Genomic DNA, 72,089 nt, shown 5'->3' with positions numbered 1-72,089 from the left:
GCAGCACCAATAAGAAAAAATCCCAAATGTCCCACAGCTCAGTACTATGCACTGAGAATTTAAGAAGTGGCCTTTCTTTCCTTGGCAAATGATCACATTTTGTCTAACACAAAAATATTCAAGGGAATATCAGTGATTCTATGGGAATATCAGCAATCAACTTGATCTATCTAGTTAGAAAAGGAGGTAACATCGTATTTCCTCCTAGAAGGGCTTCCTCCCAGGAATTCTGATCTGAAAACTGACTCTGAGCTGGGGTAATTTTATCAAGCAAATATGACCTTTTTCTCATTCAAGACCTGAATAGCCAATAAGAATATAAGCATGCCTTCCAGTTGGACCAAGACTGCTAATGCCAGATATATCAGTCACCAGGGTCAATACCCACGACTCTGAAGGCTATCATGAGACTATTCTTTTCTTTACGTGGTAACAATAATCATCTCTTCAAAAGAAGACTTGTAGCCAATATATTTGGAGGGGTTTTTTGCTTCTTGCATTACATAAGCCTTTTCATGTTGCAAAGAGGTGGAAGGAGGAAGAGGAACTCAGACGGGGTAAGAGTTTTAACATATGCCTGCAAGGGCTGTCTTTCCCCAATTGCTGCAGTGTAAATGCCGTGAAAAGTTATGCTAAGTTTTCCGGGACAAAGCAAGTTTTGGAAATGTGTTGCATTTATTTGTGCTCTCTTCATACCAATTTGTCCTTCTACCAACGTTATAATTTAAGTTAAACAACTCTTCCCCTTCCATAAAGTTCTATATGTGAAAAGGATCATATTTCATTCTCAAAATTAATCTCACTACGGCAAACTAACCCAGCTCTTCTCATCTTCCCTCCTAAAATAAGTCCTTCACTTCCCACTTTATTTACCAACTCTCCTCCACATGTCTTCCAGTGAGAATTCATCTTCCTGGAGTGCAGATGTCTTGAACTCTTTACTAATGCCTTGCACAATGGCATGCAAGGAGACATGCTGTGTTGATTGGAAATGCATGTCCTAGCTCCATCCACACAATGCTTTTTTAATGACTCAGTGCAACAACTGACAGTCATCTTCAGGCTGGCAGGTCTGCTCTCCTTAGACGTTCTGAACTAATGCGCTTCTTGCTTATAGCAGAAATTCCTATCAGACCCTGAGGATGGAATTACAGCACTTGACTTTAAACCACTCAACTATTAGGTATCTAATCTAATTTGGTTGTCTAGGTTTCCTCTACTGTCAGTGGTGGGAGTGACAAACTGGGGTCAATTTATCCTTTTGAACAGAAAGGTATCCGAGGTAGCTGGCCAGAGAGGCCTGTGCCTCTCTCAGCTGATCTCAGAGAGGCTCTAGGGGGATGCATTTTAGATGCATTTTAGACTATGCATCTGCCTTTCAGATGGTGACAATTAGGTGTTAGGACTCCCGGTCACCAGATCTGTTCTACAGGGGAATGTAGTTGCTGCCATGATTTTTAGGCACTGAGTTTTCAGGACAGGAATTCACATCCCCAAGTGAGTTATTTACTCAGGGAATGGTGAAAAGTTAAGTACTCGGGAATATAAGTAAGAAAAAACAGTGTGCTGAGCAAGAGCCCTAAGCCAGATGAACAGAAATCATCAAAAGAGAAGAGCAGCTACAGTCCCGCCACTTACACAATTATGTGAGAACAGCAGAAATCTCATGCTTTTAGCTATGTGATCAGTCCCTTTTGGCAGCTAGGGTTACTGCTATTGTTTTCTTTTAGGAAAAAAAGAAGACGGACAAAGGCAAGAATAGTGCTTTGTTTCCTATTGCAGCACTAGGAGTGGAACACAGGCTCAGAAAGGAGAAGCCCCACAGGTCCAAAGGTTTCGAGCGCACCTTCTCTCCTCTCCCAAGGTAAGACTCACCTCCAAGTATCTAGCTGTGATATGGAAACTGCAAAGCTGAGGAAAGCCATACAAGACTGGCAAGGCCAGGAAGTGAGCAAATAGAAAGGACCTGGGGTTTATTTTAATTTTTTTGCTTGCTTGTTTTTGTCTTGCTCCTGAACGCAGGCACTCAGATTCCTGCTATGTTTCAGACTAAGGGTTTTTTCTGGATTTCAGGCCTCAGTTCCTCACTCAGCAAAGTTTTGAGGGACACTCTCAGGCTTCCCTGGATTGCCGGGACTGCAACTCCATTCCGAAAGATCTAAAGAGGCTGCCAGATTTTTAGAGGAAATGAACAAATTTACAGCCTCTGGGGAATTGGGTGGAAAACCCAAGTTGTTCCACACCTCTTAAAAATCAGACCCCCGTTTATTTTGATGCCTAAACACAGATTTAAATGTTTAACTTCAGGCTGTGCGCTTGAAAGCTCTGGCTTTAAAAACCCATTTAAAATCCTTTGCTTGGTGGTTTTGGGTCACCGACTCTCATCTGGCTTTTCCATAACGTGTAATTTCCCCCTTGATGGCTAACAAGTAGCAGAGTACCGGGACGCCCAGAGCACAGAGGGCAGTTGGGGAAGGGGGCCCAGGGTGGCGGCAGGGCACGGGGTCTGCGGCACTCGCCCCTCCGCAGCGCTCTGCTGGCACCCACCCATCGCACAGCCCTGCGGGCAGCTCTGTGGCCCTAGAAACAACCCAGGAGGGAGAAAGGTCAATCTGCCCGTTCTCCAAACAATCTGATTTGGATTAAGTAATCCCTTCTACTTCTAAAACGCCTTGGTAACGGCAACGCGAGCCTCCTGAGACACAGTAATGCTTACCAGCAGCTGCAAACCTCCACCTCGGTATGATCCCCCATTTAATTTGGGGGTTTTTATTGAGTGGCCTGATCCTGCCTGCATGCACCGGACAAGTGAGAGGAGAAGGAAGGTCAGTCTTGGAGGCTGGCCAGAATGGGAGCATGGCAGGAGCTGCCATGGCACTGCTGCGTAGGCACTGACAGCCGTGCAAAGAGGGGTACAGGCTGCCAGCTCAGAGCAGCAGGGCCAAAGAATCAGTCTGAATGAGCACCAGTTCACTGGCTGGAAGAGAGCTATTCCACCTGGAACCAGACAAAAAATTTGCCACTGCCTTACTTTTGTAACTTTGCATCCACTCACCTTGCAGGAATTCATGACGGCCGGACATGAGATATCCATCTTGCTTTTGCCCCAAACACAGAGCATGTTACTGTTCTCTAGATCATGTTTTGGCAATAACTGCTTTTAACATTTTAAAGTAATGTCTTATTTTTTCTCAGTGAAACGTGCTGAGCTGGTCTTTAGGAATGAAGCCCTTTATTGAACACAGGGCACTTGCTGGGATGACACAGCCAGAAGTGACACTGTCCCCTCCCATTTCATACTGCACAAAATGAAGAGGCTGCTGTACTAATGTGGACTGTATCCAATTATGAATAAAAATACCATGTTCCCACCACTAAAGCTGCTCCTGGAACCCCTCAGAGTTCCCTTATTTTTGACCTGTCTGTAAGCAATTACTTTAACCCTCTGATGATATTTATAAACTGATATACAGTACTACAAAAGACAGCCTTCCTTTACAGTTCCGGATTATTGCCCATGGGCTTGCAGTCCCTCCCTCACTAGCCATCATATTATTCCTCTTCAAGTACAATAGTCACTATGTAAAGCTTAGTACTCATATCATGTTTGGATATCATTCACTGGAAATCACCCATCACCTATCAATTCCTGCCTGGGCTCCCTGGTGGGGCAGCTACATTACACTGAGCAAAGACTGAGAAGTTTTCAGGCTTCAAGAAGTGGCTTGGTGCAAGAGCTCAGGGATGCCAGAGGCAGGCGGGCTACTACCATACACAAACCCAGCGAATGCACTCCTGACCTGATAAACCTTTCGGCCCTGTGGGTATTTCATCTTCTTGTATCACTTCTTGCAGATTGCAGCTGGTCTGCCTAGCAGAGATTTCCCTAGAAGATCCAGCTCCTGAAACTCTCACTGACTACAGTTACATGGTATTCGTAGCACCTTCAAAGTCAGAGCATGAGTTTGGACAAAATATCTCAGCCAAAGTCTGAACTTAGGGAACTTCTGGGCTTTGGCCACATTGTGGTATTCTTCTAAGCAGCTATCATTTCACTGCCCAGTTCTACAAATCTGAACTCGTTCCTAAAATGGTCCCTCCTTGGGCTTCAGCTCTAAATGTCCTGTAATTCTGAGCAATCATACTTGGAGTACTGGACATGGCCTAGCTATAATATTTGCCAGCTTCCTGGAGTGTTTCTAGCAACACCAACTGGATCTTTATCCTCCAGACTCAGACTACCATAGCATCATATATCCTGTGGGATTCACTGCTAAAGCCACAGCTCTGTTCTATTTTCCATATTCCTTCCATCCATAACATTTTCTGGAGAGGGAAAAGGTGGCCTGAACACATAGCCCCAGCTTAGAACCAGCAAGAACAAACTCCATAGAAAGCACAGGCTAGGGTGGTGGATCAGCATTTGCCTTGAATAAATTGAGAGAGGAAGGATGCTAGGTAAAGAGTTTAAGCTTTTCACTTGACCCAGAGCAGATCTTTATGATATGAGGACCAGACATCTTATTTGGCATCCAGGTAAGATTATCCCTTTCCAGAGGACAGAAGATGTTCAAGCCACAGGCTACAGCTTTAGTGAACAACGAGCCAACTTGCAGGACCATTATATTGCCGAACTCTCAAATACTCCCTTGTGGAGTCTGGTTCATGTAACAGGTCATTCAGCTGTATTTTAATGAAGTTCTGCCTAGACTTCCTGGCCTAACGAAATAACATTGCTTAGGCTCTCACAGCACTGGTTAGAAGGAAAAAACCCAGACTGGACTATGTTATCATCTGTAATACTATAACACACATTTTTCTTTCTTGGCAGTTTCAACATCATTTGAAATCTTGCTGTAAAGTCCAAGGAAATCAGAATATGAGACCTTTGTTGAGAACTTTTCTGACATATATGTCTCTGAAAAAAGTGCTGACTTGGAGCTCAGAGAATTGAGAAAATTGAAATTACACAGTGTAAAGATACAATGAATTGCATTTTTGCTTTGGAGACCTGGGCAGGTTCAGGGAAATGTCAGTACAATAATGCAGTAACTTTGCCGATGAAGGCCTACTGGTAATTGTTGATCTGTACTTTATCAGTGGTTTAAAAGCACCAATCCCCCCAGGCCTATCTTCTGAGTTGGAAATACCATAACTTCTTTTGTTGGTTTTTGTTTGTTTGTTTGTTTGGTTGTTGTTTTTGTTTGGTTGGTTGGTTGGTTTTTTGTGTAAGCAGTTTTGTCTCATAGAGGCCAGGCATCATCATCTGCATCTTTGTTGTTATTTTGTTCCAGTGAGTTAAGTTTGGACATTGAGCAATCAAATCGTCAGTGCTCATGAGCTGTAATTTTCAGTTTTCTAAGGAAGATACATGAAATGGAAATTGGCAAACTTGCGATTCCACTTCAGGGTGTCTGGTGAAAATATTTTGGATCGGTAACATATCTGAGAGAAGACTGGAGAACTGGCCAGACGTCCTGTATGTAACACGCCAGAAAAGCCAGAGCAGCATCCACTCACAATTCAAATGCTTTTTAAGGTTTTAGAAAAGTTTAATTAGAAGAGTATTCACTCTTTATGAAGTATGGCTTATAGAACAGGATTATATAGGAAAGCTGAAATTATCTGGTAATCCACAGCTCTGTCCTGGGGATTTTTTCCTCCTTCAACATAAACATTTGTCTTGGGCATTTTTTAAAAATTACAGTAGACTAGAAGGTTGCCAAATATTTAGTGGTTTTGTGAAGTTGTTTGGTATTCATGTCTACTACAGTTCTACAGAAAATGGTTCTAAGAGCCATTTCTTTCACCAGACAGCAATCTAGAGAAGAGTGCAGCATAACAAACTTTAAAGATGTGAAAAATGTGATTTGAGCTGCTTTTATAATTACTTAAAAAAAAAAAAGCCTTAGCAGAGGCTGGATTCATGTCATGCCAATATTTATCAGAGTGTTTATCAAGAGGACAGTGATTTTGCACATGTTCAGTCAGTTCCAAAAGACAATGCTGTAATGTTTTCGGCTCTTGGGCTTCCCGCCTTCCTGAGCGTAGACTGACGACCAGTGGAACTTCTGCCCTTCCCCACCCTTGTTTACGTCCCCACCAGCCCACAGCAGAACCGGGACAGCAGAACACCGCATCCCCAGCTCTCTTTGGTTTCCCTCCAGACACACCGCACACAGAGCAAAGGTCAGGCCACATCTGGCCTGTGAGGAGCGTGGGCAAGGGGAGAGGGTGTGAAAGGGGCCGGTCCTGCCTTTTGCTCTGCGGTGTAAGCAGGTGCAAACATAGATAAACACAGGTTGCTTGCTTCTCATTCAGGCAATGCAAAGGTTAGTCACTTCATGGCGCAATCCCCATCCCAGAGCTGCACTGACCCACCTTCTCCTTTAACCCAACAGGTGACTTCACCCACCTTATTCGAACCCCTGACTCACTGCTTTTGCTCTGTGACTTCAGAGCTGTAGGCAGTGCTGGTCACAGCTACTGGCCAGCTACCACTACGTTTAAAACAGCCGCCTAGATCCAATGCCAGGAACACGCTCCTCATCAGCTAGCATCTGTGGCTGGTGGGGCAGGACAGGGTATGCTGCGCTCCCACACCTGCACACTGTGGGCTTCTGCTGTTCTGTGATGACTCTTCACTACCTTCTTATTTTATTTTTTTTAATTTCCAGAAAGGTGCATGACAACAGGCTCAGCTGGTAGGCTCTGGTACAGTAATTTATACCACTTAAGTGTAAAAGTTAAAAGAGGAAGCATCAAGGACAGAACTGAATTTATTTTAAACTGTAGCTGGGCTCTCAAATTAGCTATTCTGTAATCCCAGTTCAGTCTCAGGAATGCCTGCCTTGGAAATCCTGCAGACCATCTGAGAACAGCTTTCAGAAACCACATATTGCATGGAAGAGAGTTTGCCTGGAAAACCTGGAGAAAAGTCTCCAGAGAAGAAGTGACAACCCATAGGAAGCAATACAATTAATTGCTGTCAGTGCAGTTTTGAATTCTCTGAGGGGCTTAAAGGAAGGTTTCGTCATGCTACTGTGAGTTATCTTACTGGAGACTCTTTAGAAGTGTCTTAGAGACTAATGGTCACAAATGAGAAAACCTGTTTCTGGCTCCCTGCATTTCAAAAATCAGGTGCTAAGTTTTTATGTACATGTGCTATAAACTCTGTCATACAGAAAACACCCATTTTCCTACTACTTTTGTGGTAGGAAAGAAGTGAGAACAGGCTTTGTTTATTTTTATCAAGTAGTGATGATACGCAAAAGCAGCTTTTCTATTTACAGGCCAGGCCTCTTGTTCTCACAGGCTGTTTGGAAGGAATATGGAGAGAGGCCAGATTGCAGCACAGACAGCAGCATTTCCTCCCCTGTCTCTACTGTGAAGAGGCAAAGTATCAGCTGCTTACCAAAGAAGCACCACTAACTAAACCATCAGTAGTTCACTTCTAGGTCTTAAGTTTTTATCCTTAATTAGCATTTACTTGAACATTCAGATACATGGGAATGGCCACAGACAACAACCCTTACATTCACAGTCTTTTTGACATTGGTGTTCATGCTAGCAGGCAAAAAAAAAAAAAAAAGAAAAGAAAAGAAAACCAACACTGACTTCTGTCAGTGCCAGACAGCTGCTTGCTCTGCTCCCTCTGTGTCTGACTTCTGCATAGGCCATCATTCAGTTCTGCTGCGTCCTCTCCTCCTGCTCTGCCCTCCCACCTCACTGCAAGAGCTAACACGATACATGGACTTCCAGCTTGGCTTCCAGAACTTAAGGGGTCAGTCAAGACCATCTGAGACCTCTGTATCCAGTTCCCATCGTCTACTAAAGAGCTACCAAACTACGATATCTCTGTGATACATACAGATTAATAATTTAAACAACATAATTTCCCACTTGTTAGGTAGCTAGGTTATGTATTTATTTCTCTCACCAGCATGAGATTGCTGGGCTTTTTGTCCAACTAACTCCTTATCCCGCTGTGGTTCCAACCATATGTAATTGTCTTTCTGAAAATCCATTTCTGCTTTGGGATCTCAGTGACTTGCTTCCACAGTAAAGTATAGAACTACTGGTGGATTAACTGCCTCCTAGCTAGGCCACAACCAAAGGGTTTTCATTAACACCAAAACACGTTTTGACATTAGCTGACTAACTGCCAGTGCTTTAAATATGTTTTGTGCTACTCCCTTCCAGGCTCTTAAACCCTGGGGCAACAGTTTATACCTGGTGCATAATGCATACTTTGTGAGAGACGATTCTTGAAGACACACAGCCAAACCTAGATTCCAAAAACCTAACAACCTCTTGAGCTTTACTTCTGTCCACAAACAAAAGAATTATTTGCTGTCTGTCAGATGCCCTTATTTGAGAGAACTTGTATCGCTATTTATGTTGGTACAATTCCACATCCTTTACTAGGAACAGGATCAGATATGCAGCAAGCTTCCCTGCTGGATGTTCCAATATCTGGAGCAATACACCATAACATATCAGCAGTGATACTAGCTTATCACATACACAGGGTAAAAAGAGTAGAAAGGTTAAAATTCAGTGATTTTAGGTCTCTATAGCCCAACCATTGCACTTTTCCTAACATAGGCTATTAAATCAAAATACGTAGGAGAGTTAAAAGGAATAATTGGCATCATCATGAACACATGTAAGGCCAAGAGAGTAATCTAATACAGATACAATCAGATTATCATAAGATGTATTTAATTCAGGGCTTGATGACAGGCATATTCATATGAGTTTTCACCTAAGGAACAATGAAATCTCGTTTTGAATTCGTAACGACTTGCAACACTTCGGAATGCAAACTCCTTCAATATATCTCAAGATTTCTCTTTTTTTTTTTTGTACAGTAAATCAGGTCTCTGTTACTTCCTACCTGGTGCTGAATATCTTCTTCTCTTACTGAAGACAGTGGAAATTCAGGATATTCTTCAGGAAAGTCCAAAGGGCTTTCTGCACCTCTCAAGGGCAGTTCATCTGTCAACATAAACACGGTCTTACGTTATACTTTAGAAAACATATATTCTGGGAGATGTTTGATCAGAAAACTTCTATGTGTATCTGAAGTCAGAACCAGATGCAACGGGATTCTTTTTAGTTACCTAAGAATTTTGATCCTTTATGTCCATTAACATCCTAATACTTAAGCATCTCCCTAGTCTTGCCACAGAATCTGACACAAATCAGAGAAATGCATTTTTTCCTCCCCATAAACGCTATTCCAGGGTTCATCTTAAAGTTGTGAGTACGTTCACCTCTCCTTGAATTCAACAAGTGAGGAGAATCAGCATGAATTAGAGCATTCTGTCTACTGTTGCATTTATATCATGATCTGGCACTTCCATATTATAGATGAAGTTTTCAGCAACAACCTCCTTCTGTCAGCGCTGTTTAAAATATCTGCACGTGTAAGCTATTTCCCAGAAAAGACACTGACATTTACAAGTGAGTCCTTGTATGTGCATTTGCAGTGGTGCCAATAAAACTCCAATCCTTGCAAGTTCTGAAAATGTTTCATGTATTACTGAGACTGCAGCAATGACTGCACAGAGATGTACGTTCAATTTTTCTTTCTTTCTAAACATAGGCAACATTTTCCCTTTTCATGTACTTTCGATCTTGCATACTTTTAGTGCAATTTCCTTCCCCCTCCATGTAACATTGGTGATGGTAAATCAGTTTCCTAGGCCATGTGGAATGGAGGGGGAAATCACTGTCATTCTGAATTCTTTCAACACTTTTTCAGGTTTTCAGATAACCAGAATTAAAGAAATACAGTCAGATGATTTGTGGCAACTGAATAATATGCAGACATGAATATTGTCAGTTACTGTCATTATTACTAGCATTGGGCAACTGAATAAATTTCAGAACCTGAATTCTCAGAGGCCTTTTTAAATAATTCTAAATTTCATACACATGAGGGGAGTTTGATCTCAAGTTAGGTAGCTGATTCTAGAGTTATCAGAACTGGATTTTGGCAGCTGTGTTCTGTTCTTACAAAATCTCAGCTGTTATATTTTGCTTTTGCTATGACAAAATTTAAAAGCCAATCACAGGACTTTTATCCTATAAGAAAGAGAAACATTATTCCCTTTCCAAGTTTTTCCTCAAACAAAGCATTAATTACTGCCTTTTAAAAATATTTTTGCCATACTTCTAAGACATCAGACATTAAATATGCATGCTACATGTACATCACTAATATAAGTGTAGCTGCTCACCCCTAAAAATAACCCCAAACACCATCAACCTAAATATAGATATGAGTGATTAACAAATCCTCTTATTGCTTCAATACACAGAATATAAACCACTGTTCAGCAAGGTTGCAATTTCAATAGCCTTCTGAAAACTGTCTCCTAAATGTAACTTGGGCTAGATGTTATTCCTATATTGTATTATTCACTGTTCAAATTCCAGAGTTTGTTTCATCTTCTCATGCAGCCTGAATGCTTCCTCACCCCAGATTCTGTATTTTCAGAACTATAATGTCTGCTACACAGAGAACCTGAAGTGAGACATCTGCCAACATTGCTATTTTTGTATAAATATCCTAAGGACTCCTTAATTACAGAGGCTTCTGTTATCAGCACAATGCTCACTCTGCTAGAAATTACAAGACAGTTTCGCTTAGGTAAGTCTACAAGAGTTTTCTCTTATTCTCTTGCACATGCAAACTTGGCTGTTCTGGGGCAGTGCCAGGCTCTGGGTAACTGACACTCAAATGCAGCACACGGAGTTATCACGGCACTTTGTTCCCATGGTCATACAGCACTATCGGTGTATTTTTTCAAGTAACAACTCAAAGAAAACATTTACCGGAAAGGGGAAAAATAACAAAAAATACATCCTACCATTTCAGATAGTTATAACTGCAAATTCATAGAATCACAGAATGGTTAGAGTTGGAAGGGACCTCAAAGATCATCTAGTTCCAACCCCCCTGCCATGGGCAGGGAAACCCTCCACTACACCAGGTTGCTCAAAGCCTCATCCAGCCTGGCCTTGAACACTTCCAGGGATGGGGCATCCACAGCTTCTGTGGGCAAACTGTTCCAGTGCCTCACCACCCTCCGAGTGAAAAATTTCTTCCTTATATCTAATCTAAATCTGCCCTCTTTCAGTTTAAAGCCATTGACCCTTGTCCTATCACTACACGCCCTTGTAAAAAGTCCCCCTCCAGCTTTCCTGTAGGCCCCCTTTAAGCACTGGAAGGCTGCAATCAGATCACCCCGGAGCCTTCTCTTCTCCGGGCTGAACAGCCCCACGTCTCTCAGCCTGTCTTCATAGCAGAGGTGCTCCAGCCCTCAGATCATCTTTGTGACCCTCCTCTGGACTCATTTGTAACAAGATTCATCCAAACATACATAGATGCAGAACGCCCTTGCTGGTCCAACAGGAAGAAAGGAGGGAGAGAGGGCAGACTGCCTGCAGCTTCAGCTGGAGTATCAACACTGGGGGTTTCTGTGTGCCTTTATAGCAAAGGAGCTGCAGGTGTGTGCTGGCTCCCAGCCAGGAGGTATGAACCGAAGGGGAGCTCACCTGTGAGATGTTGTGCTCAGCACTCCTGGCTGAGCTCTTCTCAAATATTCCATATTCCTTTTTAAAACAATTTTTTTTTTTTAAGGGAGAGACGGGGGATTTTCATATCTATTTTTTCCCTGTGTCACAAGGCATCGCTATACGTATGTAGTTCGGAAATCATCAGGCAAGTCTTGGCAAGGACATTGTATAATGGCTCCATGCACTTTATATTTCATGCTGATCTCCATGCAGCTGTCAGCCCTATGTTTAGTTAGTCCAGCACCAAGGAAAAACAAGTGCAACAGTGGCAGTACTGCCAGGCTTGCTATTTCTGTGTATTGCAAAGAGTTCCCTCTCCCACCCACTCTGCCAGGGAAGGGGAACAGCTCTTTGCTTCCTGCCCTTACAGTCGCACACAACAAGAGGTGACGGCTGCACTGTGCTCCTCTACACCCTGCAGTAGGAGGGCTGACGGTTCAAGTGCCGGAGACTGGAGATGCTGAGTGTGCTGCTGCACCTGCCTTCTGCATAGTTTTGAAGAGGGAGTCCTTTTAGTCTTCACTTCTGTCTATAGGACACAAGAATTTGTAGCACATTGGCCAAGAGAAAGGACGAAAAGCCAAGGGGTTTCATTATGTTGGTAGTGAGCTTTTTGGCTGAATGATTCAAGTTTGTATGCTTAAATTTGCATAAATAAGGGAAGTTACTGAGTGTGTTCAGGGACAGTTGTTTCAGTATACATGCGAAGATGAAGTTTGCTGAATTAGCAAAAATTTAAATGTTTTGGCCCTTCTGAGGGCAAGATTAGGGACACAAAGCTGTCCATTTCAGTAGGTTAAAATAAAAATCCGCTTGCACCACAGCTTCAAAATCTTCACAGTAGCAAAATAGTTTCCATCCAAACCTTTATGAAATTAGAAGGCAAGTGTCCATGAGACACCAAGGAAATAACAGCTATTTGGCAACAGCTTTCTTGGCTATTAGTCTTTTAGATCATCTCTTAGTTTCCATTCATTTTCCCTTACCAACCTTAATTAATCACTAACCAACTAATTATCTGAGATGACCATCTCAAACTAATTCTTAGATCATTACAAAAAAATCATACTTGAGATGAGATTTGTTCCTTCTGATTCAGGGATTAAAAACTGGGCTTGAAAGTTGGTATATAATTGACCTCAGCAAGCAACAAGTCCAGTCCTGCGCTGACACCAACAGTCCTGGTCTCCTGGGAAAAGAATGTATAAGACAGAAGTGCCCTTTTATCTCATGACTGTATTTTCTTTAGACAGAAGAGAAAAACACTAAATAAGAGAGGTTGGGGAATAAATACAGTTTCCATGAGGCAAAAATAGAAAACGAAGTTGATAAGAAAAAAACATAACAAATGAATTGAAGTGATGAAAAGTGACTACAGACCGGAAGGAAAGAACAGATGAAACCGATAACCTGAAAAGGATCTAAATGTTACGGAAAACAAAACAATGAAATATCAAGAGGAAAAATAAGTAAAAAATGAGATGTCCCTGAGAACTGCAAGCTGGAGGAAGGGAAGCTATGAACAGGGAGCTAGTCAGGAGTAAGTAATAAAGATCATAAGATGAAGCATGTATTTAAATTGGCACCAACAAGAGAAAATTACTACAAATATGGCAAAAATATTTAATGCCCTGTAAAATACCAGCTTTATGTGTATAACAGGCTGGCTGGTATTAAAATGTTTTTCTAGCTCCAGGCTTCACTTGACATTAAGAATTCTTGGAAAGGTAGGCTAGAGCTCTGCTTTTTCTACTCCAGGCCTTTTCTGAACACGCAAGGAAGTACACACTAGTTTTTCTGAGCAGTCTTGTGTGGGTGCCTCACTTTGACCAGCCTGTCGCCATGCTTCTTCCATACCAACCTAGACTACAGAGAAGGTACGTAAATGTAGATAAGCAGCCTGACCAAACACAGAGCGTGCCAGCCTGGTACAGCTGCTCCAGTAAATTACAGCATTTGTGAATACATGGTGATGAGTTTTCCATACGTAACACGATCAAAAGAAGAACCATGACCTAAGGAATACTCTCCTAGTGGGAACTCTTAGCTATTTCTTTGCAGTCAAAAGTATTTTAAGACCACTTCATATTCAATTTCCTATTAAATATGCAATACTTAGCACATGTATTTTATCCTTAAAAAACCCTACCCTAAGTGTTAGAGTCAACTCCCTTGAAAGTATTTTTCGTATTTAACAGACAAGAAGCTGCGTGAAGAAACCAGGATGCAACTGAAGTTAGTGACATGATTCAGTGTCAGGGTCGAATGCAAATATCAAAGTTCACTTCAACTTTGACCAAAATATAGTGACTTGAGTTTTTTACACGTGTTCCAGTTCTCTCTGTTGGAAAACAGTCCTCTTGAAAAATGTCCTTAGAATACTGTGATAGAAGTCAGGAGTTCGGGTGGCTGTTTTTTCTTTTGTTGGGTTGAGATTTTTTTGGCTGTTATAAGGTTTTGGATACAGTGCCTGAACTCTGACAGCCATGTGCTTGCTGCATTGGTACAGTCAGATTCCAGGGTATGGCACGATGTCTGGTTACATGAGCTCCTCAGTGAACAGAACACAAAGCACATAGGAAAGGGGAGCTTTCCAAAACCTCACTGAAGCATATGATGTTTTATGTTTTCCTGATGGGTAAGCCATTATCCAGGTTTACCCTGAGTTATGTAACAGTAAGTTTTCTCAAGGAAGGCCTGAAAGACGAGGGCACTAGCCTGCAGATGTGCTCTTGTTCGCTGTACTCATGGTAACTCATTCAGAAATAGCTTGGGTTTAGGGTTTTTTCTCATAAACGCTGTATAAACCATGGGAAAAAAAAAACCCTGTGATTCAGAGAACTGACATGCATGTAGTCACTGATTTTGTAAAAACAGGCTTTCACCTATAACACGGGAAGTTGTCCTAAATTTACAAGAAGAGAATTTTCTAATAAAATGCTACCCAAAATGACCAAAGTACAAAAATTCCCGTTGTCCTGTTGTCACCACACATACATGGGCTGCAAATCAAGAGTCCTTTCTCACCTTTGCTATGACACCAAAAACTGTGGGACAGGGTTTGCAGAAGTGATCAGAAACCGAGTTTTTACCATGTTGCAGGCACCACACTTCCAATAGGCACAGCACTTAAACTACATACTGAAGTCAGATGGTGTTAATATTTTTGAAATACAACTTGAAATAGTACACACTCCCAGAAAATTAGCTCCCTGATTGCTAATCCCTTCCTCCTGCTTAGTGTTATCATACTACATCATAAGGGTACAGCACCCAAAAATCAGAAGTACCTGGCTAATCTGAGCCACAGTGTATTCTTTTTTGCCACCTATAAACAATCCATATAAAATCTATAGTTTGTTGTTGTTTTGTGGACACCCCATAGTCCAGTTAATTCTGTCTCAGTGTGGAAATTCAAGAAGAAAAAACAGCAGCTCACTGGCAGCCTTACTGCTGACCAACAAAATGTAAAGCAAGTCTCTGATCATTTGCCAGGGTCACATCTGGGTGCAGAGAAAGCAGCAAGATCGTAGAAAGAGATTTTTCCTTGTTCTTATTACCTGAATGGATTACGACATGTGTTTTACATTGGATAGGCAAATTGATTCTTATACAATAAAAGCTTAAATGTAGTCTGTTTCTTAAGCCATGCTTTCCTAAGGTTTGTTCAGATTCAGAGAGGTATGCCTTACTTTCCTTTTCAAGCCTTCTTGCTTGCTGCCTGGGCTTATCAAAATATTTTCCTAGGGGTCTGAGTAGAGGAGAGTTTCACTATTTTTAGCTGTTTCTGCCTATCTCTAAGAATCATGGGATATCATTATGAGCAAAGAAGCCCGTGAGTTATGCTTTCCCTTAGGAGAAGCAACAAAGGGAAAAGATTGTTAAAATGGATGAAACCCAATTAGGAACGGCTCATACCTATGAAATGCCTTTTTGTTACTTCTTCATTATTATTTTAGAAGTATGTAAGGAGATACAGAGTCTTCCTAAAAGTAAATATTGCACTTGAACTTGGGAGCACTACTTCTATTTGTCTGTAGGTTACTGGCCCCAAATCTACTGAATTTGCTCGACATACTACCAGATGGCTTCATGTGGACTCAGCAGCCTCAGATCGATTCCCTGCCACAAAACATTCTCATGGCAAAAGCCATTAATGCATTGGGAACGCTGACAATTCCTCTGGCAACCTCAGCAATGAAGCCAGAAAGTCACTTAACATTCCTTGCCTTCGACTTCTCTCTTTGCAAGTCAGGCTTTGGGCACGTGGAGTGCTTTCTAATGCAGGTTTCCCTGCACAAACAGAAACGCTGCTGTAGTACAAGCCCCACATGAAATAAGAAGATCTCCTGTAGTTACTTCCTTGAGACTAACACTTATGTGTCGAGAAGGGGTACCTGCACCAATGGAGTAAGGAGGGCTCCATACGCACCCAGGCATCCTTGCATGGACCCACAACAGGGCTTAGAAACTATTCTTTTTGCTCACACTTAAGTTTATTTTCTTTTTGGAACTTAACTCATTTTTATTAAGTTGCTCAATAAAATTTAATGGGATTGGAGTTTCATGCTGTGCTGAAGAGTTTACAACGTACAAAATACTGGCACTGAGGGAAAAAACGACAAACTCATTAAAATATTTAGACATTGTACTGATGTAGCCGCTTTCATTCAAGAATTTCAAAAACACATTCTGATCATTAATCACTGCTCCCAGATGTACAAACGCCATGTATAAAAAGTATTACTGAACCAAATACAGATGAGACATAGCAAAGATGCTAATTGAGTTGGCTGAGCTCAGTTGGGATCTAATCCAACTATTCTGTTCAAATACATGGGTATTGCTATTGCTGTTGTCTTAAAATGGATCCAGAGGTTTGACTACAGCTCCAGAAAAGAATCAAGGAATCCATATCCCCAGTCAGCCTGCTCTGGTGCCCATACCTGGCCTGATCCCAGAATGAACAAGGGGAATGGGTATTGTAGGGCTATGCTGAAAAAATGGCTTAAAAGTTTCCACTGTGTGATTGTAAGTTTTTAATGATCTCCCATTTCTAAGCAGATTTGCCATGTGCGGATGCACATTTTTCTGTGGTTTCTTTCTTTTTCATATATCACTCTGGTAGTAATTCCCCAAGCCAGGTACCTTGATCATGTTTGCAACCTGATGAAGGAAAAAAGAGTTGACATATGTCTGTGAGGCCACAGTTCAGCCTGAAGCCCTACTAAATTTGCAGACTGAAAAAGAGATTCCATCTGGCTCTAAGCCTGAGCTAAGTCTGCATCTCTAGTAGTTAGGGACTGCAATCTTTCTATATGAAGTCTGATACGGCACCACTGACATGAAGTAAAATCTGCAAGCCATTTTGATCACTATCTTCTAGAGGGCTCTACTGGAGTGGAACAGTGAGTTAGTTGTGATAGGATGCTATTTGTTCCAGGCAGGGAGAAGGTGGAGGCAGGTTTTTTGGTACTATAGATGACATCCCACTTTCTAGATGACATCCCACTTTCTGGGTAATATGTTGCTGAGGTTTCTGTAGTCATCATGTGTTGCTCCCTACTGCTGACAGGGATGCAACAAGGTAGTAACTGGCAGGTTAGATCCAGGAATATGGCTGCAGTGCTTCAGGTTTATGCGGACCTCCCTGCATGGACCTGCAACAAACCTCGTTGGGAGACCATCCTTTACGCTTGCGTTTCCGGGATTCGTTTACTATTCAGTACACAAAGCATTTTTGTTAAGCTGCTTGGTGGCCCTCAAGCATGGGGCACCTATACACCCAAATAGGGTACTTTATTGTCAGACTTGTTTGTGGTAAAGCTGTTACAGTGCAAGAAGACACAGTACAAGGAGCACTGCAACAGCAGCTAAACGCCCTCTGGGGAGGCACACACTGCAGGGCGAGCCTACAGGTACCACATCACACACCGCTGCAGGTTCTTTCTGTGTCAAAGCTCCCCAGGACAAGCATACATTCTTCACACAGATGCTGTGTATTTTGATTTCCATCCTACGATAATTCTCAATATAATGTCAAGAAATCATATATATGCATTACCCAAATTTCTTACAGACCATCTCACTTCTTGGAAAAAGAAACAACACAGTCTGAAATGGGGATTTTTTTTTTAAACCTTCTCTCCCCTTTCTCAGTAATTTCTGCTGGAATGAGGAAAACAGCTAGTCTTAGAAGGTCGAGATTTTATGCTAATCTGTCCTACAAGGTGTAAAGCATGTGACTGTTGTTCCACAGGACTCCTTCAGAAGCTATTAATTCCAATAATAGCACTGTCTAAGATTTGGTCAAAACTTACAGATTGCCCACAGTGAAAACTCATGGGAAACTCGTACCAGAAAATGGCTGCTGGTACAGCAGTCCTCTTTTCAAAACAGAAGTGGGAGCCAATAGGTTGATGGGATCTGTTCTTGACTTAAAACAAGTTTATTATTTTAAACTGCTTTTGAGAATTTCCCTGCATTTTAGCTAGTAAAAATAGCAAGCTCTGCAAAGACACAACATAAGAATTACAATAAATACCCCCTTGTTAAATCATTGGTCTTATTGTTCCTTCACAAGTCTAAAACCCAAAGAGAAATTTGCTTAGGGCCATGGTATCCTTCACACTAACATCCAAAGCATTAACAAAATAACTTTGTTTGTGTGTTCATAAGTAATTTAGTCTTAGTCTGAAAAAGCGACTCTTAACTGTGAGAGGTTCAGGAAAAGGCGGTTAGGAAGTTACTGCCAAAGACTCGCATGTAACAAACGCCCCTCTGTGTTAAAACTGTATTAAGTAACGGCAAGACCTTTCTGGTCTGGAAACTGTAATTTTCATCTAGCTATCAGTTCCTAAGAGATTATTACAGATGATCTTTGGCCCACTCAATGGGACTCACGGCCTGTGCTTGTGCCATCAGAAACAGGCCTCTGTAATAAACGCTGTACCTTGAACCGAACTTCAAAAGCAAACTGGGGTCTCTTCAAAGTGCAAGGCAAGCACTGCTGTAGTTTCCACAGTCCCTCACACTGAACCTCACGTAAAACATCGCTGCGTCCAGAAGGATCCTGTAAGACAGAGGTTCACAAATCTCATTTGCACTGTGTATTAACAATTGCTGTGTATGGTAAAGGTGTTAGGTGATGAGGATCCTGCAACAAGATACTCTGCTGTTAGCTTGTTTTGCCAGTTGGATAATGTCCTGCTAGCTCCTACACCAGAACACACAAATCCTTCTCAAGCCTTGTCAAGACTTTTTTTGCAGCAGAAGAATTAGGAGTCAAGAACAGAAAAGGAAGTTACAATTACCAAAAAAAAAAAAATGCTCAGGAGAAAACATAGCTGATGTGCCTCCTTGTTGTGGATCTAGTTGTATAACAACTTCTGAATGCAATTGCCATGCCATTTCTGCATGCCAGGAAAGAAGTGCAATACAGACACAGGCGGGCAAATGAAGGACTAATAGTTCTCCTGCTGTGCAGGTTACACATGCAAGAGCAAGGGATGTTCTTCTTGCCTTATAGCAGAAAGAACAAGTGTAGCTCCCACTCCTGCTTCACTGACAGCAGTTAATGGGTGTTATTCTTTGTGCATTGTTTTGGTGTCTAGATGAGACACCCATGCAGAGCTCCAAGGAGATTTTTTTCTTTGCTATTTCTTCATCTTCTTAGATATTGCATAACTTTGTGGCTGACGTAATGGAACAACCACAGGACAGGCAAACACTGGCAGCTCCACCATGCTGTAAGGCACGAAGAGTCCGGGTCTACAGGTAGAGTGAAATATTGTGGCCCATGACCAGTCCAAAGCCAAGAACAAGGGAATCAGAGATAAGTGGGGTTTAGCATAAGGCAAACCCCTTATGCTTTGTCCTCACTTGCGAGGACTGCAGTGCTGGGATTATCATATGAGGTAGGAAGGCCCATGCTAGTTGAGCAGGATTTATAGCAGAGAGGTAAGAAAGAAGAAAAAGAGGACCAGGGAGAAACTGGCCAGACTCAGGATTAATTGCTTCACCTTACTGAGTATCTTCTGTATTTGTAACTACAAAACAGTGCTAACTAGACACCAGGGTTGGAAGTGGGAGGGATGTGGCTGACTGCGGCCAGCTGCAGACCCACATGTAAGATCAAGTTCTCATATTCTGCTACCAAAAGCATCCTGCTATATCTTTAGTCTACACAGCTGCACCATTTTTCTCCTTCAGGCAGAGAAAGCAGACAAGTTCTTTGATTCCTAAGAGCTAGGAGGCATGTGAGGATCCAGTCCCAAATATTTTGATGATGCACAGGCAATATGAAGAAGCCTTTAAAGTGAATTTAACTTACGTCGATTCTCTGTGGCCCTTCACTCCACCAAATAAATAATAAAGGAATAAAGTCCCCATAGACAAACTAGGAATTACACCCATAGTGGCTCTGAATTGCTTCTGGAGTATTGGGGTTTTTAAATTTTCTTAGGAGAGCAAGGAAGGTCCATGGTTACTACTGACAGGACTATAGGACAAAATAGATTGAAAACCCAGTGCCCAGCAAGGTGGTGGATGAATCAAGCTTTTGCTCCTACATCATACACCCAAGGTGAAAGGCAAACCTCCGAATGTATCAGCGTAAAGGAGGATGAGTTTTAGGTCTGTATTATAAACAGTAAAAATATTCACAAAATATGTTATGATTACATGTGATCGCATGCATCACATAAAAAACTTCAGATAAGTGTACTTCTCATTCAGAGGTGAAGCATAGGTAGCAAGCAACAGGAGGCAGTCAATATTTGTACCCAGACTTCAAATATGAATTGCCAAACTAACACCTGGTGAGCCTTCTTACCTCTTTCCCACCTCTCCTCTAAAAACATAAATACATTCTCAACCTACTGTCAATGTTACTTACATCAAGGAACTTGAATCAAGTTAAAATAAGTATTTTTAATGCCAACATCACTAAAAAATAGGTAATTTTCAGTAAAAAATAAGTGCTTTGAACTTAGTAAAGACTTGTTCTATCAGTTGTTGCCTGGGAGCAGTATATTGTGATGGAATTAACTTTATCACAGCTTGAATGAAGCAAATATAGGTCTAGTAGTTTCATGAGAGTTGTCAGCTTTGCCAATATACTACAAACGTGATGCACAAAGTGTTGCCAGACCTGCAGCCTTTTGTATCAACACTTCTTGTTAAAAGGACCTGGAAACAAACTTGCCTTTTGCCATTTTATCTCCAACACCATTAAAACCAGGTAGGGAAAAAGTGAGAGTGAGTTTATTCTCAGGCTAAGTGAGCCGGATGATTAGCTCCTTTGACTGCTGAAATCCCAAAACAACTCTTTGATTGAAAGACAACAAATTATTTGGAAAGGATCCTGGCTTGGAATCTGATTTTCCTCCTGGAATTACATGACATGGAAGAGATATTAAAAGCGGTGAAATTCTTTATATTATGTAGGAAGTCAACCCAAACATTTAGAACATCTAAAATATTTTCTGTCTGAAAAAGTTTCAGTCTAAAAATTTTCAGTCTGAGCTTCAGAAAGAAATTGATAGGCAAAACCTTTCACAACTGCCCAGAATACAAGTGGTGATTAGACACTACTTGGTAAGTCTGCGATTTAAAGGAAATCACAAACCTCTCTATAATTGATCGACTGGGAGAGGCCACTTAGACTCAGGCAAAAGCAGAGAAAGTTCAGTGCCCTTTTATTAAGCAAGAAAGCAAAAGAAACCATCAGGATTTGGAGATGGATTTGGGCCTAGGTGTGTACTGTAAACAGCAAGGAGAAAAACAGAAAGGAGGAGACAAACAGCATGGCAAAACACCAGCTTTTTAGGTTGCAGCTTGCCAGAAAGACAGGCATGGAGCTACAAGCCTGCCCCTTCAGATAACCATTGGGTTGCTCAGAATATAGTGTCATTATTTATAGGATAGCTTTCTTAGATGTCTGCAAAGTTCAGTATAGACCATTAAGAAACAGAGAATGCTTTAATTGCTACAGTGGTAGCTCTACTATAAAAGAGTCCAACCACTGATCCCTAACACAGTGCCAAAGGGTGGAAGATAAAGTAAAGGTGGTTGTGGCCAGTTTTTGTGAAATAAAGTTATTGATAATGAGGAAGTGAAATCATGGAAATGGTTCTCCCTGCTACTTTTTTTTTTTTTTTTCACAGTGCCTTGAGACGTTGAGCCTTCTTAGTCTCCTAATATAGGACGTGGTTTTGGGTTGTTGGTTTTTTTTTTTTGTTTATCCTGTTTCCATGTTCCCCAGGGAGAACAGACAGGTAGGTCTTCTCACCCAGTATCAATGGAGTCCCCTCTACCATAACATTTTAAACAGCTGTAATTTCTTTCGGATGTTGACTCTTCCTCATTTTTTCAGTTAACAAAAGGCATATCCTGTTATGACTATGTTCTACTTATTCTATGCATTTGAACTTTCCCTAAACCTTCCTTTCTAGGGAAATTTTTTAAAGTGTGTGTGACAGGTTCTTTAATTCATTTTTAGCTGTAGCACAATATTGTATTTGGCTGCCTGATTAAGACTAACATTTACTTGACATTTAGGGTGCACTGTTTTCTAGACTGTCTGTCATGAGTTGATGGACGGCAAAAAAGCCTGGATGTGAAGTGTTGTATATTCAGCTGAAAGAAGGGAGTGGGGGCTGCTTGGATTGGAGGGGGGAAGAACCTGGGGCTTAGACAGCCCTATTCTCCTGCGTGTGAATGTGTGGGGGAAAAACATCGGAATGGACCTCATGTTACTATCCTACACCCAGATCCTTTATCACTTGAGATGAATACATCTTTCTTAAAAACTCTGGAGTATCTTTTAACATTTATAGACTAAAAGAACATATTGAAGAACTGTGGCTTGGAATTTCAACTTGAGTCCGAGGTATTCGAATCTCACCAAAACGGGTATTTGGCACCTATGTCCTTTTGCAAATTCCAGTTTTCATTCATTCACTAAGAGTACCTGCACACTACGACAAATCAAACAAAAATTATTGCCTATAAACAAACTATTTCAGTCTCAAATTCTCCACATTGTTTTAACAACTTCTTGTATTTGATAGATGCTAATCTTAAGACAAAAAGATAAGAATTTATTTAAACACTAGACTCTATGTGGACTGTTGCTCAATTGCGATTTGATTTTCCCATGAGAACTTGAGAACTGCTTCTCAAACGACCTGCAGGAAGCTGTACTTGTTTGATAAAGGCTACTGTCTGGTATCCATTTTAGCAAGTTTCAAAGTGAAAAAAAGAGACAGAAGGAAAAGGAACAAGAGAATGGGTTTGCATTTTATCTTGATCCTTGTAAGAGACATAGAGCCTTCTGTGCTGGATAGATAAATTTAATTTAAAAGAAAAAACTGCCCTATGATTTTGAAGTCTGTGATGAGTTAAATTCTCAGCCCATCTAGCTAGCTAGCTAGACCAATACAAAAACAGGCAAGAGAATTGCTATGGAGATAAGCAGGAACACTCCTCACCTCTCTGCCTTTTCTCAGTTACTCAACCAGAGCGAGAGCAGAGCAACAGCATGTTACACAAGGAAGATTTACAGGATATGTCTGTGTCTTACTTAGTATTTTGAGACTTGAAACTAACCATACTCCATTCCAGATGGACAAGACAGAAGTAGCAAATAGGGTGACCCTAATAGCTTGTCTTGACCTCCACTTCCAAAATATCCCCATTTTGCTTTTTATCCAGATACATTCTCTTTCAGATGGTTGGTTATGTCTAACCATTGTGCTCAGAAACCTTTCCTCCTTGCCATGCTAGAAGATTTTTTTAATGTATCTTCAGCCTGTTTTGTCCTTTTGCAGAGCATGGGGAAGAACATGTAGATGTACAAAAAAAAAGGTATGTTCCTGCTGAAATCACAACAAATCGCATTATCATAGAATCACAGAATCATAGAATGGTTAGGGTTGGAAGGGACCTTAAAGATCATCTAGTTCCAACCCCCCTGCCATGGGCAGGGAAACCCTCCACTACACCAGGCTGCCCAAAGCCTCATCCAACCTGGCCTTGAACACCTCCAGGGATGGGGCATCTACAACTTCTCTGGGCAACCTGTGCCAGTGCCTCACCACCCTCATTATAAAAAATTTCTTCCTTATATCCAATCTAAATCTATCCTCTTTCAGTTTAAAGCCATTGCCCTTTGTCCTATCACTACATGCCCTTGTAAAAAGCCCCTCCCCAGCTTTCCTGTAGGCCCCCTTTAAGTACTGGAAAGCTGCAATAAGATCACCCCGGAGCCTTTTCTCCTCCAGGCTGAACAGCCCCAACTATCTCAGCCTGTCTTCATAGCAGAGGTGCTCCAGTCCGCGGATCATCTTCGTGGCCCTCCTCTGGACCCACCTCTGCCATTTTATGTCCATTCAAATCTTCCATTAGAAAATGCATATTACAGATATGACTTGCATGTACAAGCATGTCAACCCAAAGCAACATACACCCTTCCACACACATTACTGAAAAGTATGATTCATTCTATACATGTGTGTATAGTTCCAAATTTAAATAACAAAAAACTTTTAAAATGAATAATAGAGCCAAACACTCAAAAACTGGGAAAGGTCAAAGGCAAGGTTAAGTTGGTTTAGTTCTGCACATGCATGATGATAGCATACTTAGTTATGTGATCCTCTCTTTTTTTCTAGGGACCATTAGAGAGCCTTTGCCATATCTCCTCAATCTTCCTTCCTTCTCCCTCATCTTTCCCAATAAGCCTTCTTCCCAGCCTTTTCCCTTTCCTTCTTTTGGGCTTTTCAGGCTTGTCCTTTTCATTGTATCTAGATAGTCTAACCTTAGGCTGGGCAACTTTAAGAATGGCTGCTCTACTGCCACTGTGGGACACAACCAGTTTGAGTACCGGTGTGATGCTCTTGGGGCTGCAGGTCCTGTCTCTGTATCTAATTTAGTAAATTGTGTTCAATGGATGTGAACTCTGGCTTCCATGTGTTCCTAAACCTTTTGCAGACTCAGACATCTTCCTTACAAGAAATACACATTTTACTGATCTTTGACTATGCTTTGTGGCAATGCACATCTGTGAAATATGCTGGACTACACAAAGGGTAAATGTTTTCTAAGCACTTGTTTTCTTCCTGACAGCCATGTGGGACTATGTGAGTCAAGGATGCAGAAAGTGTTAGCAGAGGTGTATAACAACAATAAAGTTCCTGGCCTTTACAAAAAAAAAAAACACAAACCCTGAGTTGCCTTTTTATTATATGATCTGTTTAGATCTGTGAAACAATTTTCTTTGACAGCTTTCCGTTACATTTGTCCTAAAAACTGAACTTCAGAAAAGGGTTTTTGCCCCATATGTAGCATCTTTTTCTTTTCTGGCTAATTCTTAGACATTTATTTTGAAACGAGACTTTAATTAGTGAAGGGTGCAAGACCAAACCATGTGTGTTACTTAGAGTTGCCAGGGAAAAATATCAAGCCCTGCAGACCCAGTGGTATTCTATAGACTAGAATTGTGATGGGTTGCAAGATACCAAGTCTCCGCCTGCAAAGGAATAATGACTCTTCATGTGTTCTGTAAAGACTGAAAACTCAATGTGAGAAAATGTCCCGGGGTTTATCTTAGCATAAGTCAAAGCCTAAAAAATAAAACATTTTTTTTTTATCAGAGATGGATGCAGGAATTAGAAATTTTATTTACACATGACATTACAATCTCTTATGCTGGTAAGAGCCATCTGAAAACAAGTCCCCATATAAGCTCTATTTTCAGTCTTCCATTTTCCCTAGACAGAGTCTATAGCTATGTAATAGCTTTATATTAAAAAATCTAACAATTATTTTCTATGCCACCTTTGTTTAGCTTTGTATTTCCCTTGTCACCTTCTGCACTACTATTCTTCCTATGTTGCACTAAAATACAAGCTCTCTATGGAAGTGTATTTCTTTCTCCAACTTTGCGTTGCATTAACTTCATTTGGAATACCCTCATAGAATCATAGAATGGTTAGAGTTAGAAGGGACCTCAAAGATACCTAGTTCCAACCCCCCTGCCATGGGCAGGGAAACCCTCATGATATAAATTACATGCATACCCATACAAAAGGAAAAAAGGTTAAAATCATGTTAGTCATAATCCAGAGCATTAAAAAAAAACAGGAAATGCCAGAATGGAGACTGCCCAAGTGACATCAGCATGTCCCTGAAACAGGGTAATAATCATTTTCCAAAATGTCTCAAAACTAATTGCTGAGAGCAAAGGAAAAGAACCACTTGGGACTCGTGGGTTCAAAACAACATTCAGGAGGAGAGTATTGTTTAGATGGACTGTTTGATCCCTTAGGGTTTGTTTCCATCTCATTTCTTCTTGCACCTCCTCCTCATGGCGTTCCTCGTATCCTAACGCTTCAAATCTTTGCTCCAGAGAATGAAAGCCTAGAGATTCCTGATGAACTTATGAAAAAAAAATCAACAATGGAGAAAAGCAATGCTGTTTTCTCTAATCTTGTTCTTGGAAACATCTGTACCATTTAATCTGAAACATTAAAACAAAAAATTCAGGCTAAGACAGACATGGAAAATATCAGTATCAACAGTTCAAATCTGGCAAAGGTAATTCCAATGAAAATAGAGCCTTATAAAGGAAGGTCTTAGGAAACGTTGAATTTAAGATGGAGGCATTTGACAGTTTTGCATGTAATAAAACACTGTATAAAAACCAGTATAATGACTCTACATAACAAGCATTATAGCAATGCGTTGTGCATTTTTTGTGGATGGTACGGCCTTTCTAAGCTCAATTTACATGCAAGTAAGAAATAAAAGACTGTCCAGAGTTAGAAAAAAACATATTAGTAATGACAAAATAAAGACAAACCTGATGAAAATCTTAGAAATCCCAAGACAACCATTACTTTAAAAAGCAAAGGAATTCAAGGAGGGAGTCAGTTTTTAATTGCTGGCAGTAATCTGCATGAGTGAGAATTTCCGTCAAAAGGAAATAATGCCACAAATTGGCAATGCATCAGCTGTGTTGATTGGCTTAGAAGCACTTTTTTTGTCATTGAAAACTTACAGGTAGGACTCTCCAGCTCAAATGTTATTTCCATCTTAACAGATGAAGATGCAACCTCAAAATCTATCAGATACGCACACAACTAAAAATCTTCACAGGCAAATCGCTTAGAAATGCATTAGGTACTAAGTGGAATGCATTTGCAACAAATTCCAGTATCTATGAGAGCTAAATGTTTCCTTATTTTTTTGTTTATGCACAAAAGAAGATGAAAATATTTAGAGCAGACAGAATTATGGTCCCAGAACGTGGGCCATGGGAACCTGAACGCAGCTGAAGGATCATTCAACAGGGATCAACCCAAAGAATCCCTCCATCAAACAGCAGTTGAAGAGGAAAAACAGATGGGACTTAACGGCATAGAAGAAGTCTACTGAGTGTCCTGGGAGACACAGAGAATGGTGACACACTTGTGTTACAGGAATATTCCAGAAAAAATCTATTTTACTTCTGCCACAGCCTCTGTTCTGGTACCCAGCACATAGCCTAAGCAGTGGGACATGTCATCAGGTAACTAGTACTGAGGAATTAAGCCACTGGGAAGATGCTCTTCATTCTTACGCCTGTAACACCCCTTGCATATTGGGTGTGGTGAGTGGGTCATCTCAGAAATTTGATTTCTGTAGTTGCATGCAGGAAGCTATCAAGGAACTTCATTCTAACAGAAGGAGTCAGCAGCAACAAAGATGAAGTAATCTCTGCATACTGTCTGGCTATCCTGGAATGGCAAAATTTCACTGACCCACCCCTCTCAAGAAAACAGTGAATCCCTAAATCCTGCCCCTGAAAATTAGAGTGGTTAGCTTGTGGGAGAGCCATTTTAGCCAAGGCACTATGATTTCTCTCACTACAGCTAAAGCAGATATATAAAAATCAGATCTGTCTCACCTGAAGCCAGTAAGAAGCTACTGGTCCCAGTTTAAGTAGTTCAGAGAAACAATTCTTGTAAGAGTTACGTGAGCAGCACTTGGCCAACCTCAAACGTCAGTCAGCTGTATCTAGTGTGGAGAGAGGACCCTGAAAAACCACAGTGCTGACCTGCGAAGTGATACCACAGTATGAGAGATGTCTTGTGATTATATGAGTGAATCTTGTGGTAAGGAATGACGCTCAAACGAACGCCCTCTCTCCCCTAAAATTTGAAGGGCTGTCGCCTTAGGTCAGAAAAGGAAATGAAAGCTTGCTTTTTAGGACAATGAAATTACAATCTCTTCTTACTCTATGTGCCTAATGATACTGTACGTGTCTGCTTCCTGGCTGGCTAAACAAAACTTATAATCTAAATCCCAGGAAATGTATCTGCCAATGTAAGCCCCACAACAAACAGGTAAGTACAGACCCTTAAACCTGCTAGCCAGCGTTCCCCGCTGTTCTTCAGTAGTGATTAGATTTTGCTGTTTCCATATGCCATTTGGCCAGGAAACTAATTTAAAACAAGAAGCGTAAATTCATCTTCCTGTGTAAACTGTGCTCATTTGTTAATTTGTGCTGGCATCTAGGTGTTTGTCTGGCTCACACGGGTAAGCACTGAATCTCCCAGAACGGCATCTGTAAGTAGATCTCCTGTTGGACCAGGCAAGAGTCAACGCTCCCATTGACTCAACAAATGCCGGACTCTCTGTCAGAGTATGGAAGTCTACAGATCCAGTGAAATATACTTCCTTCAAATGGGTTCCTGAAAGTCTGTTTTTGTCATAAGTCTCTGGCAGGGCAACTTGGAAAATCCAAACCAAATTTCCTCTTACTTAATTCATTACAAAAGCAAAAATCAAAGCCATTGTAAAGTCCAATAGAAAGTCGTCTTAATTCTAGTCAAGTGACAGGCTTTCCCCTCACCTTATCAAGTGTGTGAAGTTTCTTTTTTATGAGATTCTTTTTCATCTTCACAGGAAAAGAAAAAGTCTTGAAGTGATTAGGCGTTTAATCACAGTACTTGATTTGCAATAAGGTCATACATAGTGTCTTTCTTACAATTCCTGGAGAACCACAGAGCTCTGAAGCTGAGACTGAAACAGTATTAGTGTCTGTTTTCACTTACCCCATTCTAAAGTTCCTTTTTACTGAAGCTGCGGCTGGCTTGCTTGGCATAAAACTTCCTACTCACAGCGCTCATCAATGTTTTCAGCCAAGTACTGAAGGTGGGATACAGTTAGCAGGCTTGGCATCTGAGTAAGTATTCTAGGCTAAAAAGCAAAATTTAGCTACTGATTGGGGGTCCATCTCTTTTTCTTCCCGTCATGTAAGACCAGACATTAGTCACTTCATATGAAAAACTATTAACATGCTTAAAACTAAGCCTGGTTTCAAGGAACTTGCTGCTTAGCACGTTATAAGACACATTTACACCATATTGCCTCTAGTTTTCCCTCAGCAACTCCTCCTCTCAGACCTCACAGAACAAAATCCATGTGGAAGTTACCCAGGCAACAAAAACAATGAATCCAACTTCGAATGCTTTATATGCGAACCAAAGAATGCATACGTGCGGTCGGGTACTGTGTTGGTGTGGATCTCCACTGGAAATGTAGTGGATGGATGCCTCTCAAATTCTTACAGAAAAGGGGCTCAGATGAAAAAACAGCGTACATGAGACTACAGTCTAGGTCGTTACACCATTGTGTCAGCTGTAGTACTTCATTGCTATCTCATAAGAGTGTCTTCAGGGAAAGTACATAGTTTTATGTGTCAATACTGGACATGCTAAATTGAGTACCGTAACAAATACTACTCTTAGTATCTGTGTATTTTCAGGCTGTGAACTTAGAGCCACTGAAGTGCTTCTCAGGAGTCTGCAAAAGGTGAAAAGGAAACTTACAGACAGTGTAAACTACGCTGCAATCTCGATACGAAAGGGTCAAAAAATCAGCATTGAAAGCGATTGCTCAAGATGAATAAATGGTCGCGGATGACGAAAGCTACACACCCACCCGTACCGCGGTATTTTGCAAGAAGGCTCTTCACTCAAGGCAAAATTAACAGTTTACATTCCTATCGAGGTATAAGCATTCTAACATTTTATTTTTAAAATAAAACCATGCCTTTCTATCCTAAAATTGATATTCCTAGTTTCACTGTTTTAAAAAGTACAAATCAGATTAGATTAAATGTAATTTGCATTTACTTTTGTGGACAATTAGATTTTACCAAAGTTAACTAATTTCTAAGCAATCTAATTTAATTTCTATACCAAGCTGCTCTCCTCCTTGATATGTTGCTGGCAGTTCCCATTTTTCTTGAAAGAGTTTTGGGAGAATAGCAACTTCTGCAAATATTAAACACGACTGCAAAAAAAACCCAATTTTTTACGGTTTGCAGGAAACAGAAAACGAACTGGAAAAAATAAAACAAGATCTGAAGCATTGTCAGCTTTGTTTGCAAGATTTTATTTTAAAAAATAATTAAATTATATTTCCAAATATGTTGTCAGTTTGAGTTAAAAGAATATTACAGTTTTTATGTCAAAATTTTGAAATTATTCTCTATACTACCATAGATGACAATCTGATTAATCTGGATGGCTTTAATTAGCCTTTTTTGGCAATAATATTTTTTTTTTTTAAAGCAATATCCTGAACATTTTTTTAATCCACCTTGAGTTGCGTATGTGAAACTATACGTGCACAAAGGCGTGTTCTGCACAGCTGGTGTAAAGAGAACTACGCTGTATGAAAGCCATGCTGTTTATAGCACAGTTCCTCACATGTAGGGTGACAGTAGAAGACATTAACAAAAGAGCAATTGCCAGTGATTTTCACACCAGCATAGCCCTCTGCACCATTTGCAGGACACCTGGTACACCACTAGATTTCAAAAGCACTTACATTTGCTTGTGGGAACAAATGAAAGCTCTGGATTGTGATTTATTTCTGCTTCACTCCAGCTTATATTGCCAACCCTTTTACAGAGAGCAATAGAACGAAACTGAGAGAAGTCTGAAGTCACCCATACAATGTGAGCAAACCAGGATTAGGGTGCTAACTTTGGTCTGGTCTGATGATGTGTGCCGTGTATCTGTGCGGTCACTTCTATGTCATTTTAACAGAGTATGTGCTCAGTAGAGGACATCACCAAGAGCAGCAGGATGTGGCCTTCACTCTGACCAGGCTCCTCCCTGACCAGTGTGGACACCTGCAAATCAGAAAGTTTAGTGGGTTTACTCTTCCAGCAGCCATTTCGGCTCTTAAGTACTATGGTAAACTTGTGGGCAAAATCACAAAAGCTCTCTTATCTTCCATGGAGCAAATGGCTTTCAAGAAGGAGGTATGCTTGTAAAGAACAAAGAACACTTCCCATGCTCAGTGTTGCCTTAACTGTGTGGCCTCATCATGCATCTAAACCTAGACAGTTAAGAGACTTGACACCCAAAGCATCTTCCGTATTCTTTGGTGTAAGATTAGACTTTTCCAACACTGCAATAAGTATTGCAAGCTGGTGCTCTTGAACGAGCTGCAGACACAGTATGAAATCCGTATATCCCCATTTGCAGTTTTACTCACACAGCGCTAATATCAGATTTAGCCAGTGCAAATTGGAAAAGCCATTAAGCAATATAAAACAGTGACTACAATTTTAAATCGAGCTTCATAAGTCCCTAAAAAAGCACACACAATTATCAGGTTGTAAAAGAGGCTGAAATGCAATTGGTGTTGATATTTCTTCTGAGACGGTAGGTTTATAGAAGTGCTTAAATGTGTGTTTGCTGGAAGGTTCCCAAAAGGAGACAGCAGTGGAACAGAAGTCCCTCTTCCTTCCAATTTTTTTCTTATTCTCATCTGCAAAATAGTGGTTAATCCTTAACTTGTAGATGAGATACATACCATTTCATTGTAAATACTAAAAACTCGGTAAGAAGAAAAGGCAAGTTCTTTACCATACACAAACTGATCTTCCATTATAAAACTGGCAAATATATTAGCCAAGTCTCTTGGCAGATAAATATAATAGGATGATATACAGAGAGGTGTTTGATGATCTGTTTTAATGAAAGTCATGAGGTCACTCAGAGATATTAGATTGTCACTTAATTTAGCTCATCTGGTACATAAATCTCCACTGTATCCCTCTCTGTGAGTGCTGAAAAGGGATATAAAAGGTGAATTAAGAGTTTCTTCTGTTCACCCATAGCTTTGAGGCCCTATATAGTATTTTTGTAAAGAGTGCAGTTTGTATCCTGTGCTCTGACCTCTTCTGTTGCAAGTGGTAATATATATTATTACTTCTAAGTAGTTTAATGTGGGAAGGATAATGTAGCACCAGTGCCTGTTCTGTCTTTTGATTATCTTCTCTTGAATCCTTGCCAGTGGACATACATAATGTGAGATGAATCAAACATATGGAAAGAAATAAGGGAAAATGTCAGAAAAGCAAAGCGCTTAGGTTTCAGATCTTGGTCTTGCCATCTGAACCCTGGCTGAAACAGTAAAGGATTCAAGCTATTGTATTGACCTCTACACTCTAATTCACTGCATGTCTGAAGGTGTTGGAAGCCAACAGCCCAGTGTGGATGAGGTGTTGGTTTTCGTTTTGCCTTTTTTTTTTTTTTTTAAGGGGATTGACTGTTAAAACAAAAGTTTCAGACCCACCTCAAACTGAAGCCTACTAACTTGCATCCACTTTTCTCAGGATTCCCAAACCAGAAATACAAAGGCTGCAGAAACAACAGATACTCTTCTGTTTTCTACAAAATGAAATGTAAGGGTAGAATAGTGTGTTCAAGCATTCAGAGAGGAGAATGGCAGAGCTGGATTTCAAATTGGTCAGTTTTCCTGGCTGCCAATATAATGCTCCTACACTATACAAGTCCCTCTGTCTTTCTGCTTTCTCAAAGGCTGCCACTGTGTCGTGGTTTTAGGCTGATCCAGCAACTAAAACTCACACAGTCTCTCCTTCTCCAGTAAAGTAGAGAGGAGAGAAAAAAAAAAAAATACCAAAGGGCCTGAGGGTTGAGACAAGAACCGAGGGAGCACCCACCAACCATGGTCCTGGGCAAAACAGACAGAGCTCTTCTCAAAGCAAAACAGTTTATTAATGATTACTTAGAAGGACAAAGGGAAACAAAAACCGATTACTTGAGAGGACAGAAAGAAACAAAACCAGATCTTAAAACCGACACCTTCCCCCCCCCACCTTCCTTTTCCTCCCGGCTCTACCTCCTCCCCCCAGCAGCACAGGGGGCAGGGACTGGGGGAGTGCAGGTCAGTTCATTCCGTGCTGTTACTGCTGCTTCTTTCTTAAAGGAGGAGGAGTCCTTACACCCTTTTCCCCTGCTCCAATGGATCCCCTACCCACGAGGAAAAATCCACAAACTTCTCCAGCGTGAGTCCAGCCCACTGGAAACAATCCTTCCCCACAGATTGCTCCGGTGTGGGCTTTACCACAGTCTCGGGTACTTAGGGAGCTGTAGCCACTCGCTCCGGCGTGGGTCGTCACTCAGACTCCAGATGCCTCTCTGCCTTGTCGTGCGTCCCAACACGACCATCCTCAGGCTCAGGCATCTTCTCCCCACGGGCTGCGAGTGGGTCTCTGCTCCACCGAGGCCGTCCTGGTTGCAGGGTGGCCGCCTGCCATCTCACCATCAGCCGCAGGGGAAACTCAGCTCCGGCACCTCCTCCCGCTCCATCCTCACTGACCTGCTGTCGATGCGGCTGTTTCTCTCAGATCTCAGTCCTCTCCAGGTGAACTCAGCCCAGTGGCACCCTGGGAGTGGGGTGCCCCCGAGTTCCCCGGCTGGCTCCGCCGCCGCCATTCTCCGTGGGCGGTGCCGGCCCGACGCAGGCAGCTGCCCGGCCGGGAGCCAGGGAGCGGGGGCAGTGCTCTCCTCCCTTCTCTGCTCGATCCTGGGCGAAGCACCTTTTCCCGTTCCTTTGTCCCAACTTAAATAGGGCAATTCACAGAGGCGCCCTATTGGCTCAACCCCGAGGGGGATGGCAGTCTGATCTGGTGGCCAGAACTAAGCCTAACCTGGTTCCAAAACCGGGGAGGTCGCAGGGAGCAAAACCCCTCTCCTGCCACCAGAACCACCCCCCCTCCACATCAAACCATGACACACTGATACACTCAGCACCTTCAGATCTCTTTTCACATGCCTAATGCTATACTCCAGGAGTCAGTCTCTTTCTGAGCATATGTTGTCCTACACACCCATAGCCATGCCCATCATGACAGTATTGGGTAGATTCAAGTATGTTGACGCCTGTACTTGCAGTCAATTGCCCATTTTTATCAAGGTAAGAAGGCAATAGCAGCTAGAATATAAAAACTGTACGCATACAGTCTATCCATGATTTCTCCTACAGGATTTGAAGTGAATTTAGTGGAATTTTTTTTGACAGCATCAGCAGTGCTGCAGACTCGACTTGTTCAGGTCTCCCTGTCCTCGTCTTCTGTGTCTTGACTAGTATGTAGAGACTAGTGAAACTATAGTTTGTCTGTGTATCCAGCAGGCATCTTCCTGATGTCTTTATGGATCACAAACAAGAAAAATTTAATGTGGCTTTGACAAATTCCTGAGCTGTATATCCTTTTCAGCAATTCTTGTTTGCTAGTGGCAAAAAACATATCCTAAATTGACATGCCACTATTCTTGATGTTTTCAGCAGGCCCCCCAATGGAAATCAGTGAAGACAGTTGAATAGTCAAGCTCATTATTCCATTTTGTTCCTAGTTTATGTGTGAACTGTTTTCACACATCCTCTTCCCTAACTGTGCCCCTTCCTCAGGATGATAACTACAGCATTGCTTTCCACTGAGCAGGGAGGATGATAAGATGCCAAGTTTCCAAATGCTTGCAACAGCTCTTGCACATGGTCCTGGGAATGACAACAAGGAAACTGATTTGGTGATTTGTCGATACTGAGATAGCAGATAGGGCTACAGAGAGTACTGATGTGCAGTCCTCTTGGAAGGATTTAATAAGAGAGCAAGGAAACAATGAAAGATCAAAAGTTATTTTTCCTAAAACAAGGATATATGAACAAAAGCGCTTTTTCTGTCTCCAAGGCACTTATCTTCCTACACACTCACTTCAGGTCTGGCTCCTTGGGGCCGACAGCTATGAATATCAACTGGCCATCCAAACCCATTTTCATTTGTTTGGTGCATCCTTCTGGTATCAACACTTTGTGAAACAACACACTTAAAAACTCAAACTTTGATTTTTTTTTCTGACACAGTGGGCTCTTCCACTGTCTAGTCAATAGAAATATCAGATATATCATGTCCCTCAAAAGACTAGTCTTTCCTCTTATACAACACCTTTTCCCCAAATTACTTGAATCCGCTTTCTATCTCTTTTCTCTGAAACTCCTCCTCTCTGGGCCACCCACTGCCCTTTAGACAGTGGCACTTATCCAATAACACGCTGAGAACACTTTTCAAGTGCTGGCTTTTCCTGATCTATAGCATCCCAGGTCCTGTACTTTCACCTCCTAAAGCCACTGGCAAAACTCCATATGACTTCAATGGAAGCAGAATCAGGTTGCTGATGGATAACTGCACTCCTTCCACCAAATCTCAACAACAGAGTTGGTAACTGTGTGGGCCAGTTATTTTTCTCTATTGTATTATAAGAATACTGCAAAAATATCATAACTGTGTAATGCTGTACGTGTCTCTAACACTATTTTTTGAATCTTACATGAAGTACTTGGCTTCTTCCATTTTATTTCTTTCGATCTCAGGTTCACGTGCCAACAACCACTTGCAGAAGAAAAAAGGACTGATTCTCCTAGCCAAATGAAAAAGTACATTCCTGATATGGCATCCAGCTGAGAACTTGAATAGGAAGCAATATACTCAACAGGCATCCTGTGTCTTCCTCCAACCCATCATCTCACCATTTTTCTGTTCTCTCAACACTCTTTAGAGACTAAGCATGAGCAGTTCTTTTACAGGATGAGCTTACTCCAAGATATTTTATTACCTTAACCATTTGTTTGTATCGGTAGTTGGTGAATGCAGCCCTACAAAGGCATAGATGAAGAGAGAGAAAAAGGTTTGAATACAATAAGCTGGCCTGAACATCAGCCTAGAATGTGTGCTGAACTGTTTTTATATATTACAGTCAATTACAGATTTATGAAGTGCCTTTGCATCCTTCTCTCTTAGTGCATTGCTTGGTTGCTTTTGTTCACCTAGTTCTGCGTGGTTCATGCCAGGTGCTGGCCTGCCCACCAGAACTTTCCTGCTGTTAGCCTCTCAAGTAACAGCCCATTTCTGCAATTCCTCTCCCTTGCCCTGCTGCAACAGCAGACATTCCTGATGAGCCCGAATGCAGCACTCCTTCCAGGAACATGTGTCCATGGTACACCTGCAACCTCTAGGAAGACTTACAGGCCTTTCTGAATAGTCAGACATTTATTTTGCTGTGATAGGCAAACTCTGCTAAAAAGAGGAAAAAAAACAGTCATACAGGCTCAATACTGGATGGCATCAAAATGGCCATCACATTAAAGCCTAGCAGTGAGCATAAGCCAAGATAGTCAAGATGCGTGCCGTGAGCCTCCACCAGAACACAGAGATGCTGGATCTGGGAGTTCTCAATCTGTGACTCAGGGAGTTCTCGTCAACCTGTTACAGAGCCGGCCAGTTAAATGGGAAGTTTCACTGCTCCCATCAGAGATTTTGGTGTGCCTTTAATCATCCTAAAGTGCAGTAATTATGGAGACAAAAATCAAGTTTACTTGCCAAAATGTCATTATGGAAAATCTAAAATATGATGAAAGGTAGGCTGACATTCCTGTAGGCTTGCTTAATCACATATAAGTGTTTTATTTACCAGTGAATTCCAATGAATGTGTTATGATGTCAAGGGCACATTTTAATGGGAAGAAAGATTATCCAACCAATATTTGTGAATTTGTAATGTTGAGTAATTCTCACTGTTGGTTTTTATTAGTAACATCCTGTTGCAGAAGAGGCAACAGATCAGTCTGTGCTCTATCCATTTTCATCTTGGGCCAAAACTGTTTTCATTTATTCCATGTCCAAATGAAGTGAATTGTTTAGTCAGAGTCAGACAAGATACCATTACCACTCCCTGCACATCTGCCACATTTAAGTATAGTTACATAAAGATGAATGTGCTTTTTTGTATACTGTCATAAGTCAAAGAGAATTAGAAGTCCTTGGGGGTTATTATTTTTATTATAATTTTATTTCGTTTTAATTATTATCTCATATGGCTTTTATCTTGCAAAATAATCACTGTAGGGCAGAGTTTAGATTTTGGAAATAAGACCTACAAACTCTATCTGGAGGTCTAATAAAGCCCAAAACTAAACAAGCCCCAAATTAAAACAAGCAAGCAAACAAATCAAAAAGGTCTTCAAGATTTTAAGAAAATTCCAGCTGTGACAGATATTTTGTGTCTAGGGTCCATTTTGGTACAATACTCCACGGGAGCCCTAGCAGACCTGGAGTTAATGACTCTAGAGATTTTACACACAAGAGCTCAGTAATGCCCCACAAAGAATTCAAGAAAACCCATGTCTTTCTGATTCAGGTCAGCTTCACAGACAGCCCATGTGGCATCTCTAATAACTAAGTTTACCAAAAGTCTGTGGGGATATAACAGATATGGCAGTTCACAGGCCACCAGAGATGCAGCACTGCATCACAAGAGTAGCAAAATGTTACACGTCTTTGTCAGATCCACGATCTCTCTAAGATGCTGTGCAGGTATCAGACCTCAGTTTCCTTTCTTCAAAAGAAGCCTTGATAATTCAAGCACAAACCTCCTTAGGTTGAGCACATACCTATTTTGGCCTCCTCAGCATTAACAGAGCAAGGCATTTTTAAAAAAAAATCTCACCATAATTCTTCTTTGCTTTTTCCATTGCACTATCCCAGTCCCACAGGAGACTCAGAAAGAATCTTACCCTACAGTCATAACAGGAACAAAAATTACTGCACTCTATCAGGACTTTTCCCTGTGGGGAAAAATCCTCTTTCACGCATTCTTTGACATCTAAGCAAAACTTCTAGTTGCTTCAAGCAGCCCAGGACCTCACTCTTGTTTTTGTAGAGAAGACCAGTGTTACTGAGAGGCTACAAAGAAAGCCTAAACAACAAATACAAAAGAAAGAGCGAGAGAGAAAGAGTAGTTTGACCACCAAGAAAACATGTGATTCAGCATATGATGCCAGAACTATTTTCCCTCATGACAGAAAGGCACCAGCCACACTGTGGCACTCAAGCAATATCAATAGCAATGCCAAAGGATATGTGATCACGAGGAAGAGGAATACATGCTTTACTGTGCTTCACAATGGGCAAGAGTTTCCAAAACAAATGTTTCAAAGGCAGAAATGCCCATGCAAACCACTGATACATAACTCAGCATGCCGAGTGATAAATAACCATCTAGGAATTTGCTCTGCAGTGTTTATTTCTCTACAAGCTTTTTTATATTATAATCAAAACCCAAATTCAGATGCTAAAAATTTCCTTTAGAACTAGATAACTATCTTAATACAGCTGATTCCACAACACTGCACTGGGAGTGCCTCAGGAACTGTGACAGTAACATCAGCTGAGCATCCTCACAGACTCCAAGGGAATCAAGACTGGAAAAGTTATTTTTACTTTAGTCCTTTGAGTCCCTCTGCATGCTGTCTTTCACTCCTTAACCCCTAGAAAGCCAGAAAAAGTGGCAGAGATTGTTATTCAAGCAGAAAGGCAAAGATCCTGACCAGTGCAGTAATTAGGGCAGTGAAATCCCACTGCAGTATTTGCATGTTTCTGAAGCATTTCACAGCAGGGCTGCTACCTACGAACTCCAACATGGTGATTTTATACAGCCACGGCTGTGTAAAGAGGTTTTTGCTCATACAAATGTCACTCCATTACATCACAAAGGGAAAATGAATGGGGTATATGAATGTCAGGGTAAGGGAAAGAAACAGCTGGACATCATATGGTGAGATGCAAAACAGTCGGACCACACTACTGAAAGCACAAAGTCGTTTCAAAGGACTACGTCCTATCAACGTCTAAACCTCTGCCAGACACCACAAAGGAAATTAATAACATTATAAACCCAAAAAGTGAAAAACACAAACCACACTCCTTGCAGCGTTTTGATACTCAAGAAGTTAATGACAGACTATTTCGTGTAAAATGGGGTCTCTCTTAGTGATGTTAATGTGATTCAAACGACTCATACAGTACAACCATGGTCTGCAAGTAGAACTGAAAAAGAGACATTAGCACTCAGGAAAACATGGGAGAAGTATAAATACTAGCTAGTCCTGGAATGCTAAGAAATTGGCTACTCAGTTTCAGTAGTTCACCAAGTAACTGCAACACCTCATTAGAGAGGTGCGTGAGAAAGGAAAATCAGAACTACACAAAGGACCCAAGTTTATAAACAGCGAGTAAGCAGCAATGGTCTCCAGCATGATTTTATCAGCCTGCACGGATGAGGCCAAACACTGGTCTTCAGTCAGACGTATTAACTATTCACGATGGACTACGAGTTCAACTAAGTTGGCACTTTTTGTCTGTTCACAGGTTGTAGAGACCTTCAATGTCATGAAATCGATTAGGCAAACGAATGTTGACCTGTAACCTGGCCATAGCATACTTGAGATAACTTCTGCTTTACAATGTCATTCCTTCTACCCTGACGGTCACCTGAGACATATGGTTTCACCTTACTGCTTGAACAGATAACCTTTGCAAACAAACGTGTGAAAGTGGGATCTGAATATTTCTGGTGAGAATTTTGATACACATGTATGCTCACAAGTCACGATGTTGTTCAGCAGTTTCCCTGCTAAATTTCTTCGTTTCTACAAACAGTGGTGAAGAACTAACAAGGGGGCATGATGGCTTCAGAGTAAAATTTTGTTTAAACAGATATTAAATTAAAACTATTATTTGCACACAATCTGCCCATTTCTACTTCTAATGAAATTTGGTTCCAATGGAATTACTAGGAATCACCAAATTAGAATTCCACTTACCAAACTATTTAAACACTCTCTAATCTGTCTTTTCCAAATTCTTCCGTGATGTGCTTTCATCTTTCAGGAAGTCATAAACCTGCACAAACATGTTCCTACAGCAGATTTGTGAGCAGAGTGAAAGAAATTGCTCATCTTTTTACTTACTTAGCAGAATGACCATACACAAGCAAAATATGGCATTTTTCAACATCATATGTAATCATTTCACTTTTCGTTTAACATAGCCTGCTTAATGTCACTGTGACTACTTAATATTTAAGTATTTGGGAATACGAAGAAATATATTTTTATAAAATATAGCACTTCATTCTACAATAATGACATAAAACATTGATAGGAATGATGCTGCATAATTATATAGCATAGTGTAACCTTTTTTTTCACATAAAAAAGAAATAATAAATTAATAGGACATGGGGCATTTTATGGAAATGATGGACTTCTTCAAATTAACCCCAAACCAAGTATTAGCTCTCTGTACATAGCAGGGAAATTGCTTCTGACTGCTGTTTGTTGGTGGATCTTACTTCCACTCAAATTATACAAAGTTAGTCAGTAATAATAATTCCTTTTCATTTGACAGGAATTTTTTTAATATTAGACTGAACCATTTTTTGGGGGTTTTTTTGTTTGTTGGTTTGGTTTTTTTACTTTCTTTACTTCAGAGGAAAAACTGGGTAAACTATTTTCTGGCACATAGAACATTTCATTTGAGCGTTAACAGAATGCTGTGTTTTGCAACAGTTACATGAAAAAAATTCTCCCTTCAAAAAATTGAAGGGAGAATACTCCTTTTTTATCTCAGAGCTCCAAAGCCTCCTCGCTGGTTTTGTCCACATTCCTCAAGTCTAGTCATTCATCTGCACTTATGTGTTCTTTTTAAATGCCAAAATGTTGATTTGACCTACGAAAACCCGTCACATTGGGCAGGAATAGAAAATTCAATTTAAATCTGACTTTTTAAATATTGAGCTATTGAACCAAAAATTAGTTGTTAGCACAATCCTTAGTGAAGGAAATCTGGGCTGAAGTTAGTATTTTTATTTGATGGAAGACCTAACTTTGTGAGGGTTTACATTGGGAATATATATGTACTACAAATGCATACATACTATATTTGGAGAAGAGTGGAAAGATCATCTATCTACAAAGAATAATAAAATATTTCCATTTTCAGCTACGAAGTTATACACTTGAATTTTAATCTAAGAGAAATGTTTCCCATTTAGACAAGAAAATGCTTTTGGAATGATAAGAACAAAAGTTAGTTTCCTGAGTGACCAAAGCTGAACTCACAGCTGGACTGTTCAAAGTTTATATTTTCTTTAATAGTAATTTTGTAATCTCACAGGTTATAAATCATCATTAATTTGACAGTCTGGCCTTATGTAGGTTTAGCTTAAAATGCTGGCATGCTGTATTTGACTCAGGAGTTAAAATAAATTATAACAAAGCTCCAAATTCAAACAAGTTTCCTTCATATTATCAAGTCTTACCATGTTTTTAAAAATCTGCTTACCAGATTTAAAAGGTCAGCTGACTTGACTTCCCTTGTTACTGTCTCCTCTGGAGTTCACACTTTGTTCACACTCCTGGCACAAGTATTAGCAGGATATGATTTAAAGTTTTCACTCCTGTGAACTTAAGAAGTCTTTGGAAAGGGCAAATAACTCTCATATCTTAAGACTGGACACTGGCCTGAAGAGAGAAATGAAATGCTGAAATATGCTACAGCGATGTATGTAAAGCTAAGCCAGAACTTTGCAGCTTGATGTCTGACACCCTTGTTGCACCAATGTGTTCTGCACCCTCTAATGTCACATTTTATCAAAGTTCTGTTATCGAAGCTCCCTTCAGTTTTTTGTCAGCATAGGAGCATTTTCTAGGATCTGGATACTATTCTCCCTGTTCCCCAAATGAACTTCAAATTTCTGCCACCATCCAGATAGCTGCAGTAACCTACTCTGCGAAGACAACAACCCATGTCCCATTCTTCTCTCAATCGAGAAACAAGAAAATGCCTGACCCTCTTTCCCTCCAAGCTATTTGCCTTTCTGTCTAGAGCTCCTTTTCTCCGGAAAAGACTTTCTCCTGGCACTGCTTCCCTTTCTCCAGCTTCAAGCCAATACTGAGCTGAATACCAAGTTCAACTCTCTGTCACCACTGTCAGAGAAGTCCAGGAGAGAGCTCCTGCCCATATCTCAGCCTGTGTCCTCTCCTGACAACACCGCTCTGCCTTGGGGCACTTGTCTCCCAAGCACAGGCAGTCTTATGACTCCAGGCAGTCTTCTCTTGTAGTCAGCCAGTACTTCTTAAGGCTTTTTCACTGCGGTGGCCCTCTCATTGTCTAACATTTGATATGATAACCAACTGAGGGAATAAAAAAAGAGGATCTTATCAAAGGAAATGGGTGATATTATCGGTATGTATAATACCTGAGGTGAGGGAGTAAAAAAGATGGAGCCAGACTCTTCTCAGAGATTTGCCCTGACAGAGCAAGAGGCAACGGGCACAAACTGAAATATAGGAAGTTCCATTTAAATTTAAGAAGAATCTTTTTTTACTCTGAAGGTGATCAGACATTGGAACAGGTGCCCAGAGAGGTTGCAGAGTCTCCATCCTTGGGTATATTCAAAACCCAACCAGACACAGCCCTAAGCAGCCTCTTCTAGCTGACTGGTTTGAGCACGTGGACTGGACTAGAGACCTCCAGAGAGATTCAGCCTCAGCTACTCAGTGCAACTCCGTGATTCAGTGACAAAGATGGGTAGGAAAGGATGCAGGTGCAGGGAAGAGATGAGATCCAGAATGAGAATGAATGGAAATACAGATTTAAATGATGCAGGATGAAGGATAAAAACACACTTTAGGAAGCTGGAGAGAGAAAAAGAGAGGCAATATAGAGGAAAAAAAAAGTGGAGAGAAGCATGGTAGGAGATCCTACCAGGCAAATCTAGAACATCGAGGTACCAATACCTATTTAAACATCTAAGGCAGTGTTCTTGCTGAACTGGCATCTTGATCTGGTGGTGAAGTTTTGCTTGGCCACTTCTCAAACTACCAATCAGTGGGTGACAACCCGAACATCAGCTAGGTAGATGCTAAAGAACACACTGAATTAATTTATCAGTGTGAAATGTTTAGCAACATGGAAGAGATGTCAAATTCCAGAAAGCAGAAAGATCTGCATGAGGTCTGAAAAAGACTGCACATATTCTGGCTCTTGCTTCCACCTGCTCTATCCTGTATTTCCCTATCCCTTACTCCTCTCCCTGCCAGCTCTGACAAGTGGGTAACACTGCCACCTCTGTGCTGTTCTGTAGGGACAACAGTCCATCCTGAGGGACAGGAATGCTCTGATCTGATGCAGCTGCTCTCTGCCTGGTTCAGAGATGCTGACGCTTCCCTCCCAAGTTCCTTCCCTCCCAGGTTCCTTCCCTGAGTATGCATTAATCAACTTGTGCTACTGAAGATTTCACCTAAGCTTCGAAGCTCTAACACAGAGTTCTCGTTAGCCATCACCAGAGAAGCCTTCACCAGCTTCTCTTCCCTCCCTAGTAGTTTTAGAAATCCCCAGTTTGTAAAAGCTCAGCCCAATCCAGGAAAAAGGTGGCATGTAAACAGATGAGGAACATGTGTTTCCAAATGGGAATGGGGATAATGCATACAGCAAAATTAGTACAGCTAGGCCTGAGCTGGCAGCTGTGGCAACAGAGGAGTGGACAGGTTGCCAAGGCATTAGGAGGAGCTGACAGGATAGCAGGAGGTAAAAACTCAGATTCTAGACAATTGCTTTATTTCCCAGACCCAGGCAGGCCTGGATTTTTATTTTATTTCTCTTCGATGCAGCTAAGTGATGCATCACTTTTTTTTCTGTCTTCTAGTGGGTACTTGTTTATCTCAAAAAGCAGCTGTATGGGAATGATTTCCACTCTGTTCACAACCAGCAGGACCAGAATGGCAGGTGGTTGCAGGGATGGGCTGAGAAGCATGGGAAGATTCAAAGGCAGCACCTGCCTGGGTGAAATATTTTTTCTACTTTTTCATTTCCATCCACATTGAAACTACTTTTTAAGGGCATGCTCACGGTACACATGCTTTGGTCATTCCAAAAATTGGCCTAAAGCATAATTACTATGTTTCTGAGGGGCTAATATCAGTACATCCCTCTGAACTTCCCTTCAAAACAAACACATTATTTTCCTCTCTAAGCACGTGCACTGAGAGAGAAGCATGGAATATACTATTTTCAGATACCTACAGCACTTTAGCAATATAGCTGGCGCTAAAGGAGTGCTTGCTCAGTGACTCTTTAACATCTGACTACAGCACACAACCCTACAGACTGTGGTTTCCACTTAGACAATGGCCAGATAAATCACATACCACATGGGAGAGCAAGACTTAGCGTTTGCTTCATAGCATTTTTCCTCTCTCGACAATATCAGAGAGCTCTTGGAGCAAGAGTAATGTCACAACCCCACTTTACAGTGAGGAAAAATGAGGCAGAGATAAGCTGAGCTATTGACACACCTAAAATCAAAGAGCAAGCCAGGGGCAGAGTAAGCAGCAGGACCCAGGTCTCCTGACTCCCAGGCTGCGCCCTCCCACACATCCTCTGGCAGCTTAAATCTGCAAACTTCCCTACATGTGTTGCCGAGCACCACTCAGGGTTTGTAAGCTTTTGATGGGTTAATTAGCACCAAAGCATTTTTTCTTCTGTGGTCTAGACATAGAAATATCCAGATTTTGTTTCCCTTGAAAGGCAGCCCATCCTGGAAACTGCACTCAATCACCCATTTCCATGTTTTTCTAGGGCCAGATGGGGCTAAACATGATTTGAAGATTTTTTCCTTTTCTTTCTTTAATGTTTCTTTTCCTTTCTTTCACTGACTAGCAGCTTGTTTGTTTTCTTTTGAGGATGATGCCAACTATAAAATAAAAAACGCAGTTTCCAAGGTGGGGAAATTAGAGAATGATGGATTTGCTGTTGCCAAGAAGAAATAATAATTCCTGGACCTAACAAATAAGTCTGAAAATAAAGAAGGGATTATTAAATGTTATATAATTTCAATAGCATAAAAGCAGAAAGAACTTTCAAGAGACTGTCCTAATTTTTTTTAACACTCTGGAGACCATGGACCATATTGTTCACTTAGTTATGCAGCTGTAAATACATGGTTCTTCCTACTCCACCTGAATTACCCCCAATATCTCTGGTGTAACAAAACAGGATGTCCCTTTCACCCTCCTCGCCTATGTGTACATGCTTGCAGGCAAATACTGTGCTATAGGCCTGGATCTCAGCCATACACTATGGAATCAGATTTGAATTTTCCCAGAGGGCAGGAACTTCATGCTCGGTGGTTTTTGCCTCTAAGTTGAGTGGTCCAAATCCACACACTTCAGAATCTGGTTAAGTACCAGCTCCAATCTAACTCTGAATTTTAATGTCACTGCTATTCTATTTATTTCTTTATATTTTTATTTTAAATTGCAAATACAATTTTTAAACACATAGCCGAAGTAGTTTTGCTAGAATACGTATGCTAAATACGTAGCAGTAAGTTTGAAAAAAGGTGTCACTGGCACTCATGTGGGACGAGCTGTGCAATTCTTCCCTGGTGTTCCCATTAGATAAAATGTTCCACATCTATACTTATAACTGTGTATGCCACACCACACAACTTCATATTCTCCTCTCCCTACATTACAAGTCACCACCTGCTACAAACTGCTGTAATCCACTAGTTTCATTTCTTTTAGTTACGATACACTGTCAAAAACATCGTACCCACCTAAGGAGTGGTTTTGCCAGTACTTGGAAAAGCACTGGCTGTCTGAATGTCAAAGCTGGTTGATCAAGACAGTAGCACATAGCAGAGGTGTGTGGGGTTTTTTAAAATTAGCTATGCACTTGTTGACACAAGCTGTGCTCTGGATTTATTAATGAGATTTTATTTTTTTACGTCAGAACTGTGTTACTGCATAAAATAATCACCTAAGGTACTGCCAGAAACAAATGACTTTCAAGCACTACGATATGAATGTACAATATTAGAATTCACTCCAGACACTATCGAAATCAAGTTTATGAATGCTGACATATAGTAGTGCATTCACTTTCTTGATCGGGACTTGAAAAATCTGCTTCAATGGTAAAGTAAGTGTCAACATGATAAACTTTTATGAAAACAGATTATTTTACCATTAGAATAGTAGGATAAATGTTCAGAAGTGTAGTTAATTTTAGCCACATTCAGAAACGCTCCTTCCTGATCTGCCAAGGCTTAATTCCAGTTCTTTGCTAGTGTTACTGCCACGACTACAGTGGTGTAAAACTATAGAAATGAAGTGTCAAATCAAGCCAAAGGGGTTACCCAGCAATGAAAAGCATGGAATATTATGGTTCTGCATCCTGATCTCATTTGTAAAGATGCCCTCCAACCCCTTCCCTTCTGATTCTTCTCAAGACAGACTCCCAGTCTGTCCTTTCAAAAAACAAGTAGCTAACAATGTAAAGGTCAAAGACCACCTGGAAATGGCAGATATTTCAGATGATGACATTTTTCATGTCTTTGACTGTTGTCAGTGTGATCCATACGTGAGCCAGAAAACCTGGATTATAATTTGATTTTTCAGCTGGCATACTGATGATTTCACACATCCTTGCACTTCCCAGTCATCTTTTCCTCGCCTATCTTTTGTTTTATATACTGAGGTTGCATTTCTGTAGGCAAGAACACAGAGCACTTAACATACCGGGCTCCAATCTCATGTGTGAGCTTTAGCTGCTGGATTAGTACAAACTATATTAAGGCTTCACTTACAGGTTCACTTTCCTACCCTATTTAAGCTGGTGTGTTTTTTATATTTCTAGTTCCAAGGGGGTGTTCTACAGGTATCTGAATAACACCTTTCCTACTGTGGATAACTAACATGTCACTATAAAATAGTAACTTACATTAGTATACATCTGTAGAGTGTTACAAACATTAATTCTCCATGGGAAAAGAAGTATTTGTTTCTCTGCTAGGATTTCCATTTCATGGTTAAAAAAAAAAAATCAGAAAAGTTAGTGCATTTCATAGGCAGTTGCTAACACCAAAGGAATTAGTACCACCTCTGGCTCTCAAGGAGCCTATCTCTAGGCACAGCCTCTGCCTATCTCCCCTGAATGTGTTCACGTAAGTCCTATTTCCTCTAAAATCCTCCAAAACACCCAGAGCCATCTGAAGATTTCTCAAAACTGTTAGAGAAAAGCAAGCAGGCACAGTGCCCTCACCAAGAAAGGGTGCAGTCCTACAGCATACAAACAGGAGCAGAACAGGTCTGGTGATGGTAGCCAGGTTCCGTCAAGAGCCCAGTCTGCCAAGAAAGTGCATAGTGATGAGGTAGGTCTGAGATCAAGCCCTTTCAGGGCTTTTCCACAGGCAAAGTAAGCAGCAAGTAAATGGACTTCGCTCTCCTAAGTATTTTGGCTATGTCTAGGGCCATGTCTGCAGAGTTTCTCTTCCTTCACTCGTCCATTCCCTGAAGCCATTCCACAGGACTTCAAACCTAGCACCCATCTTCTGGTTCAGGCAGTCAGTTTTGTTCCTTTAAATCTTCTTTCCTTATTCCTGTCTCCTTGACTAGCCATGGATAATTCCTCCATCCCAGCTCTATATCTGAATATCATTCACAGTTTTCTCCTTGGTCGGCTCCCTACCTACTCCCATCTCCTGTCACAGGCCTCACTTTTAGCGACTCTTTCCCCCTCTTTATCTCCACTAGCCATATTCAGTCTTTTTCCCAGCAATCCCAGTTCATATCTCAACACACATCTTACTACCAGATCTGCCTCCGCAGTCCCAGCAGTTCCCTGTTCCAGTTTCCTTCTCCACCAGTGCTAAACTCTCCGTGTTTCACGTAACTGTACAGACATTGTCTCTATCCACTTCCCTGTTTCTGCCCTTGTCTGAGTCACAAGCTCAAGCAGTTCTGTTCCCTTTGCCCTACTTTTCTTCCCCTCTTTGCTCTGAATCTTTTCCTCTTGTCCCCATACAGGTTCAACTCTGCTTTCCTTGCCCTTACCTAGATCAGACATGGCACACATCTATAGTTGCAAGGAAAGTCTTGCCAAACCTCAAAGTGCAAAGTGGCCTGCACAGAGAGAGATTTGGGGAATATTAAACTGTTATATTCAAGCAGGTCTTTTCAGACTCCACGCAAAATGTGCTTTCTTAGAGGCTTATAACTTGACTGTACGTGCTCAACATTGAGTGTAATGACAGAAGTTATGTTACTGACACGCAGCTCTTCCTCTCTGCTTTCAGCCTCATCACCCCAGAAAACGCTACATCTGTGCCTTAAGGCATTGCAGTTCTAGAGCATTTCAAGGAAAAGTTTGCCACAGCTTTTTAGACATGGTCAGAACCAACATATTTTCCTCTAGTCTTATTTTTGGAAACGGCTGAACTGAGTTTTCCAAAATAATCAGCTTTGGGCAGACACCTGACATGGAAATTTTCAGCCCAAACTGTGTTAAGTTTGACAAACTCATAAAGCAAGGAAAAGGTTTTATTAAGGGAAGAGTAGGGGCAGACAGAGTGCTACCAACCACACCTGTAATACTGGTGTATATGTTATAGTTGACACCATTAATATCTATCTTAGCATAGGTTATCAAGTAATTTCCAAGATAATCCCTTAGCTTTATGAAATACTAGTCTTTTTGGCCAGTCTTCCATGCTTTGTATTTGACCAAGGGCAATTTTTTTGGAGAACATCTATAAACAAAACAAAACAATCTACCGAGACGCTTCTGAGTTATGCGTATGAGAAAGAAACGTACTGAACATTTTGCCCATTGTTAGAAAGTTTTTCCAGGACAACTCTTCAAGGATGGCTAAACAACAAAACACGAATTTGACATTTGAATAGCCTGAAATGAGCAGTACTTGTCTGGATAAACTGGGAGGGAGGAGGCAATATGATCACATATGGGTTGTCCTCCCAGAACCTGAAGACTAAAGTGAGGGAATTTCTGCAGTTTCAGAACTTTTCACTGTGTATGAATCCACAATTCCCTCCCCTCTGCCACCACGTGAGAATGAACTCACATCCTGGGTTGCTCTTCTGAGCCCCAACTTCATCTCCACTGTTTAGCAAACTCTTGGATCCCGTATCTATAAATCACTGATGATTATAAATGAGTTACTGTAGGCTGCTGTCCCTGAGGTGACGACTGTACCTGGAGGACAGACTCACAAGATACTCCCCAATCAGCCACTGAGAAGAGTATCAGCTATACCCGAACAAATCAGTGCCTCGCTCTGCTTGGCATGCTGTGAGTGCTGTGGGACCTTAGCCATTCCTTTGAACCGCTCTCTGTCTTACTTTCTAACTACTTGTGGGTTGGTTTCTTAGGCCAATGTTGCTGGTTTTCCTTTATGTTCAAATCTCGCCCCAAACCTTCTTTGGAAGTGCTCATTTTATATAAACTAAAACTGAGTCGTACCGAATCTACTGCTTCTCTCCCTTTGGGCTGGCATCTCTTGCCACCTCTGACATTATTTCAAAGATGATCTGATACCATTTCGAAGCATGAAATTGGGATTACTAAACTTGTCGTCTCGTTTCATTTCTAGCGAGGACAAAAATTCCAGATCACTCAATGCCATTTCTCTCAGTGAAAAAAAACATGCTGCCTGCATCGTCAGTGTTTTCCCTCCGTTCCTTTAGCTAGCAGGTATTGTCTAAAAAGTTGCTTTTTGTCCAATCTAGAAGAAATTTTGAGAGAGGGTACAAAATACAGTGGAAGAGGAATCTAGAGGACCAGGCTATATTCGCATGACTAGGACTTGCTGCAGTATAGCTTGGACATTATTCTTTTAGTGAGGAGATACACAGTTTTGGTTTATCACCGAATATACAATGCAGGAAATAGTGGGATAAAAATGCTGGAGCCTGTAGTGTGGGGAGACATACACGGTCCACTTCCTCTCTCTGCACCTGTTCTTCCTTTCCTTCTTCTTTCCTCCAGTGTACTCACATGCCTTTACTTGTATTGAGACCTACGCAAAATCCTTGGCTTGAAGCATAAATGCAGATCAAACAAATCTCCAAGGAAACTTGCCTAGAGAGAGACCTGGTTTTTTAGGTAGCAATAACTCTGCCTGCCAGATACAGCCTGTTCTGCTCGGCATTTGCCACCACCTAAGTTCTTAAGGGCCACAGTCCGCCATACCTCATTTGACTGGAATCGAGCACTTTTTTCTAGTTTTAGGAAAGCCAGAGATGCAAGAAATTCAGATTGTGACATTGGACTGAGTGGCTTTTTGCTACAGGCAGGAGCATCCCTGGGCCTGACTGCTGTCTGAAAGATGCCCCTTGTGCTCAGGCAAAGAAGCCCTTGTTCCTCACGGTTTAACACTCTCAACCTCTCCACACACCAGATGCCTTGGCTTCCTTTTAGTAGTTTTGCAGACTCTTCCTCAGGTGTCCCTGTGCTCTGCTTCCTCCTGTGGCCAGTCAGTCTCACCTCTGTGCCCAGCAAGATCATGGAGCAGATCCTCCTGGCGACTATGCTAAGGCACATAGAAAATAAGGAGGTGATTGGTGACAGCCAACATGGCTTCACTGAGGGCAAATTCTGCCTGACTAATTTAGTGGCCTTCTATGATGAGGTTACAGCATTGATGGATAGGGGAAGGGCAACTGACATCGTCTACCTGGACTTATCCAAAGCATTTGATACCGTCCCACACGACATCCTTGTCTCTAAACCTAAAGGGGGCCTACAGGAAAGCTGGAGAGGGACTTTTTCCAAGGGTGTGTAGTAATAGGACAAGGGGCAATGGATTTAAACTGAAAGAGGGCAGATTTAGATTAGATATAAGGAAGAAATTTTTTACATTGAGGGTGGTGAGGCACTGGAACAGGTTGCCCAGAGAAGTTGTGGATGCCCCATCCCTGGATGTGTTCAAGGCCAGGCTGGATGAGGCGTTGAGCAACCTGGTGTAGTGGAGGGTTTCCCTGCCCATGGCAGAGGGGTTGGAACTAGACAATCTTTAAGGTCCCTTCCAACCCTAACCATTCTATGATTCTATGATTTTTAAAGAGTGTCTACCCCACCTGACACAATGGAAAATTAACAGACACACCCAGCCTATTAATACATGACTCCGTGGCTGGTGACACCACCACAGTTTTGGGATGACCTACACAGCACCAGGCTTGCTGGCATCAGATGGGATTCACCTTTCTCAGAGGACAAGGGTCTTTCCATTTCAGCTAGTGGGGCTCACTGACAGGGCTTTAAAGTAGGCTTGAAGGGGGAGGGGGATGATATCACACTTGCCCATGACAAGCTGAGAGCATCTGAAGAGCAGCAGAAAGGAATTCCAGCCAGTCAGCTTCACTGGGGGCCCAACTCAAACGCCTCTATGCAAATGCAGGTAGCATGAGGAATAAACATGAAGAGTTAAGAGATGTGCACACACCCGCAGGGCTGGGATCTTATCGGCAATCACGGAGACATGGTGGGATGAATCCTATAACTGGAGTGTTGGAATGGACACAGGCTCTTTAGGAAGCACAGGCAGTGTAGACGAGGAGGAGGTGTCACCCTCTATGTCAGTGACCAGCTGGAGTGCGTGGAGCTCTGCCTGGGGACAGATGAGGAGCTGACTGAGAGCTTCTGATCAGGATTAAAGGGAGGGCAGGGACAGATGACATTATAGTGGGGGTCTGCTACAGGTCACCCGACCAGGAAGACCAAGCGAATGAGGCTGTCTATAGACAGATAGGAGCTGCCTCGTGTTCACAAGCGCTGGTCCTCATGGAGGACTTCAACCACCCCGATATCTGTTGGAGGGACAACACAGCAGGGCAGAAGCAATCCAGGAGGTTCCTGGAATGCATCAATGATAACTTCCTTCTTCAAGTGATAGAGGAACCAAAGGGGAGAGGTGCTATGCTGAACCTTGTTCTCACCAACAAGGAGGGGATGGTGGGGAATGTGAAATTCAAGGGCAACCTGGGCTGCAGTGACCATGAAATGGTAGAGTTTGAGATCCTCAGGGCAATGAGGAGGGCACACAGCAAGCTCACTATCCTGGACTTCTGGAGAGCAGACATTGGCCTTTTCAGGGATCTGCTTGGTCAAGTACCACGGGATAAAGCCCTGGAGGGAAGAGGAGCCCAAGAAAGCTGGTTAATATTCAAGGATCACCTCCTCCAAGCTCAGGAACAGTGCATCCCAACAGAGAGGAAATTGGGCAGAAACACCAGGAGGGCTGCATGGATGAACATGGAGCTCCTGGACAAACTCAAACACAAATAAGAAGCCTAAAGAGGGTGGAAGCAAGGACAGGTAGCCTGGGAAGAGTACAAAGAAATTGTCTGAGCAGGCAGGGATCAGGTTAGGAAAGCTAAAGCCCTGATATAGTTAAATCTGGCCAGAGACATCAAGGGCAACAAGAAAAGCTCCTATAGGTAGGTCAGTGATAAAAGGAGGGCTAGGGAAAACGTGGGCCCTCTCTGGAAGGCAACGGGAAACCTGGCTACCCGGAATATGAAGAAGGCTGAGGTACTCAATGACTTCTTTGCCTCAGTCTTCACTGGCAAGAGCTCCAGCTGCACAGCCCAAATCACAGAAGGCAAAGGCAGGGACTGGGAGAATGAAGAACCGCCCACTGTAGGAGAAGATCAGGTTCGAGACCATCTAAAGAACCTGAAGGTGGACAAGTCCATGGGACCTGATGAGGTGCATCCGTGGGTCCTGAGGGAACTGGCAAAAGAAGTTGCTAAGCCACTATCCATCATATTTAACAAGTCGTGGCAGTCCAGTGGAGTTCCCACCAACTGGAAAAGGGGAAACATAATCTTCATTTTTAAAAAGGGAAAAAAGGAAGACCCAGGGAACTACAAGCCAGTCAGTCTCACCTCTGTGCCCGGCAAGATCATGGGGCAGATCCTCCTGGAAACTATGCTAAAGCACATGGGAAAAAAGGAGGCGATTGGTGACAGCCAACATGGCTTCACTAAGGGCAAACTGTGCCTGACAAATCTGGTGGCCTTCTACAATGGGGTTACAGCGTTGGTGGACAAGGGAAGAGCAACTGACATCGTCTGCCTGGACTTCTCCAAAGCATTTGACACTGTCCCACACAACATCCTTGTCTCTAAACTAGAGAGACATGGATTTGATGGATGAACCACTTGGTCGATAAGGAATTGGCTGGATGGTCGCACTCAAAGAGTTGCGGTCAATGGCTTGATGTCCAAATGGAGGCCAGTGATGAGTGGCGTTCCTCAGTATTGGGACTGGATCTATTTAACATCTTTGTTGGCAACATGGACAGTGGGATCAAGTGCACCCTCAGCAAGATGACACCAAGTTGTGTGGTGTGGTTGACACGCTGGAGGGAAGGGATGCCATCCAGAGGGACCTTGACAGGCTGGAGAGGTGGGCCTGTGAGAACCTCATGAAGTTCAACAAGGCCAAGTGCAAGGTCCTGCACGTGGGTCGGGGAAATCCCAAGCACAAGTACAGGCTGGGCGGAGAATGGATTGAGAGCAGCCCTGAGGAAAAGAACTTGGGAGTGCTGGTGCATGAGAAGCTCAACATGAGCCGGCAATGTGCGCTGGCAGCCCAGAAAGCCAACCGTATCCTGGGCTGTATCCAAAGAAGTGTGGCCAGGAGGTCCAGGGAGGTGATTCTGCCCCTCTGCTCTGCTCTCGTGAGACCCCACCTGGAATACTGTGTTCTGCTCTGGAGTCTCCAACACAAGAAGGACATAGAGCTGCTGGAGCGGGTCCAGAGGAGGGCCACGAATATGATCCGAGGGCTGGAACACCTCTGCTATGAAGACAGGCTGAGAGAGTTGGGGCTGTTCAGCCTGGAGAAGAGAAGGCTCCAGGGTGATCTTATAGCAGCCTTCCAGTACCTAAAGAGGGCCTACAGGAAAGCTGGAGAGGGACTTTTTACAAGGTCATGTAGTAATAAGACAAAGGGCAATGGCTTTAAACTGAAAGAGGGGAGATTTCTGTTAGATCTAAGGAAGAAGTTCTTCACTGTGAGAGTAGTGAGGCACTGGAACAGGTTGCCTAGAGAAGTTGTGGATGCCTCATCCCTGGAAGTGTTCAAGGCCAGGCTGGATGAGGCTTTGGGCAACCTGATCTAGTGGCAGGTGTCCCTGTCTGTGGCAGGGGGTTTGCAACTAGATGATCTTTAAGGCCCCTTCCAACCCAAACCATCCTATGATTCTATGAAAATATTAAGGATTTTCATTATACCTATGACTTTAGAGCAAGAATGCTGCAAAATTCAGAAATTATTTAACAGAATCTGAGCTGTGAATGTATGCAGTACCTTTAAAATGACTGAGGTTGATAAAGAACATATAGGGTAAGTGCAATCAATTGGTTTTGTATGAAAAAATATATTGCCAATGACAGGATAGTACCTATGTGTGTGCCAGGGTAGTTCTCAAGTTCACTGAGGCTTTTGCTGAAGATATGGTTTCACTAAGCATTTCTTTCTTACATCTTAGCTAGCAAATTCCAAAATAACATGAATACTCCCTGTGAGACATGCTCCTAGATTATAGTTGAATAATTCAGACACAAGGAGAATATTCTTCCATGGTCACACAGCCAGTACTAAAAGTTAGATGTTCTCAACTTCATGGCTGTGCAACTTGCACAGAGCCCTCTGTCTTTTTCTGCAGTGTTCCTATCGATGCCATTCATATGCTTGGTTCAAAACTTCATGGTATATTTTTTTCTGCTACCATCATCCCTCATGATCCCTTCTAGCCTCAGCACCCTCACTTTGTCTTTTGAACCTTTCCCTGAGCTCCACTGCAACTTTATTCTCCCTTCCTTACACAGAGGCTGCTTGTGGCAGCTTTGTCCCTTCACTGGGCCGAGCAGGTGGAGCGCTCCCTTCCTGAGACTGCTTCCAGATTACTGTGGAGGGCTCAAGATTTATCACTGTGCTCAACCTCACTTGCAGAAGGGCTTCAGTTCTTCGGCATCTGAACACCACCAGTCATGAACCTCTGTCCTCTCAAACTGTTAAGACCTTGGAGATTTCTGTTGCCTTTGATGAGCTTCTTCCTATATTTTAAGACGTATAAACCACCTTTTTTACAATGACATTTTTTTCCAAATGTTTGCCTTCGAAAAGCATCAAGTTTCTGCTGGCTAGAAGATCACATTTTCAAAAGTAAGCAATTACCTATTATACTGTGATTTTCAAAAAAATCGTTTAGTGGAAGAACAAAAAGCATTTTCCAATTCCTTCCCTACTCCTGCCTCCTAGGGTTGAGCACACAAAACCGGATCAGGCTCCAAAAAGTGAAGGTATATTACCGAAGTGGCACAGGATCAAATAAACAGGACTCTGGGACAGCTTAACGGCTTAAAGAGCATCTTTAAAGTCCCAAGTTGCTAACAGACAATTTATTTTTTTTGTCAGATGTTTTCATTAAACAGGAGCCGCACTGCAAGCTCTGCTGGGCAGTGGGGAGGCAGGAAGCATAGCTTGTGTAACGAGGAGCAGAAGCAGCACATGTTTTGCATTCAGCCCCTTGCCCGACTCAACGGCAGTGTTGAATGGCCTTGCTGTGAGCCACATCAAGAGCTTTTTGGCCAGGAAGAATAGATAGCAGAGTGCCAAGGTCCGCAAAGGTAAAGTAAGAGGGAAGAGAGGGGGCTCTTGGAGACCTGAGAGTTTGCAGAGAAATATCCTGTGAAGGGAGAGGGTGAATTATACATTTCCAAAGAATTGTAGCAAGTGTTCAGGCTGAGGAAGGCTCAGAGAAGTAATATACACAGAACGGTGGAACTCTTTTGCAGATGGAAAACTAAACTAATATCTCTCACTGTGGACCAAACCACATCCTATTTTCAGGATTGTTGAGCCTAGCCACAGTAGACATGCATCTGCCCTACTGTGCTTTTCTGAGCCCAGCAGTACCATAGCAGACATACAGTTTAGCTCACAGAAGCTGTAACATTCCGGTTTTCTACCATTAGGGATTGAAAAAATTAGCACGACAGGATAGCCCGCAGTGTCCAGAGAGGACTTAACCACACAAAATCCCTTTAAGTCTTACACAGGCTTGATCTTTAATCACCTAGATAGTGCAAATCCCACGCTCAGCCTGAAAGGTATCAGGGAGGTAGATCCCAGACTAAGCAATTGCAAACTGTTTCTACGTAAGTATTTACACCTTCCCCACTTTGATTAATTTTTTAGAGTGAACGCCAATAACATCTCATTTTGCTCTCTTCATTTACTTTTTTTGAATCAAAGCAAAGAACAAGCCTCTCCTGTGTAATAGATTTGGAGCTGCCCATGATAATTCCCAAATCCTATGTACTGACTTATTGTGTTTACTGTATACGGATACGGAACTAATATAATAGCAGGACAGTCAGACTGGAAAAGGAGGGTGGGGCTGGATTAACACTCTTCACCATATACCTGCGACATAAGGCAAGAGCCTTTTTGCTTTTTTCTGTTTTTTGACGGAACCTGCAATAGACATACTAGAGGGTTTTTCCCAAGAGATAAGCAGTCCTGGCAGGGAGAGCAGGAATCCAGGGATTCAAGAATTTTTCAAGAAGTACACTTGAGAGTAAGTGAGAGAGATTATGTCTTGAGACTGAGAAATCAGACTCTGCTATATGTGAAATTATAGAAAGGTTGACCTATTAGGAACCCTGGGAAGAGGAAAGTCAGGCCTTCGGGAAGTTGAACTATGTACAGACCTGGTGGAATTTTAATATCCTGTTTCTCTAATGTTATGCTTTGCTCCTGTTGTTAGAATTAAACAGCAGTTTAGCTTAAGCAGACCAGCCCCTTTATTCCCACTCAGTTACAAATTTGTTAGTCCAAGAGAAGAACAGCAGTTACCAGAAACACGTGAGTGCCTGCTGGGTAAGCCCAACTGATTGACAGGTTGCTGTTCCATGAGAAAACTCCCAAAAAGATGAAGGCATGAGGCCTTGTATATGCCTAGGGGGCTACTCACAGAGATCCAGAAGGGCACAGCTATGTCCCATCTCCTTGAACTTACCAAGCTTTTCATACTCTGTAAGAGCAAACTGATGGCAAACTGGGCAGGAAGCACAGGAAAGCTGATCCTTCATCAGCAAGTCTTTTGTTACATGGTCAAAGCACTGCTTCCAAGAAGTAAGAAGAAATAATGGGGAAACGTATATTTAAACACGCAGATACTTAAATTCCTCCACCTGCTACCCTACAAACCAACTTCAGATGTCACTGTTGCTTGCGTGAGTGAATCATGCTTGTGCTACTGAACTACCAACTTAGGAATTCCTGTCTTACATCACACAAGGCCCTCCACAATCTAAGATGGCAGCTTTCTGTCTGATCGGTATCGTCCTAATATAAAACCTCGTCTGTGCAAACGTACAGTTACAAGCGCGTACCTCTGCAAACAGCAGTTAGTCTCTGCAGTTAGGTTTGCAAAATGGACCCAAGTGTCTCCACCAAGCTCCCTGCTTGCTGCGTTCGGTGACTCGCCATTGAACACAATCACTCCCCGGGTGTGCAAACACCGCCCGTGCCATGCAAGTCATGTGGAGCATTCACTTCTCATACGCTGCTGACAGTAGTAGATAGGCTGGACACACGAACCAATACTCCTAGTGCGACTCAGTGACTCGGTACTAAGTCTCCAGCAGTGGCTTTGTTCCTGTTTTGTAAATGCTAAAAATTTAGTAAACAGCTGTGATGCTGCATGTGACACAGCGTAACTCGAGTCCTTCTTTCAGAGCAGTGTTGGCTTTAAACGATAACAGAAGCGAATGGCAGTAAAAGGTTATTTTTTTCCACTATGCCTTTGATAAACACAAGCTAAAGCTCTGTTGAATAAAACGGAGCTAATGTTTTTGTTTCAAAGCAGAATCACAATTGAAAAGGTTTCTACGGAAATGAAGGAAAGAGGCCAGAAGAAAATTGTGTTTTCTTTTTTCCTTCAAATGGACAAGTTTTGAAGTGGTTATATAATATTTAAGTTACTGAATACGGAATGTTACTCTGTTCAAGAATAAATGATTCACATATGCAGAATGATTCAGCCAAATTTACATTCTGTGAATAAATGTTTATTTATGAAATTACACATGCAGCACAACCAAAATGAAGCAGGGACAGGTTATGACAGCTCTCCTAGGATACGTATGATACCAGATCTTTCACGGAGCTACTAAACTGGCATATACACATTTGATACGCAGCTAAATTCACAAGAAGCAGACTGACAGAAGAGAAACAATTTTCTCACTACAGTGTTCCCGCTTCATCTTTTGCAGGCCGTGGAAAATGAGGTGGACCTGCAGAGACGGTAACGAAAAAAGATTTTTTGAGACACTGGAGAGACGGCAGAAGGAAAACAAAAAAATAGGATAAATGTTCAAGAGAGTCACCTTCTAACTCAGCAGTTAGCAATCTGCGAGGTCTGGGAGGGCAGCGTTCTAATTCAGACCAGAAGGAAAAGCAATGATTAACAACTTTAATAATGTCAACACAAGTGGAACCTACATAAAAACTTTCAAAAGCATGGCTTTCTAAGCTGCTGGAAAGGTTGAATCAGTTTCTCAGTGTGAAAGCTCCAAAAAAAATTTCTTCAAATTTGGCTTCCATGTGTATTTCTTTGAAACTTGAGGACAGAGCCGCATATGAAAAATACATGGACTGCACTGAAACTTACTGCACTTGAACTTCGTGTTATATAATGCTTTAACTTACAATTTACCAGTGTCTTCCTTAAGCATCTTCATACAGTCAACAAATAAAAGGACTAATAAGCAAAGGAAGAGTTTTACATTGAACAACTGAGTGCTACAATCTTTCAATCACTTCTTTTTTTCTTTCCATTTTCAGGTAAGAAAGCAGAGACTGACGAAGTAATTTGCCCGGAGATAAAGAAACAGCTGCCATGTGGGGGTTAAAACTTTCCTTATGGTGGAGTCACATCCTGTTTCAGATCTCGATTCCTTCCTCACTCATATCCCTGTGAATCCATATCCCTTCCTGAACTTCAGTTCTCCCACCTATGAAATGGCTGTGATAGCCAGCCCAAAGAGATGCCTATTTATTTGTGTTACGGAAATATTTGTATGGCCAGATGATAACCAAGTTGGAAACAGAACCTGGGAGCCTTCATCCTAACACTTGTTCTTGTTCTTCTAAGCCTCCTAATTGGATACAGCAGCAGCAGCAGCACCAAAACTCACAGCTTTCCTAAAGTGTTTGTGAAAACGTGTCAGAGTTTTAAACAACCTGTAACCTTTAAATTGCACAAAAGCATTTCTCTGCACTCTGAAAATCAAAGCTAAATCTTACAGAAGGAAGACCAACATCAAAACACATGAGAGACTGGGAATATATTTTAAAAGAGCCGTATTTGTTTCTTCCCTTTTGCATTTTGCCAACCATGCCCAGGTAAAATAAGAACAGGTGCTGCCAAACCATTGTATTTCCTGCGTCCTTGACACTACTTGCAAATAATAAGGTACTGAAAAATCTAGGCAAGCGGCCATAACTTTAACACCTATTCTCCAAAGTTTTGTGACTCAGTGAGAGTCACAAAAAAAGGCAAGTTACAGCATATGCAGCTAAACTACTGTTAAGACAGACAAATGTGCATTTATGTTTCGATACGAGCAGCAGAAGCACTCTTCACTGTGGCAGCACTTTCTGATACTTGGTATCAGCGCGACTTAAAAAGGGTGTCAAAAATTTCCTGATAAATTTTTTGCTTGTCTATAAACAAGAACTTAGTAATTCTGCCTGAAAGCTGTGAAAATTGTGAGTATCTGAAAGAAGGAGCTTGGCAAGTTACAAAAGCAACTATACTTCTAACCGAAAACTATCATCACCGCTCTTGTTCTCATTAAAAAAGTCCTGTGGAAACAAGAAGAGCCTATTTAATCTACCATTATAGAAATTACTGTTAGCCAAATAATTGATCATGATCACATATGTTCTTACATGGTATTTTGATTAGAGGTTCATAATGCGTAAGCTGAATGCTTCTATCGTAAAAATTAGTGTGTATAGATAAAGTTAATCTTTCTTTTTGGAGTAGTGAGAAGAAGGAACCCATTTTTATAAATGTCATACAGTAATAATTGAATGCATGATAAACATTTTTGTGCAGGGATACAAAAAATTTAAGTGTTGCCAGTGGAAGGAAAATAAAAATTTTCCAAAGTGCTTTTGGAATCTTGCACATATTTAGTGAGCTTGGCCCATCTAACACTTTACAAGCTTGGATAGCCTTTGTGTAGATTTCTGTACATGTGAAATTCTTCAGTTCTATTCCAAAAGGCTTCAGCGAAACAGGATCACTCACCACCAAAGGGTGGGGTTTTCATTCTATTTCTCTAGACAGCATAAGGCCAATTCATCTGTTCCTAAAGGTTTGAATTTACAGTCACGTTTTTCACCTAGAAGTCTTAACCTCTCTCATAGATAAATATGATTCCCATGTTACAGCCAAGACCAATATAAGGCCCTGAGAAGTAACTTCCTCTCAGTCCTATGGGGAGTTATTGTGACAGGAATTCCCCCCAGGAATTTGTTCAAGCCTCTAGGCTTGGAAGAAATGAACAAGAACATGTATTAATAGTGCAAAGGACTAACAAGATTCCTACCTATGAACAGTTACAGGAAAGATAACTCCAGCAATGACGAGCGTTTTGCAAAAACACATCAGAGGAATCAACTAAAGAGGGCTTATATTAGACATTGCATTTCACATTTGCATCTGTGTTTGTCATCAACTTCAAAATCATCAGAAGTCTGCAAAACTGAGTTGTTTTGCCACTGTAATACCTCCGACATTTCTGGGAAGTTCAGATTTTTCTAAGAAATACAATAGACTGCTTATCAGTCACAGTAAAATTAGTATAAACTGAAACAAGAGCCTGCAACTTTCGGCAATGCTTGTGTCTCAGCGCCTTAGATCCAAATAGCAAAGTGAAACTTACGTGTTTTATACATATATTACGATATTTGTTAAAAATTATGAAAAACATATCTCATCTGCATGTAAGCAACTGTCAAGCAATCAAACTTTATTTACTTTGGCTTATATAACTAGCAAATAATAAAACAGATATAAAACATACATAAATATAACAGCCTGGTTAAGAAACCAGAGCCCTTTCACCATAATTAGGAAAAAATGCAATCGACTGCCATGAGAGTCGACAGCAGGACAATGATTCCATTTCATGGCAGCCCTCTAGATTATTGAAATAAAATTAGCTTCAGATATAAAGCCAAGCAACGTTTCATTAAAAGAGAAGTCATCAAAATGTCTTACTGAAACTTTGATAGGATTTGCAATTTTATTGTATTTTTAAAATTGGGCATTTCAATGTTGTGCTCCTGCTCTGATTCTGAGCAGTCTCAACTGAGAACAAGTATCTGAACCCGGTCCCCCATCCTCATGTCCTTTATACATAAAATCACTCTTCCCGCCTTGTCAAAGCTTTCCTCGGAAGCAGCTTTGTTGAAACATTCACGTTTCTGCAGCGCATCTCTTCCTGAACGGCGGGGCCGCGTTTTGTTCAGCTGAAAAGGCTCTTTCTGCAGCTCTAGCCCCCAGCTCCCGTGACGCGGCCGGAGCAAAAGACCTGCAGCCCCCGCTGTCTCGGAGATTAGATGACGAATAGCTACTTTAGTAACTTTCTCCATCTCCCCCCAGTTAGGAATTTGTCTAGACACCATTTTCCCCAGGGCAGGCAGCCTCCTCAGCCTTCCTCCCCCAGGGCCGGGGGAAGGCGACGCGGGAGGCCAGGCCGCGGCTCCCCCGCCCCCCGCCGGGCCCCTCTGCCCCGGGGCGTGCCGCCGGCCCGTGGCGAACGCCCTTGGCAGGGCCGGTGCCACCGCCCCAGCACACGAGCCCGCGAGCCGCCGCGGCTCCGGCCGAGCCCCCCGGCGGCCCCGGCCGAGCACCCCGGCGGCCCCCGGCGCCGCCTGCCGGCGGTTCACGGCGCCACCTGGCGGCGCGCCGCGGGAGGCCGCACGTGCGCGGGGAGGCGGCGGGGCCGCACCTGGCGCGGCGCGCGGTGCCCGCGGCGGGCGGCACCACGCGGGGCCGCGCGGCCAGCGCCGCCCCCGCTCCCACCCCCGCCCGGCGGGGCTTTCAGAATGTGGCCCCGCGTTCTTCGGCCCGATGTCACCGCCTGTTGCACGAGAAGCTACTTCCGCCCTTTCTGCGTGCAGCTCCCGGCCGGCCGGTTCCAGCACAGGCGGGGCTGTTTACGTAAACGCCCCCCACGTGTCCGAAAGGCAGCTTTTCCCGCGTGACCAAATATTTGTGTAAGAATCGGAGAAGGAACAAGCGAAATCTGCTTCATGTACACAGCCGTGCCTGCCCCGTCTGTGCAGTTCCAATGGACGGGCATGGAACTGCCTGCGGGAAAGTCGCCTTGAACCCCAGGGGTCACCCAGCCTGTGCTGGGTGGCACTGGAGACCTGTGAGCCGCTGTGACGTGCCAACTAGCCAGGCCTTCCTCTGCGACTCCTCCGCTCCCGAATGTTGCTTTGTGGCAGCGGAACAGATGTTGTGCTGCTGCCTCTGCAGAAAGGAGCGGTTTCCCTGCAGCGGCAGCGGTTCGCACCGCAGCGCTGTACAGCCCGTGCTGGCCGCCGCGTTCGGCCAAGAGCTGTTAATGAGCTGGCGAGCCTGCTGCGGTTGATGTTAGGTGAAAATTAAGTCAGTGTGCTCCAATTCCCCTAAAAGCAGTTGTGAACGTTCCATGATGAGCCACTATGCTCCAGTGAAACCGGAAAATCTTGAGGCTATGAAAGCCTCCGAGGGGATGCTTACACGCTCAGGTGCAGACAAGTGTGAATGTGCTCCGCCTGCGTGTCCGGACGCCTGGGTGTGCGCTGTGCTACAAGCTGCTCAGACGCGCTTCCGTGGGGTTGGCACCCACACCACCAGATCACAGCCAAGCAGCAAAATGGCTACCAGTTGGAGCTGTGGCCGGCCCTGTGGCTTGGAGTTTGGGTGGAGCTACCATCACTATGCATATATTCCCCAAAAAGGCTGTAACTCAGTCGTGGGTTTTAAAACATTAGGCAAAAAATGAACATTTGGGTTAAAAAACAGAACATTTTTCTTTTAGTCACTGAAACAGCTACTAGGACTTGGGTGGAGTGGGGATGAGGAACACCACTTGACCAAGGGACTACACTTGTTTACACCATAGGAACTCTACAGACTTCATTGCATCTGTTCAGTTTGCACTTGTTACAAGAGGACCAGTCCCCAAGTTCTAATTTTACAGAAACATGCAGGTATGTTTGCATGGATTACTGCTTTGTTATCTCCTTTGATACCTATTAGGGAGGTATCTTTTTTATTATCTTTTATTATCTATCAGGCCTTTGAGGGGTGGGTAAGAAAAGGTTAGACATGGTCAATATAAATTAGACCCCCTCAACACCTCTCAGGTTTTTGTTTGGTTCTTCCCTCCTTTTGAAAAGCTCTCAGAGAGCATAGTTCTAAGGGAGAGGAAGACCAGAATAGACTTTACTTATGCAATCCTGATAATGGCGTAAGTCCATGTGTGAAGGGTGGGGGTAGAGGCTTTCTGTCTCACAGTTCAGGCTTTGCCGTTCTTTCTAAGGACAATGCATCCTCTTGTTTTAGACAACAGCTTGTGCATTCGCAGGCTAAAGAAGCTGTACGTGCCAGAAGAAAGCATTCCTTGGGAAACATGGTGCACAGGATAGCATGGGAACCAGGCTTTGCTTTCTCTGAGGATTCAGAACAGCTCCAGCTTTGTTGCTGATGGAAGAATAAAATAATTTCTCTCTTTTTAATGCATATAAGGTAATCTTTGCTTCATCCCAAGTGGCACATGTAAACTGTAATTAGACGATAATCTGTTTTACTGTCTAAGTGGACCATCACTGTAAAATAAAAACAATTCAAGTAGTCTTAAAATGTACAGTAGCCCTTAAGCCTACAAAACATAAGGTCATCTGGACCATGAGATTTCAAAGAACACAGTTCAGAAAGCATATCTTATGGGTATAAGAATTAAAGGGGAGAGAAATTAATTAAGAAGAGCAAGTTATTCAGTATTTGCTTGCAACTGTACATTTACTTACAAGTTATGGCTTCAGTCAATTCACTCCCTAATAGGTATCAAATTTTCCCACTGTAGTGTCAGCTTTGGAGAGAGGAGCTTTCTGCCTGCCTGCCTTGCCATTCCCAGTGACACAGCAGCTTGTAACATTCCAGGAACTTCTCACTTGCTCTCTATGCTTTTATTTTTTTTGGTCTCCCCAGTCTGAATGTGCTCACCAGATGCAGTTTTGTTTAACTACCAGTTAAACAAAAACACCATCAAAAAAAAAGACCAAATAAAGGTCTAGCTAGATGCAGTTAATTTCCCAGTGGCGTATTTTCTAGTGGGTTATCCTTGCTGAAATGAGTGTGTAACAAACTCTGCTAACCAGTGGAAATTCCAGAGATAAATTCATACCAGAGATACTCAGCTCCATGTAGTTCTGGGCAGCTATTGTGCAACAGTCGATCTAAAGATTCACTTGAAAAAAGAACTACTAAATTTAGTTAGTGGCTTTTTTTTGTGTGTCTGATTTTGATTGTAATTCATGAAAGTTTATGAACAAATGTGTGCAAGAGAACGTTTGCGATGGCAAGGTTTTGTAGATGTTTGTGAGAAGGTCTCTCTGCAATGGAAACATTGCTGAAACTTCATTTGAAGCTTGAGAATTATCCAGTCAAGACCAAGAACCCATAGTGTCTGGCAATGAACCTTACAGCAGACTCAAGAAACAAACTTTCACAGCTCTCTGAGGAAATGATTTGGAAGCAACTCGTAGGCTGGAAAGTACGTACCCACCTGAACCATTCACCCAACCCTTCAGATTAACCAGTTCATCCTAAACCGTATTTCTGTATTGGTAAATTTGAGCAATGCTGGGGTTGAGCTGTGAAGGGTATCTGCCTGGAGGACTTCCAGCAGCAAATAATGTATGTGAAGGGAGTGTGCAGCTGAAGGGTGCCCCCATCCTCCTCATTCATTGAAAAATCTGAGTAGGGGCAGCGTCACCAGTCATGTCCCCCTAAAGGAAACCACTGAAGCTGTGGACAGATCAGTTGATCAGTTACGTGATCGGAGAAACAGACTGGAGACCACAACAACAACAAAAGCTGGACTACAAAGGTGGAACAGGTAGGAACTGTCATGTAACTACTTTTCTGCAAGGTCTGTCACTCATCCAAGGCTCAGAGGTATCTCTGTCGCACTCCCATGTGATGTATTTAACACCAGCTCTGTAGAATTGCCAAATCATATGATGAAACTGCGGAGAACACGAGCTAAAGGAGTAAATCTCACATCACTTCAAGCTGCATTTCAGGCTGCTTCCCTGCTCCCCTCCCCTTACAGCATGGTTCTTTTTGAACAGTTGTTTCACACTCCCCACCCTTACGGCCTCGATATGCTGGGCAGGAACTGCTATGTTGTGTGTCTGTAAGATGCATGCCTTGTAGCCCTTATTCAAAGGGTGGTGTTTCATTAGCAAAAGCTTAAAAATTGATTTAAACATTATGTTCATTGCACACAAACACTTCTTACAAAGCCTTCTGTTCCCATTGAGGCTAAAAAATTCCATTGTATGCGTAATCTTTTATGAGTGCATTCTTTGAATACTTTATTTCTTAGAACTGTAACAGTTCTGTTTATAAAAAGGAATGATACTGATAGCAATGTTAGGAACTTTCAGAAGGGACCACTTAGATCTTTAAATTTCCATATTAGTCCTGTTTCAAGAAAAATACAAAACAAAACAAAGAGCCTCAATTACATAGTTTAAATTCTTTAAGAAACAGCTTCACATGCCAAGCTAAGAGGATAGAAAAAACAACCTTTACCCCCTTGATCAGCTCTTGCAGCCCCCTGAGGACAGCTTCACATTGGAGCTTTTAATTGGGCACAGTTGCAAACTGGTTTATAACTACCAAATCAGATGTCGCAGGTTATCAGGTTGGACTGGGATATTTATAGAAGATAGCAAGCTGAGGGGTGAGAGGCCTGAGGAAGCACAGGGCTGACTGCTTCTGGAGTTGCACAGGGAGTGGGGAGAAAAAAAACGAGAAATCCTCTGTATGGAAGCCAGGATCTATGTCTGAGGAGACACAGATGAATGGTTTGCTCACTGTCCTCCTCTTAATATCCAGACACCTTTTAACATAAGTTGCTGCTGCTGAAACAACAGCAGTGCAATATTTCAGGACCACCTGAGTGTTCAAAAACTCTTCCCACCGAATCCCCTCACTTCCAGAACAGCAGCTGTAGGATTCTAGCAGGCAAGCAGTTGGACTGATTTGCAATTGCTTTTGATTTAGAAAAAAACATTCTTCTTTTTCATGAACACCCTGTGTCTCAGTTTAATGAAAAGCAATGTTAAATGCATATTGGTTTAACAGTTACAGTACCAAATAGTCAATGTCAAGGAAATATTCCCTGAGGGAACTCTTCACACTGCCACCCTGCCACGTGTTGGAAACAGGGCAGTCAGCAGCGCTGTAGGTGAGCCATTTTAGTGGGCTTCACTGTACTCCTGGTCATGCCTTTAGTCTTCTACAAATTTGCTGAGAAATTAGGACACATGGAAGCACAGAGGTAATGATCTGCTCTGCTCTTTCTGCAGAGGTAATTATCCAGTGACTGAAAAGTATCATATCACTGGACACGTGGACAAGTAATTTCAGAATTCAGTAACTCAATAAGCAGGGCAAAGGAAACAGGTCTGTCTGACATCCTTCTTTACAAAAATCTCTCCAACACCTCAGTACAACTTGTCAGAATTAAGTGCAGCTTTAAGTGCTCACTTCCACAGAGGCATTGCACTAGATTAGAAGTAAGGGCATTAAAAGTTTTCCGTGCCCAAAGCCTCAGTTGTTACAGATCAGCACTTCATGGCCATATTAAGAGATTTTTCTGCTATACCTGAGCTCCTTCTATAGCTTTCATTTTTAAATACTTTCTTCATATTTGCTGAGACACTGTTTTGAAGGAAAGCAGCAAAATATGCTGCCACAGTAAACGCTGGGAAAGACAGGGTTTAGCTGGACAAAAGTACCCACAGTGACCTTGTAGCATAACATTTGAAGAGCTTTGCTAAAGTTGCAGCATGAATAATACAGGGGCACCTTTTCAGTAAAATGCAAATGTGTAAGTCATGGCAAAGTGAATATACCTTCCATAACAGAAAAGAAAACGAAGTCTTTTTGACCACTTGGTTCCCTTGATCTTCTTCAGCTCTCTCTTTAATCCTCACTCTACTTTTTGCTTCTTTCCACATCAAGACAGTCAGTAGGAGGAAATCACTCCTTATTCCCCGCTCCTGTTAAGCCCAGTAGCAGCCCAGGTCTAGCCCACTTCTCCCCTTTCACTGTGAGTCTTAGTCTGAATTTGAATGAGTAGGTTTGATTTATTTGCAAAAGCACTCGCTTCCCTTTCCTCACATTAAAACTAGTGCAAATAAAAACCACACCAGAATGTATAAAGCACTTAGAATACATGAAGTAGCCGTTCAGCCTATAGGTGAGGTGCAGCTAAAGCCTCAAGTGCAGTGCATGAATGAGATATGAACTGGCTGGAAACAGTCTGGAAGACAGCAACAGAAACAAGTGGAGATCTACATAGTAAGACCTATGAGGGAAAACTGAGCAAGCTGAATCAGTTTTCTCCATCAAAGAGAAAACCAAAGGGAGAAGGAACAGCACTATTTCAATATGTAAAGAACTGTTGCAGAGTGGAGAGGATTCCACTGATTTTTCTGTTCATTGGAAATAGCACGGGTAGAGGGACAGGCTGTTTGCTGAGGGAAGGGAAAGGAACCATCTGGTTTCGCTAGTTTTCTGTGATTTCACAAGAACTTCATTCAACCTTGGCATGTTCTTCTCTCTACAGACTCTGTCACTAGATTTAGTGCAAGTTCTTTTATTCTGTACTAGCAGTCTTCACTATTTTGAAACATCCGTGTTGCCATACTCAGTGAGCCAGCTGACCTCATTTTACTGTGTTAACTTCGATTTTAACTGTAGTTTAACTTTTCCTTCACTTTCAGACCTCTTCTCCACTCACTCCTTCCTTCCTAATACACTGGCTAGGAGTACTCTGCTGCAAGTCGGAAACCCAAATAAAAGGTTCAGTGAGGGTGACTATTTCAAATCCCTTGCAATCCTCACCCAGGAACCTTTATATTTAATGTCTACACTACATATCCTGGCTGGCTGCAAGCGTGCTGTGCCAGCGATCCTAGAGGTAGCCAGGTTACTGTGCACCATGAGTGACTATGTCACGACGATGCTACAACTTGGAAAATGAGGCATATTAACTCAGACTCATCTCTATGGCGATGCAACCACCTACCTTAGAACTGGCTTGAAGAACTAGAAGAGTAAGCTCATTACTGCCCACTACATATCACAGAGAGGTGGTTAGAGTTTCAGCACCTTTGTGCCCATTCTTCAGCCAATTCCCTGAATGATTGCTTTAAGAACTTGTAAGTTTAGCAATAGAAAGTAATGTTTAGCACTTGCAGTGGTGTGGCACCTGTTGCCTGATGGTTTCAACTGTAAGACATGCCTTATAGCATGTCTATATGCATAGAGAGAGCAAATGGTGACACTTATAAAAGACTCCATTAAGGCCACATACTGATTCTTAAGCAGAGCTAGGACTAAAACATACAACTCCCAGCTTTACAGAACAGTTTGCACAAAACTGCACAAAACGTCAATTCCTTAAGATTTCTGAAGAGTCACAAAACATATTTTGTAACTGCAGGTTTTATGGGAGAAGTTACAGTTTTACTTTTATTTAGCATCTCTGTTGGTTTTTGTTCCCAGCCATTTGAAATTCAGGCAGCTATCAGCAATGTTTGAAATATATTTTAGAAAACAGAGAGAAGAATGTGGTATTAACAAACAGCTCTTTGCACTTACAGGGGAAAAAGACAACCAAAAAACCAGACATGCTGCGTCCCATTTAGTGGTAACGGCTGACTATATGGTGACCAGGGTGAACAGATCTTTCAAGAAGGTATTCTTTAACTGAGAGGTAATGAGAGGCATGAAAGGTCAGTGAACCGACAAATACCAGCAGGTCAGGGAACACAGTAAGAAAAAATAAAAAGCTTATTTTTCACCCGAGAATTGTATGTTCAAAAATAAATTTGATTCAGAAAGTGAAAAGAAAGGGGGGGATGACAAAGCTTATTTTATATTAAATTTATTGAGTTATTTGGAGAACACTGTCAAAACAAAACTGCTGCAGTTCCCCAGAGCACTGTGGACACTACAAGTCTTTGTACAGGAGAAACAACTAACACTAGCAACCCAGTTGGTCAATGAGGGCAGAGCTGACTAACTAACTACTGCATTTTTACCCTTGTAAATCTCGTGTCACGCTTGCACAAGGCATTCTTACCCAGTGAATTTAATCAGCTGAGATGTAACTATTCTGTTATCGCTATTTCTGCATAACTCCCTCCTGTGGACACTCTATTCTGGAACAATTAGTAAGAGTAATTATTTCAAAATGAAGTCAGTTTTATTCCAGAGCACAACGTCCACATGGGGGAGTTACACTGAAGTAAAGCTATTCTGCTGTAGCAATGCTGGTCCATTTCCCCGTGTAAACAAGCCCTGTGACTCTGATACTAAATTACTTTAATACAGATGCCTCTTGAGACTAAAGTTCTGGAGTCTGAGAGAATAAATCTTCCAAACATAAGTGTATGGCTTCAAAAAACTGACCCTAGAAGGACCCAGAAACACATTAATCCACTGGCTTATGCATCATAACTCAAATTCTAAGTTGCGTAAAATGTGATAGAAATAACTCTGGTATTAAGCAGCCACCTCCTACACTTTGGAATGTCTTGCTACCCCAAGTTACTAGAAAGCTCAGAGGAGCATCACCATATATGATCCTCTGGAAGATTTAATGTCACTCTCAATGGGTGACAGGAGGGAAGGCCAACAGAGGTAAATGCTACATGAAGATGTATTAGAAGTTCAGTAGCTGGTATGCGGTGCTATAGAGGTGAAGAGGCAAAAATTTAATGCCATTACATGTTGTACTCATTCATGATTGTCGCAAAATCTTAAGAATCATCTCAAAAGGAAGTATTAATCCTTGTTTCTATACTCCTACTCATTCTGCTCAGCCAAAGAGTAAAAAGCCTTTTTCTCTCCAAACTCAGGGGAGGACAACAACAGTTCCCTAATTCTTTTTGTGGAAGCTTGCCCTGCCATAAAAAGGGCAGAGAGCAGGTTCTTGGACTGTGTGTAAGTCCCATGTGCAACAACGGGGTGAAGGAGAGTTCCTGTGGAGCTCTCTTCACGTGTTAGGCTCTCTTGGAGGCATCATGACTCCAGAAAGAGAACAGCCTCTTATTTTCCCCTCACAGTCAGGTCAGCTTTGCACTGTTCACAGACCTGAATCATGCCAAAGTGACAGCATTCAGCTTAAGAGAAAAATAACCTATTCATAATATTCTTTCTTAGCCATGCACTCCAACACCCCACCTCCACACACACCCCCCAAAAAAAAAAAAAAATAATCAGAGCTTTTTTTTTTTCTAAGCACATGCAAATACACAAAGCCCTTTCTGGCAACTTTCCCACCAGACTTCAACATTCTACCCACACCCACCTCAGCAGTACAGCTGTTCAAAAAGACTGCTAACTTGTTCTTTAATAATGGAAAATTTATTTTCTTTCATTCTCAAAAGTTATTTGGTTACTTGAGCTGAATCTTATCAAATGGATTAATAGCTAAGCAGAGAAAAGAAAGTTTTCCTTCTCCACCTAGCCACGAACAGCAGAAGTCTGGGAAAATCTGAGGCCCTGTGAGATGACTCTACAGCAGAGGCACTTTAGCCAAGGTACGTAGGCTGTCTACAGTTTTCCATCGAGAAAATAACTTATAAATGACAGCTGCAACAAACTCACACATGCAGCAAAATGGCCTTCAGTTTAAAATCACATACGGTAAAACATCTGATGTAGTGATGTATCATATGCAGATTTCCTTTGTACAGATTCATTTCATCAAATCACTGCAGGTTTTCTCTGGTTTCCTCAGTAACAGTGTGATGGTATAAAGTATAGTTCATTTGCAGAACCTGCAGTAGTGCTGCTGGCAAGGCCTGGAGAAGAGGAGGCTCCGGGGTGACCTTATAGCGGTCTTCCAGTACCTCAAGGGGGCCTACAGGAAAGATGGGGAGAGGCTGTTCAGGAGGGCCAGTTATGATAGGACAAGGGGTAATGGTTTTAAAATAGAGGGAGGTAGGTTCAGGTTGGATATTAGGAAAAAATTTTTTACTATGAGAGTGGTAGAACACTGGAACAGGTTGCCCAGAGAGGTGGTGGATGCTCCATCCCTGGAGACGTTCAAGGCCAGGTTGGACAAGGCCCTGAGCAACCTGATCTAGTTGGAGATATCCCTGTTCCTTGCAGGGGGGTTGGACTAGATGACCTTTGAAGGTCCCTTCCAGCCCTAACCATTCTATGATTCTATGATTCTACTGTTCTTCTCTAATACTGAAGAGATACGTCTACAGACACTGCATGAAGCTTTCACTAGAGCCAAATGGCTTCTTCATAAGAGATCATCATAACAGGTTGTGAAATAGAAAAGATTTACATGAAAATATTTGAAAAGTGTTCAAAGAGTGTATACATGAAGTCAATCCTGATTTATTCAGCAAAGCTGTCAAAATTATTTATGCGTACGAGAAAATTTGCCAAGACTTTCATCCTTACGTAACACAAACATATACACACTTAAAAACACCATACAGAACATGTCTACCCCAGCGGGCGCAGACTGAGCCAACGTCATTCTGCTTGTGCTCTGAACAGAAGCTAGTCCCAGTCTGAGATCCATACACCATTCTGAAAGGGTGCTGCATCTACCATAATTTGGTTTTTTGTCTCTCAAAAGAAACCCAAAAATACAGAACAGTATAAAGCAAGTAATCTAAAAAAAAAATATTCTTTCTCCTGTCATTTCCTACAGAAGCCTATCACCCAGACCCCACATTTCTTATTTGTGAATGCATCCACAGAAATACTAAGGAAGGCAACATTTTGTCAGTAATTCTCACACATCTCTGAGCATGTCTGGGACTTTTTCTGGTACTACTATTTGATAGACCATTTCCTACCTTGTTTTCCAGTAGGGATAGCATAATGGCTGCAAAGCAAAACAGATCAACAGCTGAAAGCCTATTCTTATGTGTGATCTTTGGCTTCTTTTTATTTGACTCTAAGTACAGAATGCTGGTTTTGGTCAGCATCATTATTTGTTTTGACATATCTAACTTGAAGAATATTACTGTCTCGTTTTGGATCATTTGGATCATCATCATCATC

Source organism: Tauraco erythrolophus, chromosome 1 (genome assembly GCF_009769465.1).
Source record: "Tauraco erythrolophus isolate bTauEry1 chromosome 1, bTauEry1.pri, whole genome shotgun sequence".
Taxonomy (NCBI): domain Eukaryota; kingdom Metazoa; phylum Chordata; class Aves; order Musophagiformes; family Musophagidae; genus Tauraco; species Tauraco erythrolophus.
This window is presented reverse-complemented; position numbering follows the sequence as displayed.